Source organism: Dendrobates tinctorius, unplaced genomic scaffold (genome assembly GCF_039654945.1).
Source record: "Dendrobates tinctorius isolate UK_male_01 unplaced genomic scaffold, ASM3965494v1 ptg000017l, whole genome shotgun sequence".
NCBI classification, from domain to species: Eukaryota; Metazoa; Chordata; class Amphibia; order Anura; family Dendrobatidae; genus Dendrobates; species Dendrobates tinctorius.
Window position 1 is genome coordinate 1,770,120 of NW_027361685.1, and position 72,089 is coordinate 1,842,208.

General features: G+C 44.1%; 1 protein-coding gene across 1 annotated transcript; it reads left to right on the forward strand.

Moving 5' to 3' along the window:
* The first annotated feature begins 7,830 nt into the window (after positions 1-7,830).
* On the forward strand, positions 7,831-19,679 carry LOC141082241 (uncharacterized). The gene is made up of 3 exons (XM_073566181.1): positions 7,831-7,851; positions 7,962-8,060; positions 18,415-19,679. The coding sequence occupies exon 3, from the start codon at positions 18,564-18,566 to the stop codon at positions 19,347-19,349; it is 786 nt and encodes a 261-aa protein (XP_073422282.1). The 5' UTR covers positions 7,831-7,851; positions 7,962-8,060; positions 18,415-18,563; the 3' UTR covers positions 19,350-19,679.
* Positions 19,680-72,089: the final 52,410 nt, after the last annotated feature.

Consider the following 72,089-nt stretch of genomic DNA (forward strand, 5'->3'; position numbering starts at 1 on the left):
GCATGCGTTTTTTCCCCTATATTTAACATGGGTGCGCTTACGTGCTCATTGGCATACGCACGTATGCGTTTTTTGTGCGCTGCATTTTTTGGGGTGTGCGATTTTAATTTCAAGATGCAACATGTTGCATTTTTTGGTCCGACCAACTGCTTAAAAAGAAACGCATGCGCACGTTTTGCGCAAAAATTGACCATTATGGCCTATGGATGAGCATACGTGCGCATTGGCAAGCGCATGTATGCTTTTTTTGGCGCATGCGTTTTTTTTGGTGTCCACTAGTTAGACTAGTTATAAAATTCCCAACCTAAAAAAAGGCTATATAAAGGAGGTGTCTGCCAACACTGTATCACAACTATACAGACACACTGGAGAGCAGAAATTCTGCAAGAAACGAACCCATCTTCAATCCCAGCTTCAGCGTCAAGAATGTGAGTATTATTACATATAATAATGTATGCCTGTCCTTTTAAATTGTATATGTACTAATGCGTTTTATTATTTTTACATGCAGTATGTCTTCGGAATCTGAATATTCCCCATCCCGGCAGGAACTGGCGCAAGCAGACCGTGAGGTGATTATTTTCGTGCGTTTGGTAAGTATATCTGCTGCTTCTCCAAATCTCTTACGGTTTTTTTTTTTTTTTCAGACATCGTCATCTTCTGCGGACGTGACTACTGAGGGCGAACAGCAGGAGCAGCCAAGCCAAGTCCCGGTGGTGATACGTAATGTAAGTATCAAATTATTTGTGATGTTCTTTATTTTTTATCTTCTATATTTCCTCTTTTCTGTATCTCTTTTATAACTTTTTATTCACTCAAAATTCGAATATTCTAATGAATGTGTTTTGTCTAGGTTCCACAACGAGATGAAGACGTTTGCCTGGATAATGAGCAGCTTATCCGCCTGGTCCAGGAGCGTGGTCCGTTGTGGGACAGCTGTGACCGGCTGTACAAGGACAATGTGGTGACCCGGCGGCTATGGAATGAGGTGGCCGCAGCATTGATGGATGGCTGGGACAGCGCCACTGCAGCCTCCAAAAGGGCGTTTTACCTGCTCTGTTATGCTGCAGTGACTAAATGTCATGGGAAGCCTAGGTAACTTTAGGCTGAAACCCTGGGGCCCCTGCGGTGTCCCTCAGACTAGGGGAAACCCTGTCTGTCCCTCAACCCAGGGTTTATACTGAAGGTGTGCCTGCCTGGGCCTCCACCCTGTCCTTGTCTCCTGTCCAGCCCTAAGCTGAACCCACCACCCTCCACCCAGTGAGGAGACCAAACACCAGACCCCACAAATAAGTATGGACAGGGATAACGGAAATACACTACACCGCGTACACACAGGGGAATACAGTAATGTGCAAGGGCAACCAAATAATACAACACAGGGAGGCAAAATGGCAACAATGGAATATACTACTCCAGCAACCGTATGCTCCTTAGACCACCACTCCAGACCGGTATCGCTTAGCACATGGCAAGAGCTATAGTCGGCGACGCCCATAGTCACACAGGGCAATTTAAAGACAGAGGGCGTGGCTAAGCCCTCAGCCAGAATGACAACCTGGTTAACCCAATCCAAGCCGGATCGGAAGACCAACCAGCGCCGCTGAGAACCATGTGGTAGGATGGGGTATTACCGCTGTCTGCCGGACACCCTGGTGCGAACAGTATCCGACATGACAGTACCCCGCCTTCTACGAGGGACCCCAGGAACCTCACAATGTCGAGGACCCGGCTTGTCCGGATAGCGGCGATGAAACACTGTAATCAGTCGGTCCGCATGTATGTCCGAGGCCGGCACCCAAGTCCTCTTCTCAGGACCATAGCCACGCCAGTGGACCAAGTACTGTAGAGTGCGACGCACTACCCGAGAGTCAACCACCTTGGACACCTCAAACTCCAATGTGCCATCCACCAAGATGGGAGGTGGTGGCACGGGAGAAACATCAACAGCACCCACGACTTTCTTAAGTAACGCCTTGTGAAACACATTGTATCTTGTATACGGCAGGTAACTCTAAATGAAATGCCACAGGGTTAATAATTGCGGAGAATGATCCTAAAAGGACCAATGAACCTGGGCCCCAACTTAAGCGATGGTATTTTGAGTTTGATGTTCCTTGTAGACAACCACACCCAATCACCCACACACAGGTCCGGACCAGGCACACGTCTACCGTCAGCCACACGTTTATACCTAGAACCTACATTCAGCAAGCGCTGCTTTACTCTCCTCCAAACGGATGACAATTGTGCTCCCAACTGGTCCTCCTCAGGGACACCTGCAGAGCTCCCTTGGCGCAAGGTACAGAATTGGGGATGTTGACCATAAACACAAAAGAAAGGAGATTCCCCAGACGATTCCTGATAATGATTGTTTATCGCGAATTCAGCCAGAGGAAGAAACGCCGACCACTCTTCCTGATTGTCAGACACAAAACAGCGTAAGTATTGTTCTAGGTTTTGGTTCATACGCTCAGTATGCCCATTTGACTGAAAGCTGATGAATGAGACAATTTAATCCCTAGGCGTGAATAAAAAGCTCTCCAAAATTTTGCCACAAATTGTGTACCTCTATCAGATACAATGTCAGACGGGACACCATGAAGTCTGACCACCTCGCGAATAAATACCTGAGCAAGGGTCTTCGCATTGGGCAAAGATGGCAAAGCAACGAAATGCGACATTTTAGAGAACCGATCAACTATTACCAGAATGACCGTGTTCCCAGCCGAGGAGGGCAAATCCGTAATGAAATCCATGGAAATCTCAGTCCATGGCTTACTGGGCACACAGAGAGGATGCAATGTGCCAGCAGGACGGGAGCGTGGTGTCTTGGCCCGTGCGCACGTGGTACAGGCTGACACATATGAGGCCACGTCCTGCCGGATTTTGGGCCACCAAAAACGACGTGATACAAGTTCCAGAGTGCCCTTAACTCCTGGGTGACCTGCCAGGACAGTATCATGATGTTCCCCTAACACTTTTAAGCGTAGGTGTAGTGGCACAAACGATTTATTAGGAGGCAGATCTGGCGGTACCTCCTCCTGAGCATCAGCAATCTCTGCCTCAACCTCTGTCGTGAGAGCCGAGACCACAATTCCCTTTTGGAGGATAGCCACCGGATCCTCACGTGGCTCTCCACCCGGGAAACATCTGGACAAGGTATCCGCCTTAGTATTCTTAGAACCTGGTCGGTGTGTCACAAAAAAATTGAACCGGGTGAAGAATAACGCCCAGCGAGCCTGTCTGGGTGACAGGCGTTTAGCAGACTCTAAATAAAGCAGATTCTTATGGTCTGTTATAACAGTAATATGATGGACAGCCCCCTCCAAGAAGTGTCGCCATTCCTCAAATGCCAACTTGATGGCCAACAATTCCCTGTTACCAAAATCGTAATTACGCTCGGCCAGCGACAGTTTCTTGGAGAAGTAGGCACACGGATGCAATTCGCCCAAGGATGGACCCTGAGACAGTACCGCCCACACACCAACCTCTGATGCATCCACCTCCACGGTAAATGGTAGGGAGACATCAGGCTGAACCAAGATGGGAGCTGAAGCAAAACTGTTTTTGAGGAATTCAAACGCGCGCACAGCAGCCTCAGACCAGTCAAAAAAATTGGTACCTTTTTTCGTCATGTCGGTGAGCGGTTTAGCAATCATAGAAAAATTCTTAATAAATTTCCTATAATAGTTGGAAAAACCCAGGAATCGCTGAAGCGCCTTGAGATTATCAGGCCGATCCCACTGCAGCACCTTAGCGGTGTCCATTTTAAACCCTGAGGTGGAAATTACATAACCCAAAAAAGGTAATTCTTGGACGACAAATACACATTTCTCAAGCTTGGCATAGAGCTTGTTTTCCCTGAGCAACTTCAACACCTGCCTAACATGCTCTATGTGTGCATCACGGTCGCGTGAGTAAATAAGACTGTCATCAAGGTATATAATAACAAATTTCCCCAAGAGATGAGAAAAGACATCATTTATGAAATGTTGAAATACTGCTGGCGCGCTCGTCAACCCAAATGGTATCACCAAATTCTCAAAATGACCCTCAGGGGTATTAAATGCCGTCTTCCATTCATCCCCTTGACGGACTCTTATGAGATTGTACGCCCCCCTGAGGTCAAGCTTGGAAAACCATTTGGCACCAGACACCTGGTTAAACAAATCGGGTATCAGTGGCATCGGGTAGGGGTCATGAACCGTAATCTGGTTGAGTTCCCTGAAATCCAGACGCGGGCGTAATCCGCCATCTTTCTTCTTGACAAAGAAGAACCCCGCCGCCAATGGAGATGATGAAGGCCTGATGTTCCCTTTGCTTAGACTTTCTGCAATGTATTCTTTGAAAGCTTGCCTCTTAGGACCTGAGATATTAAACATCCTGGCTTTTGGTAACTTGGCCCCCGGTTTTAACCTAATAGCACAGTCATAGGGTCGGTGCGGTGGCAGCTCTGAACAACCTCTTTCAGAAAATACATCAGCAAAGTCCAGCAGTGGCTCCGGGATGCTGGGAGTCACAGCGGAGATACACGTGGCCAGACAACTCTCCTAGCAGTATCTGCTCCACTGAATTATGTCCTGGGTTTTCCAATCAATCACCGGATTGTGCATAGACAACCATGGAAACCCCATAACTACCTGAGCAGGTAAATTACTGAGCACCTTACATGTTACCCGCTCAGAGTGTAGGACCCCAATGTGGAGTTTTACATCAGCCACAAACTCTTTAATCTCCCCTTGTGAGAGAGGGGAGGCATTGATGGTAACCACCCGGATAGGATTAGGCAGCGTCTCCACCTTAAATCCCTCAGTACGCGCAAACTTTTCATCAATGAGATTAGCGGCTGAACCACTATCTACAAATACAGTAATCGACAGCTCTTGGCCCCCGATAACTACCTTGGCAGGGAGCATACACTGGGAGACCACCACGGAGGATATGCAAAGGCTCAGACTAGACTCCTCCAAACCCTCTGAGCCTAGCAGTTTTCCGCCGGCATGTCTTTCTTAGGTACCAGGGGGCAAGCAGTAATAAAATGTCCTTTTTTGCCACAAAAAAAACAGACCCCTTGCTTTCTGGGCAAGGGACATTTATGCTTGTTATTATGTGTATGTGATATACCAGCAATCTGCATAGGTTCCACGGATTCACCTGGGGCGACCTCACCAGAGACTGCCCCTCCCCCCACAGGCTATGTCTCCTGCGACCTCTGACGAAAACGGCGATCAATGCGTACAACAAGTACCATAGCAGCCTCCAGAGAGGCGGGAGTCTCATACATTAGCAGAGTTTGTTTAACCCTTCCAGAAACCCCATGCAAAAATTGACTCCTTAGTGCAGGGTCATTCCATTGAGTGTCCACAGCCCAGCGACGAAATTCCGTACAATAATCCTCCGCCAGTCGCTCACCCTGGAGTAGAGAGTGTATTTTAAACTCTGCTAACGCCAGTCTGTCAGGATCGTCATAGATTAAACCCAGAGCAGAAAAAAAAGGTCTGCAGACTCAAATGCTGGTGAATCAGAAGGTAGTGAAAACGCCCATGCTTGTGGGTCACCACCCAGCAAGGAAACTACCAAGCCCACACGCTGAGCCTCATTTCCTGAGGAGAGAGGACGCATGCGAAAATACAATTTGCAGGATTCACGAAATACAACGAACTTACAGCGATCACCAGAGAATCATTCAGGGAGAGTAACTTGGGTTCAGCTGCCCTGACTGCTGTCTCAGTTTGCACAGCAGGAACTGAGAGGCCTTGTTGCTGGACCGCCCCCCTCAGTTCAGTGACCTGAATGGACAGAGCCTCCAGCTGCTTGGTTATGGAGACTATAGGATCCATGGTAAATAATCCTCTTTTTTTTTTCTTTTTTTTTTTGGGCCGACTATAATGTCATGGGAAGCCTAGGTAACTTTAGGCTGAAACCCCGGGGCCCCTGCGGTGTCCCTCAGACTAGGGGAAACCCTGTCTGTCCCTCAACCCAGGGTTTACACTGAAGGTGTGCCTGCCTGTGCCTCCACCCTGTCCTGTCTCCTGTCCAGCCCTAAGCTGAACCCACCACCCTCCACCCAGTGAGCAGACCAAACACCAGACCCCACAAATAAGTATGGACAGGGATAACGAAAATGCACCACACCGCGTACATACAGGGGAATACAGTAATGTGCAAGGGCAACCAAATAATACAACACAGGGAGGCAAAATGGCAACAATGGAATATACTACACCAGCAACCGTATGCTCCTTAGACCACCACTCCAGACCGGTATCGCTTAGCACAAGGCAAGAGCTATAGTCGGCGACGCCCATAGTCACACAGGGCAATTTAAAGACAGAGGGCGTGGCTAAGCCCTCAGCCAGAATGACAACCTGGTTAACCCAATCCAAGCCGGATCGAAAGACCAACCAGCACCGCTGAGAACCATGTGGTAGGATGGGGTTTTTCCGCTATCTGCCGGACACCCTGGTGCGAACAGTGTCCGACATGACACTATTGTCCTTGATGGCACTGTTGGGTTTCGGGCTAGATATATTCTAGCAGGAAACCCAACAGTGTCATCTTGCTCAACAGTGACTGCTTTGGGTATTGTATTGCTGTATTTTGCCGCTGTGACTATTGTCCTTGATGGCACTGTTGGGTTTTGGGCTAGATATATTCTAGCAGGAAACCCAACAGTGTCATCTGGCTCAACAGTGACTGCTTTGGGTATTGTATTGCTGTATTTTGCCGCTGTGACTATTGTCCTTGATGGCACTGTTGGGTTTCGGGCTAGATATATTCTAGCAGGAAACCCAACAGTGTCATCTGGCTCAACAGTGACTGCTTTGGGTATTGTATTGCTGTATTTTGCCGCTGTGACTATTGTCCTTGATGGCACTGTTGGGTTTCGGGCTAGATATATTCTAGCAGGAAACCCAACAGTGTCATCTGGCTCAACAGTGACTGCTTTGGGTATTGTATTGCTGTATTGTGCCGCTGTGACTATTGTCCTTGATGGCACTGGTGGGTTTTGGGCTAGATATATTCTAGCAGGAAACCCAACAGTGTCATCTGGCTCAACAGTGACTGCTTTGGGTATTGTATTGCTGTATTTTGCCGCTGTGACTATTGTCCTTGATGGCACTGTTGGGTTTCGGGCTAGATATATTCTAGCAGGAAACCCAACAGTGTCATCTGGCTCAACAGTGACTGCTTTGGGTATTGTATTGCTGTATTTTGCCGCTGTGACTATTGTCCTTGATGGCACTGTTGGGTTTCGGGCTAGATATATTCTAGCAGGAAACCCAACAGTGTCATCTGGCTCAACAGTGACTGCTTTGGGTATTGTATTGCTGTATTTTGCCGCTGTGACTATTGTCCTTGATGGCACTGTTGGGTTTCGGGCTAGATATATTCTAGCAGGAAACCCAACAGTGTCATCTGGCTCAACAGTGACTGCTTTGGGTATTGTATTGCTGTATTGTGCCGCTATGACTATTGTCCTTGATGGCACTGTTGGGTTTTGGGCTAGATATATTCTAGCAGGAAACCCAACAGTGTCATCTGGCTCAACAGTGACTGCTTTGGGTATTGTATTGCTGTATTGTGCCACTGTGACTATTGTCCTTGATGGCACTGTTGGGTTTAGTGATAGCATATGTCGTGCATGAAACACAATTGTTCATGTTGTTGGTTTGTTTTTCCAACAGTGGACAAAGTCCGAACACGTTGGCGCTCGATCAAGGACCGCTTCAACAGTGATGTTCGTGCTGAGGGCCAGGTTCGCAGTGGATCTGCGTCAAGGACAAGAACAAGATACCGTCACTATCACGCGTTGCAGTTCCTAAGTCCGGTCCTTGCCACCAGATCGTAAGTATTATAATTTTTGGGTTTTTATTTATATTAATCTGTGTTTTTCTAATCCACAGCTGATGCTTCTTGTAAAGGCATGATAGTAATGATTTTCCTTTCTTCCACAGCACCTGGAGCAGCACCCTGCAACCTGGCCCTGGAGCGGTCCTTCATCGGACGTCCTCTGACCTGTCCCAGCCATCCGACAGCCAGGAAGCACCTTGCAGGTCAGCCACACAGACAGCTAGTGACCAGGAAGCTGGTCCATCAGGTGTTCCCCTGTCCCAGGTCTCTGCCACTGGTTATGCAGGCACTACCTGCCAGCGGCAGAGGGCCTTGGACAGGAATGTCTTGCCTGAGTTTATGCACTTGAGCGAGGCCTTTAATGCCAGCCTCAAGTCGCTGTCCGACAGATAGGAAAGCGGTTTTTCACTCATGGAACGTGGTTTTAACCACATGCAACACCGCTTCCTTTCTGTCGAACAGCGCCTTGACCGTCTGGAGGCCGACCTCAACAGACCAGCGCACCATTTTTTTAGTAAGATTGAAAAGGGCATGGCGGAACACCTTAGTCCTGAGCAACAGCTGATTGTGCTGCAGGCCTGCAACAATGCTTTCTTGCAGGCTATGCAGCATAATCGGTATGGGCAGCAGTCAGTGGTGTCATTTCCACCTGTGCCACCATTGACTCGCTTCACCTCACTACCGACTTGTGCTGCATAACACTGCACGGACACCTCTATTCAAAGCCAGGACACCCACCGTTACACCACCACAAGTCTGAGTGCAGCTGGTCACTTCACCAACACCACCATGGCAAGCGCTGCTCCTGTCTGGAGCACCACTGCCACCCCCATGCATGCTTGGAGCACAGCCACCACTACGCAAATGTGGAACAGCCCTGCCACAAACACTACAACATGTAGTAGCCCTGCCACCACCACTCCGCAAACCTGGACCATCACTGCCGCCACCAGTCCTCCTGCAAGGACGAGCACTGCCACTGCCACCACAGAGCATCAGCAGCTGCAGCAGCAGCCACAGCAGCAGCCACAGCAGCAGCAGCCACAGCAGCAGCAGCCACAGCAGCAGATGGGGACCCACATTCGTTATTTGCTCTAAGTTCAATGCGCCAACAATCAAGGCGGGAATTGGGCCCAAATAGGTCCAGGCAGAAAAGTTTGTGTAAACAAGCACTTCGGACCAATGTACCTGAACCTCTTTCATCTCCTCAACCTTTTCTACTTCAAGTCCCATAACTGGACTCCCTTCCCCCACAAGTTTTGTTGCCCCTTCCCCTAGAACACCTTCTTCAACTGTAAGTTCTGCATCTTCCCTGCATACCCCCAACTTGCAACCATCTACCCCCAAACGCAGAAAAAAATAAAGTTTTGTTTAATTTTTCTGTTTCAAAATAAATTAAAATTTCTGGTTCACCATAAGTTTGATTAATGTTTTTGGCGCCGCTCACACACACTGCACCGTACACACAATGCGACTTTAACTTTGCAAGGTGTCATAAAAAATGTTTGGAGGATTGGCTGTTTTTACCATCCTCATTTCACTTACTGTGATTCTAGGCAAGGGGGATTATTGATATACCTTGTAATTAACAACATACTCTTGTGTGTTGAATCCACTCATGGGTAAAATACACATCATATGTTAAATACCAAGGCCTAGTATAGTCATACCAAGGCCTAGTATAATTGTTAAATACCAAGGCCTAGTATTATAACTAGAGTTTTAACGACTAGGATCTGGTTTTCGGGCCAAAAAAAGGCAAGTTTATTGCGAAACATTACCACAATGGGAAATAAAAGTTGGAATTGAGCTGATTACATTCATCCACTCAATGCAGACTTTTATTCCCCATTGACTTGCATTCGGGTTAGGTTTTGAACAAATCCTTTTTTAACACTAGTTTTACAAGTTTCATTTGAAAAAAATTTGGTTTCCTGAAACCCGATCCTACCAAAGTCGCTCAAATGTCATAATCATAACTATTTATCTATCAATCATGGCCTGGTTATATTGATCAATCATGGCCTGGTTATATTGATCAATCATGGCCTGGTTAATACACATATCATATTTAACCTGCAGCTTTGCTTACGTACCAATATATTTCACGCAGACTAGCGATGCTGCATTTTAACTCATATGTGTATTTACCTGCCCAGGTGTGAGAACATCATGAATTCACAGGTATACATGGGAATTTTTTTATTTTATTGGAGTGTAAAAAGCATAGTGCACTCGGTACTGGTAGCAAATCAGGTTTTTTATTAACATTAACAAACAAAAACATTTACACCATTTCATCTTGCCAGTGCACCCGTCCTACATCAGAGACAAAGTAGACCGCAAATTGGTCCCTCATTTGGCCAACTTCAACGGATGACCTGAGAGGGTGCTGAGTGAATTCAGGCAATGGGTTAGGAGCATCATCATGGAGTTCAAAGGTCGGGTGCTCTTTAGCTATCACAAAATTATGTAGAACCACACAGGCCTTCACCACCTCATCGACTGTTTCAAGTTTAAGATTAATGGCTGTGCCGAGAATTCGCCATCTTGAGACAAGAATCCCAAAAGCACACTCGACAGTTCTTCTGGCCCTGGTCAGCCTGTAATTAAATATTTTTTTGGTGTGGTCCAAGTCCCGGCTGGAGTAGGGTTTCAATAGGTTTGCGCACATTTGAAAAGCCTCATCCCCAACCATTACAAAGGGCAGTGGCGGAGCTTCGGTGTGGGGAAGAGGCCGTGGCATAGGGAAATTAAATTGTTTGCCATACAACCTCCGGCCCATGTCTGAGTTTTTAAAAGCCTGTGAGTCATTACCATGGCCAAATGCTCCAATGTCCACTGCTACAAACATACATCCGGCATCCGGATGTCTTCCAGGTGCAAAAATTAAAGATGTGTCTGACAGGATATCAGGACTCTTCAGACCTACAGATGACTACCCATTCCTGCTACTACATGTGGGGACAAATGACACCGCAAGAAACGACCTGGAAATCATCTGCAGAGACTTTGAAGACTTAGGCAAGAAAGTGAAAGAACTGGGAGCGCAGGTGGTCTTCTCTTCCATCCTCCCAGTGGATGGCCATGGAACAAGGAGGTGGAATAAGATTCTGCAGGTGAATAACTGGCTACGTCGATGGTGCCATCAGCAACGATTTGAATTTATGGATCACGGAGTGAATTACCTTTACGATGGACTACTTGCTAGAGATGGGGTGCACCTTACGAAGACTGGAAAACATGTATTTGGAAGTCGCCTTGCTACACTTGTAAGGAGAGCTTTAAACTAGAACAACATGGGAAGGGAAGCAAAAGACCAGAAAAAGCCATACACCTGACAAATGCTATTGAGAACTCTGCTATTAGAAGTGGAAAGGAAGAACAAAGACGAAAGAATCTAATTAATAAAAATATTGGAGAAAGAGAAACCAATCACAAACTATAATGTTTCTATACTAATGCACAAAGCATGGGCAACAAACAAGGAGAATTGGAACTACTAACACAGGAAAAGAAATATGATGTCATTGGAATCACTGAAACTTGGTGGGACAATACACATGATTGGAATACAAGACTAGAAGGATACAACTTATTTGCAAGAAACAGACTTGATAAACGAGGAGGAGGTGTTGCATTGTATGTTAGAAACGCGTATATCTGCACAGAGATTGAAGCTTCAGAGGGAAGAATACAAGGATAGAACAATGGAAAGGACACCATTGTAGGCATTTACTACAGGCCGCCTGTGCAAGCTGAAGATATGGATGAACTCTTTATGCATCAAATGGCCAAGTTCTCCAAAAAATATGACGTAGTTGTCATGGGAGATTTCAACTATCCAGACATTTGTTGGGAATCTCTCTCAGGCAAAACTAACAGGTCAAGGAAATTCTTATCCTCTCTTGCTGACAACTTTATCTTCCAAAAGGTAGGGGAGAAAACAAGGGGAACTGCTACCTTGGATCTAATCCTTATAAACAGGGAGGAAATGGTTGAGGAGGTAAAAGTGGCTGGGACCCTAGGAGGTAGTGACCATGCTATTTTAGAATTTTGGATAACTAGAGGAGGAAGACCTGTGAAGACTCAGACGTCAAGGTTAGATTTCAGAAAGGCAGATTTTAAGGGATTCAGAAAGGGAATTGGAGGGATCCAATGGCTGGATATCCTTAAAGACAAAAATGTCCAGGAAGGATGGGAAATTGTTATGATTGAGTCACCGAGGAGGAAAAAACAAAACACAAGCTCAGCCCAGAAAATCAGAGAGGTTGGAAACTAGCGGATTGCAGACCCCTAATCCTATCACACAGCTAGCAGTAGCCGTGGAGCGTTCCCACGGTGATCCTAGACACCTCGTCACAGCCGGAGATCTAAATAAGCCTAAAGAGAGAAAAGGGAAAAACTGACTGCCCCAGAGCAGACCCCAAAGCAATAGGCAGCCCCCAACATATAATGACGGTGAAATGAGATGAAAACTCTAACACAGATAGAAAGATAGGTTGAGCAAACGATGGGGCCCAAGCTAACTAAAAAGGACAGGACAGAAAAGCTGCTGTCTGCAATCCGAGAAAGCCCTGCTAAAAATATTACCTACACAACTAATAAGCAAAAAGGATCCTGAAGTCACTAGACTTCAAACCCTATATCAGCACTCAGAATATTCTGAAAGCAGAGCAAAAGAGAACACTGATCAAGGAATAAGAATACAGCACATCCCCAGCCGGGGATGGCTGAACTCAAAAAACAAGGTAAACAAAACCAAAACTAATAAGTTCAATAGCAGAGCAAAAACTTATCTTTGAGAAGCAGAAATCAGACTGGTCTCCAAGAATCCAGCAGAGAAATCACCAGCCACTCAGAAGGGCGTCGGCTGCCTTATATCTAATCTGAAGTTCCTGTTACCCAGTCACAATCCACCTGATCAGGTGTTTGATTTCTTTCATCCAAATCAGCCTCACTACATTCCTTCACCAGAAGAGGGTGATCCTCGGACACAAACGGTGAATGTACAGATAAGCTCAATACAGAAAATCTTGAAAAATGAAATTCTCAAAGCACAATTGTTAACAATTCCGAAAAGACGGAAGAATAGGAAGCATTTAAGGAAACCAGGATGGATGAACACAGAACTTAAGCACATGCTAAAAAGGAAGAAAAAAATGTTTATGAAATGGAAAGAGGGAGGCATATCTAAAGAAGAATATAATGCTGCCTGCAGAACCTGCAGGGCACAAATCAGATTATCTAAAGCTGAAAATGAATTGAGGCTTGCAAGAGATGTCAAAAGCAATAATAAAGGATTTTGGGGATATGTCAAAAGGAAAAGAAAAGTCAAAGATGCTATAGGATTTTTACAGGATGAAAATGATGAAATGGTAAGACAGGATGTTGAGAAGGCCGAAATTTTAAATTCCTATTTTGCATCTGTTTTCTCTCAGAAAGGAAATGTAACATCAACTGTTCTTCACTGTCCTATTAAGGGAATAGAAGAATCCAGGATATCTATAAACAGAAAGAAAGTGAGGAAACACTTAGCTAACCTATATGAATTCAAGTCTCCAGGTCCAGATGAATTACACCCCAGAGTACTGAAGGAGATAGCAGAAGAAATTTTTGAACCCCTCTCCATAATCTTTGAAAATTCTTGGAGAACAGGAGAAGCCCCAGAAGACTGGAGAAGAGCAAATGTTGTTCCTATCTTCAAAAAGGGGAAGAAGGTGGACCCAGGCAACTCTAGGCCGGTGAGTCTGACTTCTATACCAGGAAAGATGTTTGAACAAATTATTAAACAACATGTATGTCAGTACCTGGATAAGAATGAAGTGATTAAACAGAGTCAGCATGGGTTTGTAACTAATAATAAGTCATGTCAGACTAACTTAATTTCCTTCTATGACGGAATCACTGATTGGATGGATCAAGGAAATGCTGTAGATATATTATATCTTGACTTCATCAAAGCATTTGACAAAGTATCTCACACAATCCTTATTGAAAAAATGACTAAGTATGGAATGGACAAGGCAACTGTTAGGTGGATTCATAACTGGCTTAGTGATCGGACCAAAAGAGTGGTCGTAAATGGCTGCACATCCAGTTGGACGAAGGTCTCAAGTGGGGTACCACAGGGCTCTGTCCTGGGCCCTGTATTGTTCAACATCTTTATCAATGATTTAGATGAAGGAATTGAGGGTAAACTGATTAGATTTGCTGATGACAAAAAGCTAGGAGGGATAGCTAATACTAGAGAAGAGAGAGAGGATTCAAAAAGATATAAATAAACTGGAGAAGTGGGCAGCAACTAACAGAATGGTTTTTAATAGGTTAAAATGCAAAGTACTACATCTGGGCAATAAAAATGAAAAAAGCATATACAGAATGGGAGGAATAGGGCTAAGCAACAGCACATGTGAAAAAGACTTGGGTATACTAATAGATCACAAACTGAATATGAGTCAACAGTGTGATGCAGCAGCAAAAAAGGCAAATACAATTCTAGGATGTATTAACAGAAGCATACAGTCTAGATCACGTGAAATCATTATTTCCCTCTACTCCTCTTTGGTCAGACCTCATCTGGAATATTGTGTCCAGTTTTGGGCACCACATTTTAAAAAAGACATCAAGAAACTGGAGCAAGTTCAGAAAAGAGCGACCAGAATGGTGACCGGTTTGCAAACCCTGTCTTATGAGGAAAGATTGCAGGATTTGGGAATGTTTAGTTTGCAAAAGAGAAAACTGAGAGGAGACTTAATAGCAGTCTACAAATATCTAAAGGGCTGTCACATTGTAGAAGGATCAACTTTATTCTCATTTGCACAAGGAAAGACTAGAAGCAATGGGATGAAACTGAATGGGAGGAGTCACAGATTAGATATTAGAAAAAACTTTTTGACAGTTAGAGTGATCAATGAGTGGAACAAGCTGCCACGAGAAGTTGTGACTTCTCCTTCAATGGAAGTCTTCAAACAGAGGCTGGACAGACATCTGACTGGGATGATTTAGCGAATCCTGCTTTGAGCAAGGGGTTGGACCAAATGGCCCAGGAGGTCCCTTCCAACTCTACGATTCTATGATTCTATGATTCCGAAATGGCCATGAGTACTATTGAAAAGTACTTTTTGTAATTATAGTACTCAGATCCAGTCCTTTTGGGCTTGATTATCCGGATGTGTTTACCATCAACAGCTCCCAAACAGTTGGGGAAATTGCAGCCTGTCCAGAATTTGTCAGCAATTTCCATCCACTTTTCAGTGGTGGGCAGGGGCATAAATTCTGGACAAAGAACATTCCAGAGAGCCCGGCAGGTGTCCGCAACAATTCCAGACAAGGTAGAGATTCCAATACGGTACTGGAAGTGGAGTGAAGATAGGGTTTCTCCAGTCGCCAGGAATCTGCAAAACAGAGAAAGAATTAAAATTAATATTTCTGTATATGGTTTTGTAAAACTATAAAATAAAATATTAGTACATTCACGAAAAATAATTAGCCAAGATTTTGAATAGTACATGTAAAAAAAAAAACTATCAGACCCAACCACTTGGTTTTTAAAAATATTACGTACCGTAATGTCACCAGTAGCCGTTCCTCAGGAGGAATCGCACGACGGAACTGTGTGTCCTGTCTCCGTATGGATTCTTGGACACGACCAAGCAAATCCCTGAAGCTTTCTTGGGACATCCGGATATAATCTGTTAATTTCTCCGGGTTTGCCTGTAGCTCACTGTAGAGGGTGTGGTATGCGCCATGGCTCTCCCGGAGTTCAACAATCGGATGTATCCACATACGCCACCGTTGCCGTCTTCACTGCCTCTCTCTCTTCCTTTGTTCATGGCAAGCAACTGCATACGCCTGAGCCATCGCGATGTCCAAATCCAAGTTGAAGTGAAAACTCTTCCAGCGCAGATCCATGTTGACACGAGAAAAATCAAGCAAATGTGAAGAATACTGTAGACAGAGTCTATATATTAACATACCACACCGCCACTGACGTCCCATTGGTCGGGTGTGTTGGCAGATTGTTTTTTTTTTTTTTTTTGGGTGTGGACAAACAATCTTGAAAAAACGCATATGCACTAAAAACGCACTAAAAACGCATACAAACGCATAAAAACGCTGCGTTTTTTCCTGCATGCGCTTAAAAATGCTTGAAAAAAATGCAGCGTTTGTATGCGTTTTTTCCATGCGTTTTTATGCGCAAAAAACGCGCAGCAAGAAAACTCAAGTGTGAAAGTAGCCTGACAGAATAGTCAAAATCCCCATAAAGTGATTCCATTTTATAAATGAATTCACTGAGGGTTATAATCTATATACATGTGGTCAAAATTGTTGTTACCCCTCATTTAATGACAGAAAAACCCACAATGGTCACAGAAATGACTTGAATCTGACAAAAGTAATAATAAATAAAAAATCTATGAAAATGAACAAATGAAAGTCAGACATTGCTTTTCCACTATGCTTCTACAGATTTTTTTAAAAAAAAAATAAAATACATGAAATGGGCCTGGACAGAAATGATGGAACCCCTGAAAATAATGTGACAAAAGGGACATGTTACATCATGGTGTGTCCACTAATTAGCATCACAGGTGTCTACAATCCTGGAATCAGTGAATGGCCTGTATAGAGGGCTACAGATACTCACTGTGCTGTTTGGTGACATGGGGTGTATCACACTCAACATGGACCAGAGGAAGCGAAGGAAAGAGATGTCTCAGATTAGAAAAAAAATTATAGACAAACATGTTACAGGTAAAAGTTAAAAGACCATCTCTAAGCAGCTAATGTTCTTGTGAGTACAGTTGCACATATTATTCAGGAATGTAAGCTCCACGGGACTGTAGCCAACATCCCTGGACGTGACCGCAAGAGGAAAATTGATGACAAATCAAAGAGACGGATAATATGAATGGTAACAAAAGAACCCAGAAAAACTCCTAAACATATTAAAGGTGCACTTCAAGCTCAATGAACATCAATTTCACATTGCACCATCCATCAGTATATGAGCCAAAGTGGACTTCATGGGAGACGACCAAGGAGGACACCATTGTTGAAAATAATCATAAAAAAGCCAGACTGGAATTTGTCAAACTACATGTTGACAAGCCACAACGCTTCTGGGAGAATGTCCTATGGACAGATGAGACAAAAATTGAACTTTTTGGCAAAGCACATCAGCTCTATGTCCTCAGACAGAAAAATGAAGCATATCACGAAAAGAAGACTGTCCCTACTGTGAAACATGGAGGAGGCTCTGTTATGCTCTGGGGCTGCTTTGCTGCATCTGGCACAGGGTTTCTAGAATGTGTGCAGGGAACAATGAAATCTCAAGACTGTCAAGGGATTCTAGAGAGAAATGTGCTGCTCAGTGTCAGAAAGCTTGGTCTCAGTCGCAGGTCATGGGTCTTGCTACAGGATAACAACACAAAACAGACAGCTAAAAACATGCAAGAATGGCTAAGAGGAAAACAATGGACTATTCTGAAGTGGTCTTCTATGAGCCCTGACCTAAATCCTATTGAGCATCTTTGGAAAGAGTTGAAACATGCCGTCTGGAAAATGCAACCTTCAAACATGAGACAGTTGCTCTTGAGGAGTGGGCCAAAATACCTGTCGAGAGGTGCAGAAGTCTCCTTGGCAGTTACAGAAATCGTTTGATTGCAGTGATTGCCTCAAAAGGTTGTGCAACAAAATATTTTAGTTAAGGGAACCATCATTTCTGTCCAGGCCTATTTCATGAGTTTTATTTTTTTAAATTCTGAGGAAGCATGGCTGAAAAGCAATGTCTGACTTTCATTTGTTAATTTTGATAGATTTTTTATTTATTATTACTTTTGTCAGATTCAAGTTATTTCTGTGACCATTGTGGGTTTTTCTGTCATCAAGCGAGAAGTACCAACAACTTTGACCACGTGTGTAGGAGGAGTGAATATTTTGACTCCACAGCCACTTTCCAGAAATGAGTACGCAGTGGATGTTGGAGAGTGAAAATCACACATTTGCCATTTTCTTACCCAGCACATAGTGCCCAGATTGTGCTCCAGGAGACACACACCGCAAATTAAGCAGATTCTTCTCACTATAATATTACTAAATACAGGGATCCTAAATGTTGTTTGCGCACACTGCAAGACTCCGAAGTGAGAGCGGATTTTGCTGGATTGGTTTATGGAAACCTTGTTGCTTTTCAACAGCCTTTGAGCCACTAATAGTGTGGGAACCTCTGTTTTTCCATTGACAGATGATGGACCTGAGTGGGGACTTGTTTTTTGTGAGATGAGAATTGGTATTATTTTCGCCCACATAACATTGATTGGTTTCTTTTTATTCAATATTTGGGAGGCAGAATGAACAAACAGTTAAACACCACACACTACTGGTTCATCCAACAAGGTTTTCTATTAGACTGTGAACTGTCATGGTCTTGATAAAAATAAATAAAGTTTTTTACATAACTTGCCATTTTTATGGACAGTGTAAGCAGAAATGTTCAAAAATATAAAACTGGGATATTTTATTAAAAATAATAATTGTATTTTATCTTAGCAGATGACTGTACCAGGAGATCAGAGGGACAGCTGACATCTTCAATTTTTAAATCTGATGATCTTGAGATCCTACAAGATACAACTGAAGTGATTGATATTACTCCAGATATACCATCATCCATTCACAGCAAAGATCTGTCATCTGATCCTATGAAACAGGTCCCATCTTCAGATTCATTACCGACTACTAAAGAAAATCAAAGTCACAAAAGAGGCAATAAAAAACAAACTGCTCCTACAGGAAAGAAGTCATTTTCATATTCAGACTGTGGGAAATATTTTACATGGAAATCACATTTTGTTAACCACATGAGAATTCACACAGGGGAGAAGCCTTTTTCCTGTTCAAAATGTGAGAAATGTTTTGCACGTAAATCACATTTTGTTACTCACCATAGAACACACACAGGGGAGAAGCCTTTTTCCTGTTCAGAATGTGGGAAATGTTTTAACCAGAAATCACATTTTGTTAATCACCAGAGAACTCACACAGGGGAGAAGCCTTTTTCCTGTTCAGAATGTGGGAAATGTTTTAGCAATAAATCAGATTGTGTTAATCACCATAGAACTCACACAGTGGAGAAGCCTTATTCTTGTTCAGAATGTGGGAAATGTTTTGCACGTAAATCACATTTTGTTACTCACCAAAGAACTCACACAGGGGAGAAGCCTTTTTCCTGTTCAGAATGTGGGAAATGTTTTAACAATAAATCAGATTGTGTTAAGCACCAGAGAATCCACACAGGAGAGAAGCCTTTTTCCTGTTCAGAATGTGGGAAATGTTTTAACAATAAATCAAATTGTGTTAAGCACCAGAGAATCCACACAGCAGAGAAGCCATATTCATGTTCAGAATGTGGGAAATGTTTTAAATGGAAAATAAGTCTTGATAGCCATCAAAGAACCCACACAGGGGAGAAGCCTTTTTCCTGTTAATGTGGGAAATGTTTTAACCAGAAAGTGCTTCTTGTTAGACATCAGAGCAGTCACACAGAGAAGCTTTTTTCATTTTCTTAATGTGGAAAATGTTTTACTTGGAAATCAGTTGTTAATAAACATCAGAGACTTCACATGGGGAGAAGCCTTTTTTATGTTCATAGTGTTGGAATAATTTTAACCAAAACTGAATCTTCTTAAATGGGTTGTCTCTTGTCATTCCTCATGTTTGCTGACAAAAGGATAAAACTAAACTTTATTCCAAATGTAAAACTATACCCATAATTCACCCCCTGAAGGTTAGTCAGTAGGTGACTAATAGAAAAAACATGTACCCCACAGTTCAGTATATAGGGTGAGGTGACGTATACATACTCACTCTCCAAGCCTCTCATTTCTACAGGTTTCATCGTCCTCACCAAAGGTGACTCATCAGGAGACTATTTAATATTGACCTACATTCAAGCGAGACTAGACAAAAAAAACTAAAATCATGTATCATGTTATCCGAAACAGTCAGAAAACTAGACACATATTGGCAGATCCCAGACCTCAAACTATATACTGTGTAAGTTTATAAGCTCCTCCAGTGTCAGGAATAGATAGTATGTGAAAATACAGTATAATTCTTGTGTTTTCTCCTATAGGGACTGCCCTAGTTTGGTAATGTAACTGCTGATAATTAGTAGTGCAGACAAATTATCCTAGACTAAACTCAGTCTTCAGACGGCCCAATATGTACCACTCAGGGAAAACTTACCTGCTCCAAAGATCATTAGCAGCTTCTAACTAATGGCCATGCTGCGGTCTGTCAGGGAATGAGTGCAATATCGTTATACAGACTAGGGATATGTGCAGTCATAATGTCTGGGAGATCTGTGCCATTATTTAGTATGAATATGGAAATTATCTCTGAAAGGTAAGTGTTCCCTGAGTGGTATATACTGTATTGTCACATACTATCTATTCCTGACACTGGAGGGGCTTATAAACTTACACAGTATATAGTCTGAGGTCTGGGGTCTGCCAATATGGGGCTAGTTTTCTGACTGTTTTGGTTAACATGATACATGATTTCAGGGTTTTCTTCGTCTAGTTCCGCTTGAATATAGTTCAATATTAAATAGTCTCCTGATGAATGAATGAATCCAATGAATATTCATTTCTCTTAAGTAGCGGCACACGTGACCGCCGGCGGCAGCAGCAGGAAGCCAGTGGCTGACACTGCGCGCTACTGAAGAGCAATGAATAATCACCGCTATCTCCAATGAACAGTCCCGGTAAGTACTCCGGCAGCTGTGCTCTGCTTATGAGCAACGCATGACGTCCCTGCCATGTGCTGCTTACAAGCATGAGGCTGTGTCCCCAAGTTGCATTTTTTAAGCGTTTCTGCCTCGGCGGAAAAACTTAAAAAACGCTATAAAAACGCATTCCCATGCAATCCTATGGGAATCACCAATTGCTGTGCCCATGCCGCATATTTTTTCTCTACGGAATCACATCGCGGTAAAATCCGCAGCATGTCCATTAATTTTGTGGAATCGCGGCAATTGCGCCACCATAGGATTGCACTGAAATGCTCACTTTACGCATGTGGCTATGCCCACCATGCGTAAAGTGAGCGCTTCATGTGCGGATGGTACCCAGGGTCTGGAGGAAAGGAGACTCTCCTCCATGCCCTGGGTACCATATTCCTGTGAAAAATAGAAGTAAAATAAAAAATCGGGATATACTTACCCTCTGTCAGCCCCCGGAGTCCTCCCGGCCCTCAGCGGCGTGCCAGCAAGTTCCGTTCCCAGGGATGCATTGCACAAATGACCTTTGCAACATCACGGTGACATGACCGCTACGTCATCAGACATCATTCGCGCAATGCATCCCTGGGAACGGAAGTTGCTAGCAGCATCACTAAGGACCGAGAGGACTACGGGGGCCGACAGAGGGTAAGTATATCTCTATTTTTTTAAAATTATTTACTGAACGGTAAACCACTGGGTAAATCTGACATGGAGAAGGACTTGGGGATCCTAGTTAATGATAAATTTACCTGGAGCAGCCAGTGCCAGGCAGCGGCTGCCAAGGCAAACAGGATCATGGGGTGCATTAAAAGAGGTCTGGATACACATGATGAGAGCATTATACTGCCTCTGTACAAATCTCTGGTTAGACCGCACATGGAGTACTGTGTACAGTTTTGGGCACCGGTGCTCATGAAGGATATAATGGAACTAGAGCAGGTACAAAGGAGGGCAACAAAATTAATAAAGGGGATGGGGTAACTACAATACCCTGAGAGATTAGCAAAATTAGGATTATTTAGTCTAGAAAAAAGACGACTGAGGGGCGATCTAATAACCATGTATAAGTATATAAGGGGACAATACAAATATCTCTCCGAGGATCTGTTTATACCAAGGAAGGTGACGGTCACAAGGGGGCATTCTCTGCATCTGGAGGAGAGAAAAGGTTTTTCCACCAACATAGAAGAGGATTCTTTACTGTTAGGGCAGTGAGAATCTCGAATTCCCTGCCTGAGGAGGTGGTGATGGCAAACTCAGTCGAAGGGTTCAAGAGAGACCTGGATGTCTTCCTGGAGCATAACAATATTGTATCTTACAGTTATTAGGTTCTGTAGAAGGACGTAGATCTGGGGATTTATTCTGACAGAATTTTATAGGCTGAACTGGATGGACTAATGCCTTTTTCTGGCCTTACTAACTATATTACTATGTTACTATGTTCTCCACCCAGAGTCTCAAGATACATTTCTTAGCTGCCAGCAGAGCAATATGTACGGCATCGGGAGCAGAACAATATGTATGGCATCGGGAGCAGAACAATATGTGCGGCATCGGGAGCAGAACAATATGTACGGCATCGGGAGCAGAACAATGTGTACGGCATCGGGAGCAGAACAATATGTACGGCATCGGGAGCAGAACAATATGTACGGCATCGGGAGCAGAACAATATGTACGGCATCGGGAGCAGAACAATATGTACGGCATCGGGAGCAGAACAATATGTATGGCATCGGGAGCAGAGCAATATGTACGGCATCGGGAGCAGAACAATATGTGCGGCATCGGAAGCAGAACAATATGTACGGCATCGGGAGCAGAACAATATGTACGGCATCGGGAGCAGAACGATATGTACGGCATCGGGAGCAGAACGATATGTGCGGCATCGGGAGCAGAACGATATGTACGGCATCGGGAGAGGAACAATATGTACGGCATCGGGAGCAGAACAATATGTGCGGCATCGGAAGCAGAACAATATGTACGGCATCGGGAGCAGAACAATATGTACGGCATCGGGAGCAGAACGATATGTACGGCATCGGGAGCAGAACGATATGTGCGGCATCGGGAGCAGAACGATATGTACGGCATCGGGAGAGGAACAATATGTACGGCATCGGGAACAGAACAATATGTACGGCATCGGGAGCAGAACAATATGTACGGCATCGGGAGCAGAACAATATGTGCGGCATCGGGAACAGAACAATATGTGCGGCATCGGGAGCAGAACAATATGTACGGCATCGGGAGCAGAACAATATGTACGGCATCGGGAGCAGAACAATATGTACGGCATCGGGAGCAGAACAATATGTACGGCATCGGGAGCAAAACAATATGTACGGCATCGGGAGCAGAACAATATGTACGGCATCGGGAGCAGAACAATATGTACGGCATCGGGAGCAGAACAATATGTACGGCATCGGGAGCAGAACAATATGTACGGCATCGGGAGCAGAACAATATGTACGGCATCGGGAGCAGAACAATATGTACGGCATCGGGAGCAGAACAATATGTACGGCATCGGGAGCAGAACAATATGTACGGCATCGGGAGCAGAACAATATGTACGGCATCGGGAGCAGAACAATATGTACGGCATCGGGAGCAGAACAATATGTACGGCATCGGGAGCAGAACAATATGTACGGCATCGGGAGAGGAACAATATGTACGGCATCGGGAACAGAACAATATGTGCGGCATCGGGAGCAGAACGATATGTACGGCATCGGGAGAGGAACAATATGTACGGCATCGGGAACAGAACAATATGTGCGGCATCGGGAGCAGAACAATATGTACGGCATCGGGAGCAGAACGATATGTACGGCATCGGGAGAGGAACAATATGTACGGCATCGGGAACAGAACAATATGTGCGGCATCGGGAGCAGAACAATATGTACGGCATCGGGAGCAGAACAATATGTACGGCATCGGGAGCAGAACAATATGTACGGCATCGGGAGCAGAACAATATGTACGGCATCGGGAGCAAAACAATATGTACGGCATCGGGAGCAGAACATTATGTACGGCATCGGGAGCAGAACAATATGTACGGCATCGGGAGCAGAACAATATGTACGGCATCGGGAGCAGAACAATATGTACGGCATCGGGAGCAGAACAATATGTACGGCATCGGGAGCAAAACAATATGTACGGCATCGGGAGCAGAACAATATGTACGGCATCGGGAGCAGAACAATATGTACGGCATCGGGAGCAGAACAATATGTACGGCATCGGGAGCAGAACAATATGTACGGCATCGGGAGCAGAACAATATGTGCGGCATCGGGAGCAGAACAATATGTACGGCATCGGGAGCAGAACAATATGTACGGCATCGGGAGCAGAACAATATGTACGGCATCGGGAGCAGAACAATATGTACGGCATCGGGAGCAGAACAATATGTACGGCATCGGGAGCAGAACAATATGTACGGCATCGGGAGCAGAACAATATGTACGGCATCGGGAGCAGAACAATATGTTCGGCATCGGGAGCAGAACAATATGTGCGGCATCGGGAGCAGAACAATATGTGCGGCATCGGGAGCAGAACAATATGTACGGCATCGGGAGCAGAACAATATGTACGGCATCGGGAGCAGAACAATATGTACGGCATCGGGAGCAGAACAATATGTACGGCATCGGGAGCAGAACAATATGTGCGGCATCGGGAGCAGAACAATATGTACGGCATCGGAAGCAGAACAATATGTACGGCATCGGGAGCAGAACAATATGTACGGCATCGGGAGCAGAACAATATGTACGGCATCGGGAGCAGAACAATATGTACGGCATCGGGAGCAGAACAATATGTACAGCATCGGGAGCAGAACAATATGTACGGCATCGGGAGCAGAACAATATGTACGGCATCGGGAGCAGAACAATATGTATGGCATCGGGAGCAGAACAATATGTACGGCATCGGGAGCAGAACAATATGTACGGCATCGGGAGCAGAACAATATGTACGGCATCGGGAGCACTGTATATGTTATTATTTGATTCACCTATCAGGCTAATGAAATGAATATCACATGCCTGTACATTTTTGGGTATCCCACCCTTCCAGATTCTCTGCGTGTATTTAATTACCTCGGCCCAGAATCTTTGAATAATTGGACATTTCCTCAAACCATGTAATAAATTGGCCCTGTGTAGACTACATTTTGGCAACTAGTAAGATAGTGAGCAGGTGCACAATTGTAGGTAAGATTAACCCTAGAACGCATAACCATAGAAATCTACACTTTCACATATCTGGGGCCTTTTAGGCCTGTGTGCAAATAACATGGAATAACTCAAATAAAAATATTTTTCAAAGTTTATTTGAAAATTGCAAAGTAAGGATGCATTCCCACTAGCGCTGGGGTCCGCCAGGAGGGGATCTGTAATGGATCTGACCTCCTGGTGACCCCAGCTAAAGCTGGCGGAATCCTGGCATTCCAGAAGCCTTAACTGGAGTTACCAGAAGGTCAGATCCATTACGGATCCCCTCCTGGCAGACCCCAGCGCCAGTGGGAATGCAGCCTAAATTGTGAATATTTCAAAACATTATAATTATGTGCAAAAAATAACAAAAAAGTAAGTACACGGGCTTAAAACACCCAATATATGCATTCTATATAATTCTTTATAATAACAATTTTTTGGTCTAAATGTTTTTTATATAAAAGTTGTAGTACAAATGGTGCAGGAATATTTCTGTTCAAACTTTCCTTTTCAACTTTACTGATGACCCCAACAATTTTCACATGTTATCTGTTCGGAAGAATGTTCCTTGCAGACATTTTGTCCACAAGTAGTACAGACACGCTCTTATTTCCTTTCCTTCTTTGCTGGACAAATATAACAACGCTTTCTTTTTTTTTCTCTTGACTCTAGATGTTCCTGAAAATGTATACCACATCGGATCATAGCTTCCGTAGATTGCCTTGGCAAGCATTTCGTGTTGCTTCGCTCCATCATGGTAGGCATTAAAAGTTCATAGCAAAGTTCCGTCAAGAATAGACGTCTCTTATCCTTCCTGTTGGCATGGAATTCTAGATGAGTTTCACTATAAACAATATAGGTGTTGAGGGCTGACACACCAAGCATAATGTAAAAAATGACTACAGGCCAACATTTTGTCTGCCTCTTGCACGAAAACTCTCCAATCATTTCGTCCTTCTTGTCGTTGTAGTCCAACTTTGGTGCATTCTGACCTGTGTCTTAAGTCTCTGTCTCAGTTTGTAATACTGTGTGAAGATGTCTTTTTAACACTGTTTTATACCAGTAAAGCAAGATTTATACCTAGTTCTTGTTATATTTATGGATTTTTTGCTCCATTTTTTCTTGTGTGTTTTAGCTATTTGGGAGCTCCATAGGGAATTATTCCCCATTTATATACTGGGGTCACACCAGTATTTATTGCCATAGAGAATATATATTCTGTACTTGGGATCAAGTTATTTATTTTCCCCTAAAGGCAAGAAGTTGCACTGTCACTAGAATGGTAAGGCTTTGTACAGTTCTTGATAAAAAGATTCCAGATGTAGCTAATAGGGGCTAATTTATCTGTTTCCAACCTCACAGGACGAGTTCTCTTATCAACAAAACGAAGGCTTCTCCGAATATTCTCAAATCTATGGACTGACATTGTAGCTTTATAGTGGGGATCTGAAAAAGGGTCCAGGAATAATTCTCTGATTGGAAGGAACATTGTACGGTTTTGTACACCCTGCCAGAAGAGTAAGGGCAACATAAGCATACAGTTCCTCTTTTGTTATATTTTTCCATGTTTTTTTTCTTCCTGAAGCGATACGTTTTCCTTCAAAGTTAGTACACAAAACTACCTCATCTACAATATCCAGGTTCGCCCCGAGTTATGCTAATTTATATGTAGGCAAATGGGAACAAGAAGCTATCTATCCGGGGGGTTCCCTTCGGAAGAACCTGGTCCTATGGCATAGATTCATAGACGATATTGTCTTTGTTTGGTCTGGTGGGCCTATTTTATTAGGGGATTTTTTAAATGAACTAAATAAAAATCAATATTTTTTAAAATTTACAGCCAACACCAGTCATAAAGAGATCAATTTTTTAGATTTAAAATTTTTTATTGAAAATGATACTATAGAGACTCAGGTTTTTCATAAACCAACAGACTCCAATAATTTTATTTCCTTGGATAGCTGTCACCTTCCAAGCTGGCTTTTGAATGTACCCAAAAGCCAGCTTATTAGGGCTCATAGGAATTGTTCTAGAATACAAGATTTTGACAAGGAGGCGTCATATCTGACTAACAAATTTGTCCGAAAGGGGTATGACAATAAGGCCCTGGCTGAAATAAAGGAGACTGTTAGGAAAATGCCGAGAGAGGATTTACTGACACAACAAAAGGAACACATCGAGTGTTCTACTATGGAAGATATTCCTATTATCACGCAATACAACGCTAACAGTAAAATCCTTAGAAAGATTGTCAACCGACACTGGAATATATTAAAAGAGGATAAAGTGATCGGTGAAAAGCTATCAGATTATCCTAGGTTTGTTTTTAGGAAAGCAAATAATCTTGGTAACAAAATAGCCCCTTCTATTCCTAAACCCATGTTGATGAGTCATGCACATGCTCACACACCTCCAAAAGGGTTCTTTCCATGCAATAAGTGTGGACCTTGTAGAAAATTAGGTTTTAGAAAGCAATTTTGCATTTTAAATAATTCTATGGAGGTCAAAATTAAAGACTTCATAACTTGTGAAACTAAGGGGGTTATATATGGAATTACTTGCCCTTGTGGCAAACTATATATTGGCCGGACTATACGTCCACTACATATAAGGATAGCAGAACATCTGAGGAATATTAAGAATAAATTTAGTGATCACCCCCTCTCCAATCATTTTTTAAATAATCATGGGGGTCTTATAAAAGGTACATTAGTGACAGGCATCAAAGTGGTGAACAGATGTTGGAGGGGAGGCAATTTTATCCATCAGATGTCAAAAGAAGAGAGTAGATGGATCTTTATGATGGACACTCTGATGCCTAATGGGCTCAACAGTGAAATTGAACTTTTTGCTTTTAATGCTTGAATTAGAACCTTGTAAGGTTGAGGGTATATAAGTGCTGCTTATCCGCTATGGAGTATCCCTGAGGAAGGAATCCGCTGATTCAGAAACGCGTCGGATGTTTTTGAGCTTCACCGCTCTCCATAGCTAGTCACGTGAGTGATCACGTGACCGTGACGTCACACAAGGTCCTGCGGACCTTGTTAGCTTTTCTCGGCGTGCGCCGCTACCGCTTCAAGCCCAGGAGGGCGCACTGCAGAGAGGACGTACGTCTCCGGCCGGGACGAGCGTCCGCAACCTACAGCACTAAATCACCCTCATCCTAACCTGGTGGCAATACTTTGGATTTTATTATTATCGCTGCCGCTTCATTTGGATCTTCCATGCACAGGACCTGGACTGCTAAGTACCATTAGTTTAAAGAAGTCTACCTCAAGGTAACTTTTTTCCTCTATTTATGGACAATTTCCTCTTCCTAGCCACATGGTTAATGCTGTATGGGGCAAAATCTGAAGTATAAATTTCTTTATTATTTTATTTTCCATTATTGAAAAAGTTTTTCTAAAGAGTCAAGTAGGCGGTGCCTGACCCTCACCGCTGTTAGGAGGTTGCAATTCAGGTTGGCTACTTGGTTTTCTATAATCATTTACAAAGTGAGTTTAGTTTATATAAAAGTCTATCTCTGAGCGCATATATTAAAACGTTTAATTATTTATTTATTTGGAGGAATTTGGTGGTATTATCCTAATATTTTGCAGCTGAGTAGACTAAAGCGCTAGCGCTGTGGCTGAGACATCCATTGTTTATTCTTCTATTACCACTATTGCCTTTCAGCAGCTGTGCTTTTTTAGGAGTTTAATCATTTTATTTATTCTCAAATATGAGTGGTCTCTGGTCAGATAGGAAAGAAAGAATATACAACATTCAAAAGTTCTTTCATTTACCACATCCACAAACCTCTCAAGCCGCTAGTACTGAAAATCTCAGTGTGGTGATTCAATCTCTAAAGAAATTGGAACAGTATTTGATTAAAGAACTGAGAGACCTATGGGAAATAGCCACACTGGAAAGATATTTATCTTTTGACTGTATACCTAGGGGTCTTGTTGTGTATAAACCCCTTACAGGGGATATTGGCGATAGTGAAACTATGGCCCAGTGGGATGCTATGTTCAAGGAATTCTCTAGACGAACAGTGGGTTTTATTATTGAAAAACGAAGGACTGAATTAATGAAAATCAGGAAAGTGATCTCAGATATTTTTGAGGAAATTAAGCCCTATGAACTGCACCCGGAGATCTTACACTTGTCAGCGAATATTCGGAAGAGGATACAGTCAAAGGAAAGAGAGATTATGGATAAGAAACGTAGGAAATTTGGGAGAGACTTTGTCCCCCTGAAGGGTGACCCTTCTATAGGATCTGTAGCACCAGAGCCCAGAAATATAATGGAGGATGACTTCCTTCACACTGAGAATCAAAATTCATCCAGGACACAAAGTCCACTGATTACTATAGATGAGGTGCAGGGGGTGGAAAGCTCTTCAATAACTTCTAGTGAGCGGTTTTCAATCCATCTCACTTCGGATGTTGAGTACTCTCAGACCAAGGGTGCTACCGTTGATAGCAACAGTCTGATGGTTAACACTGCGCAATCTAATATTGATGAAATCTCACCATCTATCTCTACCCCACTTCCTTCAACTGTAACTCAGAATAGATTTATTGTATTAGACAACTTAGGGACCACTCCCCTTAACTCTAGGGTGGACCACACTCACTCACAACCAGGCACCAGCTTGGGTTTTAAACCTCTGAATAAACAGAAAAAAGTGCCATTGAGAATGAAAACTAAACAGAGTCATCTTCCTTTTTTACAGGTAGGCCAAAGAAAACACGAAAAAGGGGATGTAGGGGCGGGAAATCTACCAAAAAAAAGAGCAACCAAACATACCAAGCAGGGGAACCAGTGATCCTAGATCAAAAGATTTTTAATTTAAGTGACCATGCTCTGAATCAAAATGAATTGAGTTTATTAAATAAAGGATTGAAATATGCCCCTAGTACTAAGTTCGACAAATTTCAGGCCTTTATAGGCATTAAACTATTTATGAGAAAATTGGCTATAAAAAAGTATTATTTGAAGAAAAAATGTACTAGGGAAAATGTGGAAGGTGTGTCTGAGCTGATAGATCCTTATCAACACACTATGTTGAAAAAGAAGTCCAACTTTAACCCTATTCAGGAGTATTCGGAATCCTTTGAGGCCTTTCAGAACAATGTGATAAGGGATATTAAAAACATATCTGAGAGTAGATGCAACAATTTCAGATACAACCTGTCAAACAAGGAACGTCAAGCTATTAGACAGCTCCAACAGAATCAGGAAATCACTATCAGACCAGCTGATAAGGGGGGGGGGATTGTTATTTTGAACAATAGTGACTATGAAAAGGAGTCACAGCGTATACTGGGTGATACAAGAACCTATCTTCTACTTGAGAAAGATCCATCTGAGGTCTATCTTGCTGAGATGCAAATTCTTTTAAAGTATGGTTTTGAAAAAGGTTTTTTAAATAAACAAGAATTGGAATTTATTAATAATCTGCACCCTAGGATCCCCTACTTTTACTATCTACCAAAAGTACATAAGGACCCATTAAACCCACCTGGTAGACCAATTATATCAGCAATAGGGGGTCTTACGGCAAATTTGTCAAAATTTATTGACTGCCACTTACAGAAGTTAGTCCCTAAACTTCCGGCCTATCTGAAAGACAGTACACATATTCTAAGAATTTTGAAAAATATTAAATGGCAAAACCACTATATTTTGGGGACATTAGATATTGCCTCTCTATATACTGTCATTCAACATGATAAAGGGTGTGAATCAGTAAAATACTTCATGACTAAGGATGGCGACTTACCGGATGATCAGGTTCAGTTCATTTTAGATTGTATATATTTTATCTTAACTCACAATTTCTTTCGATTTCGGGCGCACTACTACTCCCAGCAGTGGGGTACTGCCATGGGGACCAGGTTCGCCCCGAGTTATGCTAATTTATATGTAGGCAAATGGGAACAAGAAGCTATCTATCCGGGGGGTTCCCTTCGGAAGAACCTGGTCCTATGGCATAGATTCATAGACGATATTGTCTTTGTTTGGTCTGGTGGGCCTATTTTATTAGGGGATTTTTTAAATGAACTAAATAAAAATCAATATTTTTTAAAATTTACAGCCAACACCAGTCATAAAGAGATCAATTTTTTAGATTTAAAAATTTTTATTGAAAATGATACTATAGAGACTCAGGTTTTTCATAAACCAACAGACTCCAATAATTTTATTTCCTTGGATAGCTGTCACCTTCCAAGCTGGCTTTTGAATGTACCCAAAAGCCAGCTTATTAGGGCTCATAGGAATTGTTCTAGAATACAAGATTTTGACAAGGAGGCGTCATATCTGACTAACAAATTTGTCCGAAAGGGGTATGACAATAAGGCCCTGGCTGAAATAAAGGAGACTGTTAGGAAAATGCCGAGAGAGGATTTACTGACACAACAAAAGGAACACATCGAGTGTTCTACTATGGAAGATATTCCTATTATCACGCAATACAACGCTAACAGTAAAATCCTTAGAAAGATTGTCAACCGACACTGGAATATATTAAAAGAGGATAAAGTGATCGGTGAAAAGCTATCAGATTATCCTAGGTTTGTTTTTAGGAAAGCAAATAATCTTGGTAACAAAATAGCCCCTTCTATTCCTAAACCCATGTTGATGAGTCATGCACATGCTCACACACCTCCAAAAGGGTTCTTTCCATGCAATAAGTGTGGACCTTGTAGAAAATTAGGTTTTAGAAAGCAATTTTGCATTTTAAATAATTCTATGGAGGTCAAAATTAAAGACTTCATAACTTGTGAAACTAAGGGGGTTATATATGGAATTACTTGCCCTTGTGGCAAACTATATATTGGCCGGACTATACGTCCACTACATATAAGGATAGCAGAACATCTGAGGAATATTAAGAATAAATTTAGTGATCACCCCCTCTCCAATCATTTTTTAAATAATCATGGGGGTCTTATAAAAGGTACATTAGTGACAGGCATCAAAGTGGTGAACAGATGTTGGAGGGGAGGCAATTTTATCCATCAGATGTCAAAAGAAGAGAGTAGATGGATCTTTATGATGGACACTCTGATGCCTAATGGGCTCAACAGTGAAATTGAACTTTTTGCTTTTAATGCTTGAATTAGAACCTTGTAAGGTTGAGGGTATATAAGTGCTGCTTATCCGCTATGGAGTATCCCTGAGGAAGGAATCCGCTGATTCAGAAACGCGTCGGACGATTTTTGAGCTTCACCGCTCTCCATAGCTAGTCACGTGAGTGATCACGTGACCGTGACGTCACACAAGGTCCTGCGGACCTTGTTAGCTTTTCTCGGCGTGCGCCGCTACCGCTTCAAGCCCAGGAGGGCGCACTGCAGAGAGGACGTACGTCTCCGGCCGGGACGAGCGTCCGCAACCTACAGCACTAAATCACCCTCATCCTAACCTGGTGGCAATACTTTGGATTTTATTATTATCGCTGCCGCTTCATTTGGATCTTCCATGCACAGGACCTGGACTGCTAAGTACCATTAGTTTAAAGAAGTCTACCTCAAGGTAACTTTTTTCCTCTATTTATGGACAATTTCCTCTTCCTAGCCACATGGTTAATGCTGTATGGGGCAAAATCTGAAGTATAAATTTCTTTATTATTTTATTTTCCATTATTGAAAAAGTTTTTCTAAAGAGTCAAGTAGGCGGTGCCTGACCCTCACCGCTGTTAGGAGGTTGCAATTCAGGTTGGCTACTTGGTTTTCTATAATCATTTACAAAGTGAGTTTAGTTTATATAAAAGTCTATCTCTGAGCGCATATATTAAAACGTTTAATCATCTACAATATCATCTGAAAAAAATGTACAGAAAACATCTCTTTTGGGCAAGAATTGTGGAATTCCTACAGCTCCTTGAGCAACTCTTACAATATTATGTGATGGGGTGCCTCCAAGAACCCCAGCAGTACTGTTCCAAAAAACATTAGTTTGGGATGTTCTATTTATACGTTCTGCTGGATCCACTACTTCTTCATCATCTGTAGAATCACTGGACGATGAAGTAGAGACATTATCTGGTGGCATGTACTCTTCATCAGACAAAGAAAGTTCACTGTTTTCATCACTTTCAAAAATGATTGCTTCAATTTCTTGGTCAGTCAAACCCCTGGATGTAGACTGCGCCATTGTAACATTAGATGTCAGTAAACTAAAATGAAAAAAAATAATGATTACAATTTACAATTAGGGTTGTACACTCTTTGTTAGCGTGTGTGCTAAGGGTAAAGTGCAGACCCCTCCTCTCACCTTCAGCAGGTTACCACTTTCTTTTAGGTGCAGTAGAAGCCTCTGGATTTTTGTATCTCAGAAAGTTTCTTTTTCCTGAAACAATAAAGCTGACGCCTTCCTCCAAAGTCTCTTCAGCAAGTAGCACACAATGAACAGGATGTTGTCTGTCCTCCTGCTCCTGTGTGTTCAGGACCTGTGATGACATTGGAGACGCATGACTTTGTGAGGGAGCCTCCTTCCCAAGATCACATGACCATGTAGTCAGGCAGAATCCACACTCTTCACAGCAACAGCAGAGTCATAAAGACTGAGCTATAAAAAAATACAAAGTTGTCAGGAACACCGCACTGAACTTGCTCACGAGCCAGTGCGTATGTCCTGAGTAAAGCAAACAGTGCTCAAAGATACCTGTGGAGCAGGCAGCAGTCAAGTAGATGTGTACTTCATAGCCGCAGGACCTGAAGCACGTGACTGCTAGGGGCGTGGCCTAAACTCCACAGAGCTAGGAGCTGCAAGATAACCCCTAGCAGGGTAACTGCGAGACAAAGTTACCAGGGGGCATAGACAGGGAGAATAGTCAAGACTAGAGTTGAGCGAAATGGGTCGAAAAATGTAAAAAGTCGCCGACTTTTGGCAAAGTTGGGTTACATGAAACGAAACCCGACCCTAGGATGAGGTCGGCCACGAGGTCGGCGACTTAAGCGCCAAAGTCGCGTTTCAAAAGTTTGTTTTGCGCTCTTTTTCAGCCAATCAGGATCCACGGACACTGTGGGCAACGTGATGACATAGGCAGGGGTCACCACCATCTTTCAGAAGGGCATGCAAGTGATTGGCTTGCTTTGGTGGGTGTTACAGGGGGTATAAAAGGGCATGCACGCCGACCGCCATGTTACTCATGCTGATCTCAGAATAGGGAGAGCTGCTGCTGATGATGATTTTGTAGGCAGAGCGTTAGGCAGGGAAGAAGACACCAAAAACTGCTTCTGCTGCTAGCGATTTTGCCTGTACAACACACCAGTCACTGTGTGTGCAGTGCAAGTGGAGGCTATATTTTGCTGGATCAGCGGTGTTGGTTGTTAGGCTGCCTTCTAAGGCTTCCTGACAGCTGCATTGCTGTTTACCCACTGCTCTGCTATCTGCTTTTTTAAAAGCAATCCCAATTTTTTTTTTGTCCTGGTGAGGTACTGAGCGTGCATTTTTTCACACCATACAGCGGTGTACACTCCTCACACAGTACCATGTAACAGCTGTTATCACAGCCACAGTGAAGCTATCTGTGTGTCACTCTGTAAGGATAAGTCGAGGACATGTTCCGTTCTTACAGACCTGCACCTTCTAGTTTTGTCGAGCTTTCAAACAGTTAAATATATTTGCTGTTTGATCACATTCAAAACTATAGAGAGACAGCGTGTGTCAGTCCGTATACTTAAAAAACACGGAGCTTGACAATTTTACGTACACCGGACAGCCGTGTACATGCACGCTCCTCTCTCAGTACCATGTAACGGCTGTTATCACGGCCACAGTGAAGCTTTCTGTGTGTCGCTCTGTAAGGATAAGTCGAGGACATGTTCCATTCTTACAGACCTGCACCTTCTAGTTTTGTCTAGTTTTCAAACAGTTAAATATATTTGCTGTTTGATCACATTCAAAACTATAGAGAGACAGCATGTGTCAGTCCGTATACTTAAAAAACACGGAGCTTGACAATTTTACATACACCGGACAGCCGTGTACGTGCACGCTCCTCTCTCAGTACCGTGTAACGGCTGTTATCACGGCCACAGTGAAGCTATCTGTGTGTCGCTCTGTAAGGATAAGTCGAGGACATGTTCCATTCTTACAGACCTGCACCTTCTAGTTTTGTCTAGTTTTCAAGCAGAAAATTTATTTGCTGTTTGATCACATTCAAAACTATAGAGAGACAGCGTGTGTCAGTCCGTATGCTTAAAAAACACGGAGCTTGACAATTTTACGTACACCGGACAGCCGTGTACGTGCACGCTCCTCTCTCAGTACCGTGTAATGGCTGTTATCACGGCCACAGTGAAGCTATCTGTGTGTCGCTCTGTAAGGATAAGTCGAGGACTTGTTCCGTTCTTACAGACCTACACTCTAGGGAGATTCCTATTCTGCCCAATTCTATATACACCTTGCAGTTTGTCATACACTAGCCAATTTCTGCCTGTGACATAGCGCTGTGATATTCACTGGGCCTCACACAATCCAAAAGTGTCCAGTGTCCACAAGTGTGTGCTGAAATTCAAAATCTCCGTTATCCTCTAGTCACATTTTTCACACCTGCGACATCAAGCCTGTGACATAGCGCTGTGATATTCAGTGGGACTCACACAATCCAAAAGTGTCCAGTGTCCACAAGTGTGTGCAGAAATTCAAAATCTCCGTTATCCTCTAGTCACATTTTTCACACCTGCGACATCGAGCCTGTGACATAGCGCTGTGATATTCAGTGGGCCTCACACAATCCAAAAGTGTCCAGTGTCCACAAGTGTGTGCAGAAATTCAAAATCTCCGCTATCCTCTAGTGACATTTTTCACACCTGCGACATCGAGCCTGTGACATAGCGCTGTGATATTCAGTGGGCCTCACACAATCCAAAAGTGTCCAGTGTCCACAAGTGTGTGCAGAAATTCAAAATCTCCGTTATCCTCTAGTGACATTTTTCACACCTGCGACATCGAGCCTGTGACATAGCGCTGTGATATTCAGTGGGCCTCACACAATCCAAAAGTGTCCAGTGTCCACAAGTGTGTGCAGAAATTCAAAATCTCCGTTATCCTCTAGTGACATTTTTCACACCTGCAACATCGAGCCTGTGACATAGCGCTGTGATATTCAGTGGGCCTCACACAATCCATAATCCAAAAGTGTCCAGTGTCCACAAGTGTGTGCAGAAATTCAAAATCTCCATTATCCTCTAGTGACATTTTTCACACCTGCGACATCGAGCCTGTGACATAGCGCTGTGATATTCAGTGGGCCTCACACAATCCAAAAGTGTCCAGTGTCCACAAGTAACATAGTAACATAGTAACATAGTTATTAAGGTTGAAGGGAGACTTTAAGTCCATCTAGTTCAACCCATATCCTATCCTAACTTGCCCTAACATGTTGTGTGAAGAAATTCAAAATCTCCCCTGTCCTATAGACACCTTGTACCTTGTTTTACATTACTATATAGTTTGTTGGATTTTATCTACATTTCTACCAAAAATGGGGAAGGCTGGTGGAAGAGGTCGTGGAATTGGGCGGGGGTTGGCAGCTGGTAATGATGGTGTTGGTGGTGGATCTGATGGTAGTGGCAAAAGCAAAATAGGACCGAATGCAGGAGGTGTTGAGCCTGCGTCATCGTCTGGCTCCACAAGGCCTCGAAGGCTTAGTTTTCTAGGAGTTGGCAAACCGCTTTTAAAGCCAGAGCTTTAGGAAAAAGTTTTGTCTTACATTGCTGACTCAGCCTCCAGCTCTATCGCCTCCTCTTCTGAAGTTGTAAAAAATAAAAGCACTGAGTCGTCATTGGAGGCTCATGTTCATGAACCACACCTTTCCTTGTATCCTTCACCCCAACCAAGATTGAAGGATGACGCAGGCCATACTAATGATTACTCCATGGAGCTGTTTTCACATACCATGCCTGGATTATCAAGTGAAATGGTGAATTACCCAGGCCAAGATGAATCTGACATGGAGTGCACTGGTGCACAGCCACTGATAGATGATTCTGCTGGTACATTCACTCAGAGCACTACATTGTCCTCGCAGTGTACAGAGCCAGATTCTGACCCTGATGAGACTCAGGTGCCCCTTCCCGCACACTATACCACCATACACGGTGACACAGAGGAAGGTGCACATGACATTGAAGAGGAGGTGATGGATGACCCAGTTGTTGACCCAGATTGGCATCCATTGGGGGAAGAGGGTGCTGCTTCCAATAGCTCAGATGAGGAGGAGGAGCATCCACAGAAGACATCGACATCGCAACAGCTGTTATCTGGCAGGCCCAGATCACTCCAAAGACAGGTTCCAAAAATCAAAAGAGTTGCTGGACAGCTTGTCCATAGGGTCAAAATATCACAGCGTGCTAGGGCGCAAAATGTCTGCCAAAGTAGGAAGAGTGCAGTGTGGCACTTTTTTGAACAATATCCTCATGATCAGGCCAAGGTTATCTGTAAGAAGGGCGCAAAGACCCTTAGCCGAGGGAAAAATCTGAAAAATTTGAATACCAGTTGCATGCTTAGACATTTAACCAGCATGCACTTGCAAGCGTGGACACAACACCAAACCTCAAGTACCACATGTGCAACTGATCACAAAGAAGGTAGTCAGCAACGCTACATTGTTTCCCCCACTGTAAGCCCACCGGTTAGCACAGCAGCAAATGTTGAGGTGTCGTTGCAAGGCCACAGCAGTCAGGGAATCCCACTGTTATATCAACAAAAGACTGAATCTAGGCCATCAGAAAGAACACCAACTCCATAACCATCATCAACCCTCTCTCAGTCCACCCTGTCCACCGCTACTTCCACCATATGCAGCTCTCAAGTCCAGCTCACCCTCCCAGACACTATGAGTAGGTCAAGAAAGTACTCAGTCTCTCATCCACGTACACTGGGTTTGAACGCCCACATTGCCAAACTAATCTCGTTAGAGATGATGCCCTATCGGTTGGTGGAAAGCGCAGCTTTCCGCAAACTCATGGCCTATGCAGTACCACGCTATGACCTACCCAGTCGCCACTTCTTCTCTCGCAAAGCCATCCCAGCCCTCCACCATCATGTGAAAGACCGCATTGTCCATGCACTCAAGCAGTCAGTGAGTGGAAAGGTGCACCTCACAACTGATGCATGGTCCAGTCGGCATGGCCAGGGCCGTTACGTGTCCATCACTGCGCACTGGGTTAATGTGGTGGATGCAGTGCCCACAGGGGACAGCGGTGGTGGGACAGTGCTGCCTAGCCCACGGTATAGGAAACAGTTGGCTGTAGGCGTTCGACCCTCCTCCTCCTCCTCCAGAAGCGAAAGCTCGTCCACAGAGCGCAGTCGTACGAGCACTCCATCTGCAGCTGCTACTGTTACACATGAGGTGTCCCCCCTATCGAGCAGCTAGTGGAAAGAGTCAGCAGGCTGTGTTGCAGATGATGTGTTTGGGCGACAGACACACCGCCGAGGTGCTGGCCTAGTACTTCCAGCGACAAACTGAGTCATGGCTGGGCAGTGTACATCTTGAGGCAGGCAAGGTAGTTAGTGATAACGGCCGTAATTTTGTGGCAGCCATAGCCCTTTCAAAACTCAGCCACATACCTTGCTTGGCTCACACCTTGAACCTGGTGGTGCAGTGCTTCCTCAATAATTATCCGGAGTTAACAGCCCTGCTCCAGAAGGTGCGAAGACTGTGAGCGCACATCCGCCGGTCGCCTGTACACTCCATTCGTATGCAGAAGCTGCAGCGATTGCTCCACCTTCCCAACCACCGCCTCATTATCGACATTGCAACAAGGTGGAACTCCACCCTGCACATGGTTGAGCGGCTGTGCGAGCAGAGGCAGGCCATAATGCATTTGTGGGAGGATACACGGCCAGGCACTTTGAGAGCAGACATGGAGTTGACAGGTGTGCAGTGGTCGAAGCTGAAAGACCTCTGTAAAGCCCTTCAGTGTTTTGAGGAACGCACATGGCTGGTAAGCGCAGACGATGCCATCCTAAGCATGAGCATTCCACTTATGCGTCTGCTCATCCAAACTTTGACGCATCTTAAGGAGCAGGCGTCTGCAGCCAATGTTGATGAGGAGGAAGAGGTGGAGGGAATCCTTGATGACATTCAGCCATTGTCTGCTCAGGGACCTCTCCTGGATGAGATGGAGGAAGAAGAGGAGGAGGAGGATGATGATGGGGATGATTACTTAGGGGAGGAGAATGCATCTCGTGGGGCAAGTGAAAATGTTGGCGTGGCAAGGTCTGGTACAGGGTTTGTGCGTGACTGGAGGGATATGGATTTGCCAGAAAGTGCTCCTCCACCCAGCACTCGCAGTGCATCATTGACACTGGGAACATTGGCCCACATGTCAGATTATGCCTTGCAGATCCTAAAAAGGACCCACGCATTGCCAAAATGATGAACGATGACAACTACTGGTTGGCCAGCATCCTGGATCCACGCTATAAAGGCAAATTACAAAACATCATGCCACAGGAGAACCTTGACCTAATATTGGCTACTAAACAAGCAACTCTGGTTAACCGGTTGGTTGAGGCATTCCCAGCACACAGCAGCGGTGATGGTTCTCACACGAGCCGTACGGGCCAGGGGCAGCTTGGCAGAGGTGTTCGTGGTGCAAACAGCAGTTTCATGACAATGTTGTGGACTGATTTTTCACGGACCGCTCACACAACTGTTAATACAGCATCGATGGAATGTGAGAGGAGACAGCAGTTGTCAACTATGGTTAACAACTACTTTTCCTCCCATATCGATGTTCTCCCGCACAGGTCATTCCCCTTTGACTATTGGGCCGCTAAACTGGACACCTGGCCTGAATTGGCACAATATGCCTTACAGGAGCTCGCTTGTCCAGCTGCAAGTGTGCTATCGGAAAGAGTCTTCAGTGCAGCTGGATCAATCCTGACAGAAAAAAGGACCCGTCTGTCAGCCCAAAATGTGGATGATCTAACCTTCATTAAAATGAACCATGCATGGGTTTCCAAGGATTTTGTCCCACCTTCCCTTGATGACACATAGGTTGCCAGAAAAATGGCTTGCTTTGGTCCTCCTCCTATTCCGCGAACTTGACCTATTTTGCCTTTTGCAGAAGCTGAATGACCCACATCTACATATGCCACTTTGTAAACCTCCCTAAGTGGGTGCCCCCCCATGGCTGGGGTCACCACCTAGCGCACAAAACCGTGCGAGTGCCGTTGCCCTGGACAGGTGGGTAGGCCGACTCTTGGGCGCGGGCACTGGCATAGGGTCCCTCATAGGGCAATCAAGTGTCTCTGACAGTGGTGGTGCACACCCGCCGTCAGACACACCGCCGTACTATGAGGGGCCCAGTGCCAGTACCGACGCCCACGAGTGTGCCCCCCTTGCTTGGGCAGGGCCCCAGCATTTGCAATGTTTACCTCTCCCTGCTCCTCCGCTGTGTAGTCTGGGCTGTCAAATCCTTCACTGGGACTGCCACTACAAATTGATTGAACTGAACGATGATGGTTAAGATGTAGCTATGCCCTGTCCTGCTGGCCGGGCTCTAGCTCCAGATGATCAGTGGCTTCCATTTCTTATGGACGTCGACTCACAATTACATGCAGTGGTGGTTTATCATCAGCTTTCACAGTTTTCCTACTCACAAACGTGTGACATTCCGGCGCACATTTCAAAATGTGCCCTCTCATGCCAATCAAATAGAATCGCCTACGGCCTGTGGCTTCTGTCTTTTGCACTCCAAAGATACGTGACAGATCATGATAGCCAGTCAGCACCATGTTTACATCGCTCCCTGTGATAAAAATTGGATTGAGATGAGTAACAGTGATGGAATCAACGGAAGTGCGATACAGCAAGACTTTATTCACAAAAAAATGTTTTCACTGTCTCAACACACAAATTTATTGAGGGTCAGCATCGCCAATGAGAATTGTGACAGAAGTTTTTCCCGTGAATAATAATTCCTAGATTTCTGCAATCAATAGCCTTTATGTCACTAATTGTATGCATCTCATTTCCTATTGCGGAGAGGCTGGACTGTATTACTGAGACAGAAATATATATGAAGATTTAAAAATAACACCAAAAGTATATAGTTGTGTACGCCTCAAATGCATTTCCTTTTTTCCACTTTTTAGATTGCTGTGTAATCGATACTGAGAACACGGATATTTTACATGTTTAAACTATGCTATATATACCTGCTATCCAGTGATAAAGTACCCTTTCTCAACTTTGTACAATCTGGTCAAATCCATACTGGGCCTGAGAACATCTGAGTCTGCCTCCTGATCTATAGACATATATTTTTAATGTGTAAACTAGGCTACATATATACGTGTTATCCGGTGAAACTGTACCCTTTATCAACTTTCTACAATGTTGTTGAATCCATACTGGGCCTGAGAACGGCTGCCGAGCTGTTAAGCACGCTACAGCACCTGTGGTTTGGACACGTAATTTTTTCAGGAATGACGGTTAGGCCTAACTCCGGAATTGCGGTTGACCTGAACTTACTGGGAAATCATTGTTCGCGGGGAATAATCTGAATCCCAGATCCCCATCACTAACGGAGTTCAGCAGGTTATCTGCACCTGTAAGCGACAAAAGCTGGTCCTTTCAGTGTAGCGTGCATGCAGCCCCAGACATGTACTGGAATGCTAGACCTGTTATTGCTCGATCTCACGTGCCACAGCCTCGCGTATCCCTCTAGTAAGCTTGACCCGTACCGCGGGGCCATGCCGGAGTCTCGGTCGTTAACGGAATAAAGCTGAGACAATCACTAGCACAACTACAAACGGACATACCACACCACACACAGAATCAACAAAGCTTGCAATCTGTCCATCTTTTCTGTAGCTTGTATGGTAGTGGTTTCCCGGGTACAGTCCAATTAAGCCACAGGCTCCACTCCTGGTGGTGCCCTTTTGGACATTCCTTTAAGCTTCAGCTTTGCAATCATACTGCCCCCGGAAACCAAAAACTTTGCCTTCAGGGACGCTGTTTGGAGGTTCGTGGGAATAACGCCACCCGATCAGCAGTCGGCATATGGATCGCCCTCCCATGGCTGTGGGGTACTCGGTACCGGGCCGGTGTCAGTGGGATGTGTCACAGCAGCGGTGACCCGGACGGTGGCCCTGGGCGCCCATGTAAATGGCGTGGTATAATGGTAAAGAGTTTATATAGATAGTTTGACGCCACCTGTGGTGTTTGGTAACATAGTTGTTAGGCCGACGCTGCATGCAGATCCTCTGGGACTGATGGTGTTGTGCAGCAAAGATGGTGAAGCTCCCCACAGGTGGAGCTGGAGTCCCAGGGAAGTGTAGATGTAGTGATGGGGGAAAGGCACAGGTGGTGTAGGTGCTGGTACCCAGATGTAGCGGTACTGGAATAACTGTAGGACACCAGAGCGTGCAGTTCCATAGCTTTACTCACAGTCTGCAGGTTACACAGATGCCTGCCTCCGTGCTGTGTCCTCCGGGTCAGGACCACTGCCAACCTCCGGGAATGAATGAAAAGCTCCCTTCCAACACTCCGCCAACATGTACCTTCCTGAACGTCTCCTTTCTAGCGCTTGTGGGGGAAGCACTCACAGGACCGTGGTTCACTGAAACGCCTCCTGTCTAACAGATGTTCCTCAGACTTTACTTGTATGGCAGACAGTTTTAGCCTTTAACTTCTGCCTCGCACACGTCGATGCTGGGGCCTCCGAGCCTTAGTTGGGTACAGAGCATTTATAGCTGCTACTTCCCCCGGTTTCTGCTGCAGGAACGTCAGTGTCTCTACAAACTCGGAGACCGGAATCCGGACCATGCGCTCCAGCTAGGAGTGAGCCTTAACTCTGCTCATCCTCCAGCTCCCCTTCTCACGTCCACACACTTCCCCTTCCCTGCACAGAGTGCCATAACTTACCTCCTCCCGACCACAGAGAGCAGCTCCTCAGCAGTCAGGTTCAGAGGTCTCCCTGCTGGCCTGGAGTGGGAAATGTGTTGTGTGTTGGTTTCACTGCTAGAGAGATCCTTCCTTGCTCCCAAGCTTGACAACACACTCCCTAGGAGGAAAGCAATGCCACAGTGGCGACCGTACTCTTGGGGACGCCACAAGTGCACTGAGGCCCAGCCACTGCTGGATGATGCTGCTGGTACACTGACCCAGACCACTACATTCCCCTAGACCACTACATTCCCCTCGCACTCTACACAGCCAGAATCTGACCCAGAGGAAACTCAGGTTCCCCTTCCCGCATACTATATCACCTTACACGGTGACAAAGAGGAAGGTGCAGATGAAAGTGCAGGTTCCTTGAGCAGGTGGGGGGGCATACTCATGGGCGATGGCACTGGCACAGGGCACCGCATAGTACGCAAAAGTGTCTCTGCCGGTGGGAGGGCCTAAACAGCCAAGCGCAGTGAGATGGAAGATGGGGACGACAAGGAGTTCAGAGTAGTGCAGGGATTCCCTAGCAAGGAGACTTATGTAATTGTTTTCAATGTTGGGACAGCAATTTTTGGGGAGCACTATACTCTGGTGAATGATATATGGGGCCCACCATACACTGGAGCATTCCAAAGGTGGACATCAGACACTGGAGCAGCATTTACAGGGCCCATTATACACTAGAGCAGTAGAAATGGGGCCCATTATATATAGAGCCTTATTTGGGCAAATAAGACAGTGGAGCTTCATCCATGGGGACCAACATATACTGTAGCATTATGTGGAGCTCATCATATACGGTTTGAAACATTATATGGGAATAATGATTCCGTATAGAGAAATATATGGGCCTCATTACTCTGTATAGCGCACTAAGCGCTGGCCATAATACTGTATGGAGTTATATACTGTCCGTTTTTGGAGGTATTGGAGAATTTAAAATGGATATCAGTCTTGAGATGTAAGAAGTGAAGTATTTTTCATTGTACTATACTGCTATTTCTCTGCCGTATTGGAGCATCATGAGTTGTGGTATGTGTTAAAGGGGCGCTCTTTGGCCCTGGGGCCCATGAAAACCTGGAGCCAGCCCTCCCCCCCACAACTGTATCCAAATAACCCCCATTTTTCAGTGCGTAACTAGCATTATGAGGTTAATTAAGGTTGACAAGCTTCAGTAACAAGAATTTATGCTTTTGGCATTCAAATGGGCACTGTTGGTGTGTTTCCTGTCCTCCTCTCACTGCCGACTTTAATTCTCCATTGACTTACATTGGGTTTCGTGTTTCGGCACGACCCCGACTTTTCCCTATAGTCGGCCGATTTTGCTCGACCCGACTTTTGGAAAAGTCGGGTTTCATGAAACGAAACTCGACCCTAAAAAAACAAAAATCGCTCAACACTAGTCAAGACGTAGCCAATGAGTCACACACAGAGATAGCTGCAAAGGTACAAGAGGGGCGAGCAGAGAGTAGTCAGGTCACAGGCAATGAGTCATACACAGAGATAATAACGCAGTACAAAATCAACAGGCAAACTCACAACGGGAAACAGAACCGGGTCAGAACCATATAAACAAGCTATAGCAACAAACAGGCACACAGGGGTCAGCACACTAGGCCAAAGGCAAAAGTATAACTGGCAGGGATTGAAGCTTCCCAGGGGTTTAAGAAGCTCTCCCAGAACCAGAAAGAGGCCACAATCATTAACCCCAGGTGTGCAGGTCAAAACCTGCACCGAGCTCCAGACATTAACCCCAGGAGTGCAGCTCAAAAACCTGCACTGGGATCATGACAGTACCCCCCTCTCAACGGGGGGCCTCTGGACCCCCAGGCTTCCCCGGGTACTTGGCATGGAAAGCCCGAACCAGGTGATCTGCATGTACCGAGCGAGCAGGGACCCATGAGCGCTCCTCTGGTCCATATCAATTCCAGTGGACCAGGTACTGCAATGACCAGCGCCCCCGCCAAGAGTCCACAATATGTCCGACCTCATACTCCAATTGACCCTCCACCAGCACTGGAGGAACAACAGACTCAGAGTTCTCTTTGACCGATCCTGCAGGTTTCAACAGAGATTTATGGAACACATTAGATATTTTTAAGGAGGCGGGGAGACGCAACCTATATGCCACTGGGTTGACTATCTCCATAATCTCGTACAGACCAATGAACTTTGGTCCCAACTTTGCTGATGGTACCTTTAAGTTGATGTTACGTGTGGAGAGCCAGACCTTCTCTCCCACCTGAAACATGTCTGCTGAGGCTCTCTTTTTGTCAGCAAAATATTTGTATGTCCCCTGGGCCCGAGAGATATTACGCCGGACTTCAGCCCAGAGGTTTTTTAACCGTTGAATGGACCCCTCTGCCCCTGGACAACCGAAATCCACCTGAGAAAACTCCCCAAAATGCGGATTAAACCCATAGTTAATCAGGAATGGGGACATGTTGATGGACTGACTCACCCGGTTGTTAAAAGCGAATTCAGCCAACGATAACGCATCACACCAATCCTCCTGTCTGGCGGAGGTCAGACACCTGAGAATTTGTTCCAGGGATTGATTGGTGCGTTCTGTCTGACCATTACTCTCCGGGTGATATGCCGACGAGAAGGAGAGTGAGATGCCCAATTTCATACAGAACGACCTCCAAAATTTGGCCACAAACTGCACACCTCTGTCAGACACAACATTCAGGGGTACCCCATGCAATCGGACCACATGCTGCACAAACAACCTTGACAATGTTTCTGCTGAAGGTAATGCTGCCAAGGGAATGAAATGGGCCTTTATAGAAAACCTATCCACCACCACCCAGATCACGGTATTGCCCGTGGAAGGTGGAAGGCCCGTAATAAAATCCATGGAAAGATGAGTCCATGGCCTATCAGGAACCGGTAAAGGTATGAGTTCCCCAGCCGGTCGGTTATGCAAGCTTTTGGAATGGGCACACATGCCACAAGCAGAAACAAATTCCTTGACATCGGACCTTAATGAAGGCCACCAAAAACCCCTGGCTACTGCCTCTCTAGTGGCCGTGATACCTGGATGAGCACTCAGCCTAGACTCATGAAACTCCTGCAGAAGTCTAGGCTGCAATGAATCTGGAACAAACAGTTTATCCCCTGGCCTGGTTGCCGGAGCTAGGACCTGAGCCCTTAGAATTTCTTGTTCCAACTCAGTTGAGACCCCCGCCACTACCACCCCTGGGGGAAGAATGGAGGACGGCGGCTCAGGGGGAGACACTGGATCAAAACTTCTGGACAGGGCATCCACTTTATCATTTTTGGACCCCGGTTGAAAAGTAATGGAGAACTGAAATCACGAAAAAAAAGTGACCAACGGGCTTGTCTAGGAGTAAGCCTCTTAGCAGATTCAAGGTATGCCAAATTTTTGTGATCCGTGACAACTGTGATAGGGTGAGCCGCCCCTTCCAAAAAGTGCCTCCATTCCTCAAACGCCAGCTTGACTGCAAGAAGTTCCCTATTGCCTACATCATAGTTTTTCTCAGCTGAAGAGAACTTCTTGGAGAAGGCACAGGGTTTGCGATTGGTAAGGGTGGCTGGACCAGCACAGCCCCCACCCCCACTTCAGAAGCATCCACCTCCACAATGAATAGTTTGGACGGGTCAGGTTGTACCAACAACGGGGCAGACATGAAACATTTCTTAATCGCTGAGAAGTATTCCTTAGCGAGTACAGACCAATTCTTTACATCAGCACCCTTCTGGGTAAGATCCGTGAGTGGTTTATCCACTTGTGAGAAACCTTTAATGAATCTCCGGTAATAGTTCGCAAATCCTAAGAAGCGCTGGAGCGCCTTGAGATCTCGAGGCTGAACCCAGTCAGCGATCTCCAGCACCTTCTTAGGATCCATACGAAACCCCTCACAGGACACAATCAACCACAAAAAAGACAGCTCCTGTACAAAAAACGAACATTTTTCCAATTTAGCGAACAATTGGTTCTCCCTGAGTCTCTGGAGAACTGTCTTTAGATGTTGCAAGTGAGATTGCCTGTCCGGGGAATACACCAAAATGTCATCCAAACAAATAATAACAAAACGGCCTATCAGATCAGAAAACACAACATTGATGAAATTTTGGAAAATAGCGGGTGCATTAGTTAACCCAAACGGCATTACCAGGTTCTCAAAGAGTCCTTCTGATGTGAGGAATGCCGTTTTCCCCTTCCCGAACCCTTATCAGATTGTAGGCCCCCCGCAGATCTAACTTGGAGAACCATTGGGCCCCAGCTAACTGGTTACATAAGTCTGGGATGAGGGGAAGAGGGGAAGAGTTCCTAACCGTTATCTTGTTCAGTTCCCGAAAGTCGAGGCACGGCCGCAAACCACCATCTTTTTTCTTCACAAAGAAGAACCCTGCTGCCACAGGTGACACAGAAGGCCTGATATGCCCTTTGCGGAGGCTCTCAGCTATGTACTCCTTCATGGCTTGGTGCTCAGGCCCAGACAAATTGAACAATCGAGCCTTAGGTAACTTGGCTCCCGGGTACTAAATCAATGGCACAATCGTAGGGTCTATGTGGTGGCAGCGCCTCAGCCTCACTTTTGGAAAAAACGTCTTTGAAATCCTTCATGTACTCCAGAATACCTTCCAGACCGACAGACTACACAGACACGGATTTAAAAGCGTTAACAAGAAGTCCCAGGTTACCACATGTATTATTGCATCCCCATTGAGTGATTTCCCCTGTAACCTAATCAATGGTAGGATTATGGCATTGAAGCCAAGGCATCCCCAGTACCAGTCCTGCAGGCAAGTTATCTAGCACAAGACAACTTAGTTTTTTCACATGAGTGGAACCCATTTTTAGAGAAAAAAGTTCAGACCTGCAACAGATACCGCCCTGGGTAAGAGGAGATGAGTCAATTGCCACAAGTTTAACAGGATCGTGAAGCCTGACTGTGCCTATCTTATTAAGAGTCATAACCTTGGTATCAATCAGGTTCACAGCAGAACCGCAGTCAATAAAAGCAGTAGTCTGAACAGGACCATAACCAAGTTTCAGTTCCACCTGCAGCACCATTTTTGCACATGAGGAAAATTGTACCTGAAGGTCTGGGTAGCCTCCTCGACTACTACCCAGACCTAGTCGTTTCCCGCCATCTTGGAGGATGACGGACAGGAGGGGCAGTCCTTCTTCCAATGTCCAGATTTCCCACAATAGAAGCACAACTGCTTTACCCGGTGGCATCTTCTTTCCTTTCCCTCACAGGTGACAGCGCTCACCTCGATAGCCATAGGAAGAGTCCGGGTCTCATCTCCACTGAAGAAAAATGGTGTTTCTCGTTGCATAATGCCTTTAGCCCGCAGCCTGCGATCCATGCGAACCGCTTGGATCATGGCATCCTCCAGGGAGTCAGGCGGAGGATGAAGTGCCAAAGCATCCTTCAGACGTTCACATAGGCCTCTGTTGAACAGCCCCCGAAGGGCGGCATCACTCCAGGAAATCTCGGCTGCCCAACGTCTGAATTCAGTACAGAACCATTCGGCCGAGTGCTCCCCCTGACAGACACTCATCACCTTGTCCTCAGCCAACCGCACTCTATCAGGCTCATCATAAATAAGCCCTAAGGCTTCAAAAAAACGCATCCACAGACATTCTCTCAGGGGCAGAAGAGGAAAGCGAAAATGCCCAGGCTTGTGGGGACCCCCTAAGCAGGGACATCACCACCCACACCCTCTGTTTCTCATCCCCAGAGGAGGGGGTCTCAAAGAGAAAAAGAGCTTACAGCCCTCCTTAAATGCCCTGAAATCATCCTTGTTACTAGAAAATGTATCTGGCAATTTAACCGGGGATTCGGGTGGGACCAAAATGACATCTCTATTCCCCACCTGCTGGAAGCCTGCGGAAAGCACCCCCTGAACTGAGTCCTCCACCCGCCGTTGGGACTGGGCCAGAGCTTGGTGTTCCAAACTTAGCATCTGCAGCGACTGAGTCAAGCATTTCACCTGCTCAGATAAAGCACACATTGGGTCCATGCTGCAGAAGTGAGGAGAGAGAAAAAAAAATTGTAGGCCAGTTATAATGTCAAGAACACCGCAATGAACTTGCTCACTGAGCCAGCGCGCGTGTCCTGACTCCTGAGTAAAGCGAACAGTGCTCAAAGATACCTGTGGAGCGGGCAGCAGCCCAGTAGATGCGCACTTCAGAGCCGCAGGACCTGAATCACGTGACTGCTGGGGGCATGGCCTAAACTAAAGAGAGCTAGGAGCTGCAAGAGAACTCCTAGCAGGGTAACTGCGAGACAAAGTTACCCATGAGGCATAGACAGGGAGGATAGTCAGGACATAGCCAATGAGTCACACACAGAGATAGCTGCAAAGGTACAAGAGGGGCGAGCAGAGAGTAGTCAGGTCACAGGCAATGAGTCATACACAGAGATAATAACGCAGTACAAAATCAACAGGCAAACTCACAACGGGAAACAGAACCGGGTCAGAACCATATAAACAAGCTATAGCAATATACAGGCACACGGGGGTCAGCACACTAGGCCAAAGGCAGAAGTATAACTGGCAGGGATTGAAGCTTCCCAGGGGTTTAAGAAGCTCTCACAGAACCAGAAAGAGGCCACAATCATTAACCCCAGGTGTGCAGGTCAAAACCTGCACCAAGCTCCAGACATTAACCCCAGGTGTGCAGCTCAAAAACCTGCACTGAGATCATGACAAAAGTCTTCCCTAGCAACAGTAAAGACAAAAAGACTGAGGATCACATGTAAACCTGGTACAGGCCTAAAAGGCCCCAGGTATGTGAATGTGGGGTATTCCCAAAAAAGAGTTGTTATACCGAAATGCCTGTAACAAAAATATATGAATAACTGGAAATTACTAACAACTATATACCTGAAGAATACCTAAAGTTTCAGAATTCTAACTAAAGTAATCTTGCAGAAAATAGAAAACAATTAACCTAGCAGGTCTGCGAGGCCCCCGGTATGCTTTCTAGGGTTAAAAGCGTCTATCGCTTGGTGTATCAGTTTGTAATGCATCTCTCTCCACTGCTCATTAATCATTACCTTTCTTATTTTTTCCACCCGATCAGTATTTTGTTACCTAAGTCTTCATCTGGAATAGATTTATACCAGGTTGTAAATCTTTTTGAGCACCATGGTGACTGAATCTGGACACGAATACAGTCATAGATGCTGGAAAGCGATTCCAGGTCTGCACTCTGCCCCATCATGGAATCAAAATTGTTTATTCTTTCTACCTTCCCCAGGCCTTTCACCAAATTTGTGTAATGTTTGGTGATTTGTATAAATTGTAAATATTGATTATTTTGTATTCCAAATTTGCCCGAAAATTCCGACCAACTCAATAATCTTCCCTCTGCCGGTTGTAAGATATCCCCCAGAACCCAGATTCCTTTTTCCTTCCATTATCTAAAAAGTTTCTGTGTTCCTTGTGAAAAGTTTGGGTCTTTCCAAATCATCAAATATTTGGAGACACAGAAAGGGAGAGTGACCAGTTTCCTAATAGCTTTCCATGCCCCCAATGTGTCTCTGAGCAAACTGCTCGCTTTTACAGAGTTCGGTAGATGGGCACATTCTGTATGTGAGATTGTGCTGAGGTACGAAGGACCGGCTCGTCCCTTCTCCAGCACTAGATTGGAATAATCTGATGTGTCCTGTAGCCAGTCTCTAATGTGTCTCATCAAAGCTGCCAAATCATAGATTCTAATCAAGGGCACCTGCAATCCCCCATCATCTTATCTCAAAGCCAGTTTACTGTAAGCTATCCTTGGCCTTTATAAACCTAGTGAAGGCCAATTGTAAGGTTTTCGTGTCAGAGAGCTTTAATAGTAATGGAATGGTCTGCATTGGGTATAAAAGTCATACAAAGTTAACCATTTTTAGCAAGTGCATTCTCCCAAACAACGAGAGGTTTAGATTTCTCCATCTTTCCAATTCTAACAATATTTTTCAACTAAACTAGAATCATGTAATCTATATAGAGATCTCACATCTCTCCCTATTTTCACCCCTAAGTAGGTTATATGTTTCTGTGCTACTGAGACTCCAGCAGTTATCCCAGGATCAGCTATTTTTTGTGTCAGATATAAGGGCTGGCATTTACTTACATTTACTTTGTATCCTGAAAATGAGCCAAAATATGTCAGTTTTATCGAGTAATCCCTGCAAGTGTCTCCCCGGGCCTGCCATAAACAACAGCATATCGTCTGCAAAACATGTATAACTTCTCCATCCCCCATCTTTATGCCTTCAAAACACTCTGAATTAATCAAAAATCGGGCAAGAGGTTCTATGGCTAAGGTGAACAATACCGGTGATAGTGGCGCCCCTGCCTTGTTCCCTTTATGCAGATGAATTGTCTCAGATAGAAAACCTGGGGGGTAAATCTTGGCCTGCGGTGCAGTATACAAAGCAGTAAGATAATTTCTACAAGTCCCTGTTATTCCAAACTTATCCAATACATTACATAACCATCCCCATTGTATGTTATCAAAAGCTTTCTCAGCATCTAGTGCCAAGAGAGCGGAATTTTCCATCCCTTTCCCTTCCCGATACAGACGATCTTGGACCGCTAATACTGTTCTAATATTAAATACCGCTGCCCGTTTTTTATGAAACCTACTTGATGTGAGCCGATCAAGTCTGGGAATAATTCAGCAAGTCTATCTGCCAATATTTTTGACAGAATTTTTATATCCTGGTTTATCAGCAAAATCGGTCTATATGACCCTGGCTCTTTGTTAGGCTGGTGGAATGCACCAAATCACAAAATGATATTGAGGTGCGTCCGCAGCCTGGGGTCCACTGTGCAGAGATGGAATACTGCAGCTAAGTAATGGCAGATACTATATGGCGGTATAATAAGCGAACACACGCGGGTTAACGTCACCCAGTGTGTACAAGGCAGACTCTGTTGCCTCACAGAGCCGCACTACCGCCGAATATAAGTGCCGAAGCACGTTAAGCTCACAGAGCTCGGCGAAGTGAGCACTGGTGTAAAGTCACAGGACTCTGCCCCAAGACACAGGGTCGGAGTCCCTTTAGACTCACCAGCACTCGGCGCCACAGTAGATGCGGTACTTTTGTGTCTTGCGCTGGATGGCACAATATGGCGCTATGTGATATGCTGACCAGGAGCACTGTGGCCTAAAGCCTAGCCACTGACAGGCGCTGACTCTAACCACTAGACCCTAACAACAGGCACAACCAAGGGTAGGGGTTTCCAATGAGTCAGTCACCAGATACATGCATCCATCATCATACACACCTTAAGCATAAGAGTCTATACTAGTGCATGGTCGAGCGGCCATGTGACTCTTTTATAGCGGGGTCCTTCCGGGACTTGCCCAGTAGTGGAGCAATCAGAGCAGGAACGGACCTGCGCTTGTTACCTCCGACCTCCAATGAGATGTCGTCCCACGGGCATGCTCAGTAGGCAAAATACAGGACATAGTCCCTGGAGCGTCTGCTTGCTGCTGACTCAAGCATGGTGTTGCAGCAGAGCCTAAAGGAGCAACCAGATGCCTAGCATTAGCCTGGGCAAGACGTCTGGACCAACGCCTCTGCTGAGCAGGAATCTCTGCAGCCACAGAGGAATGGGAGACCGCAGAGGACATGGCTTGAGATTCCCCCTGTGCAATGGGAGAAACTCGACGCCTAACACTCTTTCTCATCTTTTCCTTGTTTGTGGAGAACTTTAATATAAGCCACGTTTCCTGAGTCTAGCAAAATTTTGTTTTGTAACGTGAAATTAAAAACTTTGACAAGAGTATTAGTTATATCATCCTTAAGCAATTTATAGAACTCCCCTGGAAGTCCATCCGGGCCGGGGCCTTATTACTCTTCACATGTGTCATCGTTTTGACTAGTTCTTCTTTCTTTATTAATCCGTTTATCTTCTCTCTGTCTGTTTCATTAAGCTGAGGCAATTGTAAGGAGTCAAGAAAGCGAGTCCCCCTCCGCCATATTCACGTCTCCTTCTTTGTATAAGGGTGAATAGAAATTGCTAAGAATTTTAGTTATTTTTTGGGGTCACCCTGTATAATACCCTCAGAGTCTCTTAGATTATATAAGGGATGAGCCTTTTACCTCTAGCCATTTTTGCCATAAGAGATCCGGCCTTATTCCCAAATTTAAAGAATTCTGCCAATTTTCTTTGCCCCTTTAATTTTTCTGACCTTTCCAACCAAAGGTCAAATTCTGATTTGGATTGTAACCTTCTATCTCTATTGGAAACTGGCGGATTATTGATATATTCTGTGTAACTTACTCTAGTTTTCTGACTTGCTTCATTATCGGCTATCCTTGTTTTCTTTTATAAAGAATTTACATCTCCAATTATTCTCCCCCTCACAACAGCCTTTGCTGTATCCCGGTATAAATGCACTGAACCCCTATGTTCTCTATTATCTAAGTCAAACTCTAACCACCAATTTTTTATGATTTTTTGAACATTTTCATCTTGTGCCAAGAACGTCGAAAATCTCCATAAGATATCAGAGCCTTTTGGGAAAGTGTCCTGCAAGGATAACGAGACCGGGGTATGATCCGAAATTAGAGTTGAACGACTTTGGTCGGATCGGGTTTCGTGAAACCCGAATGAAACAAAATTTGAGTCAGAAGAAACTGGTCCGACTAGGGCAAAAAAGTCGGAGTTTCGTCCAAAACCCGACCTCAATGCAAGTCAATGGGGAATAAAAGTCGGCATTGAGTGAATGAATGTTTCGGACGAAACTCCGACTTTTTCCGACAAATTTTGTTTCATTCTGGTTTCACGAAACCCGATCTGACCAAAGTCGCTCAACTCTATCCAAAATAATTAGATCTAGAATGTTAATATCATTCAGCCTATTCACCAAGTCTTGAGAGATCAGAAAATAATCTATTCTAGACCAAAAGTTGTGAACCTGTGAAAAATGAGTAAATTCTCGATCTATTGGATGAGATGTACGCCAGATATTTATCAACCCCGTGCTAGGAATGGTGCCACCACTCTGTCACTTGATCTACTACTGTCTGTCTGTTTCACTCTAGATCTATCTTCAATGTTACTCACAACTGTGTTATAATCACCACCAATGATTATCTTTTCCTCCTCGTCATCCAATATTTGAGTTTCCAGCTCTCTAAAAAAAGCTTTATTGTTCCCATTTGGAGCATATATGTTATATAATCTAACCCTGCCCACCGGGGTGCCTAATAATACTCTTATCTTCCTTCCATATTTATCTGAATCCCAAGATATTACTTTACACTTCGCCTGTTTGCTTATTAAAATAAGTACACCTGCTATCCTATTCACCGACGAAGATCCCAAAACAGAACCCACCCACATTATATCCATCCTGCAGAAATCTTGCTCTTTTATGTGCGTTTCTTGTAGCATCGCAATGTCTACTTTAAGTTTCTTAAGGTGTCTGAAAACCATCGTTCTTTTATGTGGGGATTGAAGCCCTTTGACATTCCATGTTACTACTTTCATATTAAATGTATAAAAAGAAATTAAATATTTTTTAACGAAACAGTCTGTTGAATTAAACAGTTTAAAACCTAAAGAGTATTAAGTCTTTTTTTGACCTCACTTTATTCGCACATGTATCTGTGGGCACTCTGTAAACCCAGCCTTTCACCAAAGCTAGACTTTCCCCCCTCCTTTAGAACTCAGCCTCCATCTCCTCCATTTTAACCCCCAAAATCAAACATATCATACAATTTATTATTTTGCAATGCGTGCCTTAGGAGAAAAAAAAGAAAAAATGTGCCATCTTCTAACAGATTTTGCCATCACCTCTTAATACGACAGATTGTTATAGTCTCTCTCCATCTGGGTCTCATCCAGGGACTCATCCGCCATTATTCTGAAGCAACTTCTTTATATATTCTCTGGCCATGTCCGGTGCATTAAAGCATCCTCTACCTCCTTCTGGGGGAAATATCTTCAGAGTAGCAGGAAATTGCAGCGCGAATCTGACCTTTTTTCCCACCAGTTCAGTACACAGATCACTAAATGCTCTCCTTTTCTTTGTGACTTCTACGGAATAATCGTTGAATAATAAACCTTTGTAGCCCTCTAATATTGATTTGAGTCGACTTTTTTCTGTCATGTTTTAGAAGGGCAGATTTATCCACAAAGTCCAGATATTTCACAATTACCGGTCTCGGTCTACTAGAAGGAGAGGGAGAATTGTGCTGCTGTGGCAGAGGTGGACCCACTCTGGGGGCTCTTTCTACTTTCATACTGTTTTCTATCCCCAATGATCTGGGAAGTTCCTCCATACAAATCTTCATTAAATGAGTAGGGGGGATAGATTCTGGGAGACGTATTATCCTTAGATTGTTTCTCCTCGATCTGTTTTCTAGATCATTTACTTTTTCAGACAATTGCAGGCTCAATTTTGTGGCTTTTCTCAGCTTTAGTTGTATATTCTGAAGTTCATCCTCTGCTGCACTCAATCTGTGCTCAGCTATATCAAGCCTTTCAGACCGCTGGGTGATGGAAGCCTGCGGCTGCTGCAATGATGCAGAAACTGTTTGTTCGAGACTTTTTTATGTCTGGTGCCAATATTTTAGCCACCTCTGCAGCCAGAGCTTTATATGGTATATTAAGTCCTGCTGGTAGTTCCCCCTCTTCCTCCCCCGTCTGTATCGTATGCGGTGCTGTGCCCGGGGACTTACTAGATTTCTTTGCTTTTGGTGCATCCGGCGCCATCTTGTTGCACGCCTCTAGTGGTGTGTGGGGATTAAAACTTTTCCGGGACCCGCTTCTGTTAAGAAATCTCTCCATACGCCGATGGAGATGTCTGGAGAGTCTCACTGACAGACAATTAGCCAGTCGCAAGGTTGAATAGGTCCCAGGAATCACACTGGCAGAGGCTGGTTTACGGAGCTCTTGTCACACCGGAAGTTCCTGATATGTGTTTTAGCGCATTTATAAATATTTATATCCCTGTTCATTTTAGTTAACATTTAACAAAATTCAGTAAAAATACCTATTTGAATAAAAAGCATAGTGAGCTCCTACTTCACTGCCAGAAGAGCAAGCACCGAGAACGGAGAAAAAGAAGGAGCCGATCGCCACATCAGATGGAAGCTCTGGGAAGGAATTCCCCTTAGTGCCGAGCTCAAAGAGTAAGATCAACTCAATTCAATAATGTCTCACATTTCACTCTGCTCACAACAGCATGAACAGGAAACCAGAGAGGTAATATACCAGGGTCGTGGACAGGAAACCAGAGAGGTAATATACCAGGGTCATGGACAGGAAACCAGAGAGGTACTATACCAGGGTCATGAACAGGAAAGCAGAGAGGTAATATACCAGGATCATGGACAGGAAACCAGAGAGGTAATATGCCAGGGTCATGGACAGGAAACTAGAGAGGTAATATACCAAGATCATGGACAGGAATCCAGAGAGGTAAGATATCAGGATCATGGACAGGAAACTGGAAAGGTAAGATATCAGGATCATGGATAGGAAACCGGAGAGGTAAGATATCAGGATCATGGACAGGAAACAAGAAAGGTAATATACCAGGGTCATGAACAAGAAACCAGAGAGGTAATATACCAGGGTCATGAACAGGAAGCCAGATAGGTAATATACCAGGGCCGTGGACAGGAAACTAGAGAGGTAAGATACCAGGGTCATGAACAAGAAACCAGAGAGGTAATATACCAGGGTCATGAACAGGACGCCAGATAGGTAATATACCAGGGCCGTGGACAGGAAACTAGAGAGGTAATATAACAGGGTCATGGACAGGAAACCAGAGAGGTAACATACCAGGGACATGAACAGGAGACCAGAGAGGTAATATAACAGGATCATGGACAGCACACCAGAAAAGTAATATACCAGGGTCATGGACAGGAAACCAGAGAGGTAATATACAAGGGTCAAGGATAGGAAACCAGAAAGGTAATATTCTAGGGTCATGGACAGGAAACCAGAGAAGTAATGTACCTGGGTCATGAACAGGATACTAGAAAGGTAATATATCAGGGTCATGGACAGGAAACCAGAAAGGTAAGATACCAGGATCATGGACAGGAGACCAGAAAGGTAATATTCCAGAGTTATGGACAGGAAACTAGAGAGGTAAGATACCATGGTCATGGACAGGAAAACAGAGAGGAAATATACCAGGGTTATGGACAGGAAACCAGAGAGGTAAGATACCAGGGTCATGGACAGGAAACCAGAAAGGAAATATACCAGGGTCATGGACAGGAAACCAGAGAGGTAAGATACCAGGATCATGGACAGGATACCAGAAAGGTAATATACCACGGTTATGGACAGGAAACCAGAGAGGTAAGATACCATGGTCATGGACAGGAAACCAGAGAGGTAATATACTAGGGTCATGGACAGGAAACCAGAGGTAAGATACCAGGATCATGGACAAGAAACCAGAGAGGTAAGATACCAGGATCATGGACAGGAAACCAGGGTCATGGACAAGAAGCCAGAGAGGTAAGATACCAGGATCATGGACAGAAAACCAGAGAGATAATATACTAGGGTCATGGACAGGAAACCAGAAAGGTAATATACCAGGGTCATGGACAAGAAACCAGAGAGGTAATATACCAGAGTCATGGACAGAAAACCAGAGAGATAATGTACCAGGGTCATGGACAGAAAACCAGAGAGGTAATATACCAGGGTCATGGACAGGAATCCAGAGAGGTAATATACCAGGGTCATGGACAGGAAACCAGAAAGGTAATATACCAGGGTCATGGACAGGAAAACAGAAAGGTAATATACCAGAGTCATGGACAGGAAATCAGAGAGGTAATATACCAGGGTCATGGACAGGAAACCAGAAACGTAATAAACAAGGGTCATGGACAGAAAACCAGAGAGGTAATATACCAGGGTCATGGACAGGAAACCAGAGAGGTAATATACCAGGGTCATGGACAGGAAACCAGAAAGGTAATATACCAGGGTCATGGACAGGAAAACAGAAAGGTAATATACCAGAGTGATGGACAAGAAAAAAGAGAGGTAATATACCAGATTCATGGACAGAAAACCAGAGAGGTAATGTACCAGGGTCATGGACAGAAAACCAGAGAGGTAATATACCAGGGTCATGGACAGGAATCCAGAGAGGTAATATACCAGGGTCATGGACAGGAAACCAGAAAGGTAATATACCAGGGTCATGGACAGGAAAACAGAAAGGTAATATACCAGAGTCATGGACAGGAAATCAGAGAGGTAATATACAAGGGTCATGGACAGGAAACCAGAAACGTAATAAACAAGGGTCATGGACAGAAAACCAGAGAGGTAATATACGAGGGTCATGGACAGGAAACCAGAGAGGTAATATACCAGAGTCATGGACAGGAAACCAGAAAGGTAATATACCAGGGTCATGGACAGGAAAACAGAAAGGTAATATACCAGAGTCATGGACAGGAAATCAGAGAGGTAATATACCAGGGTCATGGACACGAAATCAGAGAGTTAATATACCAGGGTTAGGGACACGAAATCAGAGAGGTAATATACCAGGGTCATGGACAGTAAGCCAGAGAGGTAATATACCAAGGTCATGGACAGTAAGCCAGAGAGGTAATATACCAAGGTCATGGACAAGAAACCAGAGAGGTAATATGCCAGGGTCATGGACAGGAAATCAGAGAGGTAATATACCAGGGTCATGGACAGGCTACCAGAGAGGTAAGATATCAGGCTCAAAATTATGAGGTCCAGAATAAATGTTTGAATCATTTCTTATGTACTGATGTGTATTTTTGTGGCAATTTAAATGTATAAATATTTTAACCATGTTAATGTTATGTAGATTTTATTTTAGTTGTTTATAATGAAAATAATTATAAACTCAAACTTCACAGTGTGAGGAGCAGGTGCAGAGGGCAGTAAATCACCAGAATGAGCCGAACGCTGCATCACTTTCGAAATTGAGGTGAACGGAGTTCAATATTTTGGGAATTCGTTCTGCTCAGTAATAGCAGTATGAATGGGAGACCAGAAGCACAGTGTACTAGGGCACAGAGAGAAACATGGGTTCCAGGACATATGGGCCCCCAATGTCCTGTTAAAAAACTAGAAATCAGGAATATCAAGGAATTTATGGAAAAAAGAAGACAAGAGAAAATGCTGATGGGTAAGTTTTTCATATTAGGCTCAATATATACTTGGCTTGGTTTTAATAAGGTGGAAATATAATTTTCCCACCAGGTTCAAGAATTGTCAAGGAAGTTATCGATTGTAACCAGAACCTTTGAAATTTCGGGATATTACAGACCCGCTTTTTAGTTTGACATATGTTAAATCTACCGATCTGAAAGAACAGCTGCCCATAATAATATATGCTATTCACAATACTGGACGTGAGGCACCATGTATCTTATCAATGGTATCTAGTGGAGCAGAAGCTATCCTCCAGGAACACAGACCGATATAGTATATCATTAATCTGCAGATAGCTTATCACTATAGTCGGATGGTAGATATATATCTAGATGGGAAAAGATGGCTGGGGGGGAAAGGGTGAGGATGGAAGTAAGATGGGGAATTGTGGCCAGGGAGAGAGCACAGTAGGAGCTCATCCGCGCTGATTCTACCGGCAAGAATCTTCTTATGGGAGACAAATAGGGGGAAATACAATATATTTGATCATATATATTATATTTATACCTAATTTATAACCCACTTGCTGATTGTCTCTCTTAGGCCAGACACATCCACAATCACAGGGAGTGAGTGTGAAGACAAAATAGTATTGTGACCCGGTCACTGCTTCACATAGAGTCTTCATTGCTAGTGCACAAATCCAGAAGCAGGAGAACGTGGCGAACCCCACAATGTCCACATACCAAAGAGGCAGACACAGACAAGACCGATCTATAGAGATGGAACATTACCCAGAGGCGCTCTTTTAAGCATGTTTCGCTTGTAATGCTTCCTCAAAAAGGGGTTTCTACAAGAGAAACGCATGTAATGTGCAGTTTGCCCCGTTCTGCTGCTTCTGGATTTATGCACCAGCAATGAAGACTCCATGTGAAGCCGTGACCATGTCATGCCCATAATGCCACACATGCCCTATGGAATCGGCTTTATATCATTCATTGTTTGTACTATTTTTTGATTGTTTCCATGAGCACTGTCACTTTATGAGTCTACAATTTAATATTTATTCATGTGTGGATTGTAAACACGTTCTATATATTCTTTGTATCTGGGTTTATTGTGAATTGCTATTGACCATTCGGCGGAGACCTTACACCTGAGATATGTAACGATATAGGATGATATGCTATATACAGTGCCTTGCGAAAGTATTCGGCCCCCTGGAACTTTTCAACCTTTTCCCACATATCGTGCTTCAAACATAAAGATACCAAATGTAAATTTTTGGTGAAGAATCAACAACAAGTGGGACACAATTGTGACGTTGAACGAAATTTATTGGTTATTTTAAATTTTTGCGGAAATGCAAAAACTGAAAAGTGGGGCGTGCAATATTATTCGGCCCCTGTAACTTAATACTTTTTTGTGCTCCCTTTTGCTGCGATTACAGCTGCAAGTCGCTTGCGGTATGTCTATCAGTTTTGTACATCGAGAGACTGAAATTCTTACCCATTCTTCCTTGGCAAACAGCTCGAGCTCAGTGAGGTTGGATGGAGATCGTTTGTGAACAGCAGTTTTCAGCTCTTTCCACAGATTCTCGATTGGATTCAGGTCTGGACTGTGACTTGGCCATTCTAACTCCTGGATACATTTATTTGTGAACCATTCCATTGTAGATTTTGCTTTATGTTTGGGATCATTCTCTTGTTGGAAGACAAATCTCTGTCCCAGTCTCAGGTCTTTTGCAGACCCCAACAGGTTTTCTTCAAGAATGGTCTTGTATTTGACTCCATCCATCATCCCATCAATTTTCACCATCTTCCCTGTCCCTGCTGAAGAAAAGCAGGCCCAAATCATGATGCTGCCACCACCATGTTTGACAGTGGGGATGGGGTGTTCAGGGTGATGAGCTGTGTTGCCTTTATGCCAAGCATATCGTTTGTTAGTGTTGCCAAAAAGTTTGATCTTGGTTTCATCTGACCAGAGCACCTTCTTCCACATGTTTGGTGTGTCTCCCAGGTGGCTTGCTGCAAACTTTAAACAACACTTTTTATGGATATCTTTGAGAAATGACTTTCTTCTTGCCACTCTTCCATAGAGGCCAGATTTGCGCAGTGTACGACTGACTGTTGTCCTATGGACAGACTGTCCCACCTCAGCTGCAGATCTCTGCAGTTCATCCAGAGTGATCATGGGCCTCTTGGCTGCATCTCTGATCAGTCTTCTCCTCGTTTAAGATGAAAGTTTAGAGGGATGGCCCAGTCTTGGTAGATTTGCAGTGGTATGATACTCCTTCCATTTCAATATGGTCGCTTGCACAGTGCTCCTTGGGATGTTTAAAGTTTTGGAAATAATTTTGTATCCAAATCCGGCTTTAAACTTCTCCACAACAGTATCACGGACCTGCCTGTTGTGTTCCTTGGTCTTCATGATGCTCTCTGTGCTTCAAACAGAACCCTGAGACTATCACAGAGCAGGTGCATTTATACAGAGACTTGATAACACACAGGTGGATTATATTTATCATCATTAGTCATTTAAGACAACACTGGATCACTCTGAGATCCACAATGAACTTCTGGAGTGAGTTTGCTGCACTGAAAGTAAAGGGGCCAAATAATAATAATATTGCACGCCCCACTTTCCAGTTTTTGTATTTCCACAAATATTTAAAATAACCAATAAATTTCGTTCAACTTCACAATTGTGTCCCACTTGTTGTTGATTCTTCACCAAAAATTAACATTTGGTATCTTTATGTTTGAAGCATGATATGTGGGAAAAGGTTGAAAAGTTCCAGGGGGCCGAATACTTTCGCGAAGCACTTTAATTGTTATACTTCTTCCATATGGACTTTCCACTTACAATTATATATATATATGTAAAGGATTTTTCTAAACTATACTTTGGGGCAGATTTAGATACGTTTTATATACATACCTGATGATTTTTCTCTGCATAATCTCTTCTTTTTACATTTTTTATGTGTTTTGTTGAAATACAGATATATTTCATACTGAAATGTTGTTTATGGGAGTAACGTTTGTAGGCTGTGTTGTTGTTTTCTACTACTGAATATATGGAGGACCTCATTTGGGCTTTTTATATATATGGTTAGACAAACGAACTACATATAGCAGCAAAAGGTGTATACATGATAACCTCATACTGCAGGGAAGACATGTATTCTAGAATACTAAAGAAAGTGATAATACAAAATGACAATATTTAGGAGTATTTCACTAAACTCCATTACAATCCATAAATCTCCATGTCCCTTTTATCTAATGTCATTACTCACATAACTCTTCACATATTGACTACTGTATTGTCCTCATCACAGACACTACTTACTACCATGTGACACCATTATTTACTCTCACAATGCCCTGCAGCTACTCCTATTAACCCTTGTGTATGCCAACCATACCTGCTAATGGCTCTGATGTCATTTATGTCGCCATTCTGGCTAGAGCTCCCATAAGGTCATCTCATTAGCTGCAAAGTTAGTTAGCGAAAGTTTTTCTAAGATGGCAGCTCAGTCTGACATGGCTGTTCAATATATTTACTACTGATCATTCTCGTACAATGAGTGCTTTTTAATATGGCCAAACATGAGGAATGACAAGGGGTGTTAGGAATCTGGGTCATTCTGTTATGGAAATATATATGTATTTCATATAGATCTCACTTGCCTGCTATAGGCTATATACTCCATATACTGCTATATACTCATGTATTCTTATATACTCATATATACACAGATGCATATTCACAGTTTGAACCTTGTAACTAGTTGGTGGAAATGACCTACTGCCCCCCCCATGAGAGAGTCTGGGGAGCAGATGGTATCTTATGATAGCATTGTCTTGTGATATTTGTCCCAGACATAGAAAGAGGAAGTTTAGGCCAGATGTGCCAGCCGATATCAGAACATTGCTGACATTGTAAGACAAAGAGCAGTATATCATCTGATGCTTAAGTCACCTTAGGTCGACACCCATATATGTTTATGCATTAAAACTGACCAATTAGCTAAGAAGTAAAGCCTTTCTGTACAACTGATAAAACCAAGTATATTGAATAAACTTCCAGAGTTTTGCTGGGAGGTATTGCTGCCAACCACGTCTGGCATCTTTCCTTCTTTGAGCGCTCAATAAGACTCTGTCTAATTAGGACAGGCCACAGTATGCACAGGGGTAAATCTACCCAAATCAAAAGTAAATCCACAACAATTCTATGCTTATGCAGCAACCCAGATTCTCACATTTGTCTCCAGAGGCTAAGTCCTTTTTCCCTGCTACTGAGCATGCTCATGGGACGAGCTCTCACTGGAGTTCAGGAGTCAGGTGCTCAGGTCCTGCTCCTGATTTGATTGGTTATGCTCGGGGCTCTGGAGATTTCCGGCAGGTCCCGTACGCTATAAAAAGTGCGCATGGCCGCTATGCCATGCGCTAGTATTTTCTATACTTGCTGCTGTATGTTTGTTGATGGATGCTTGGTCTGGTGTATGACTTATTATGAAACCCCTTCCCTCGGTTATTACGAGTATGTGAGTGATTGGGTCAGCCAGTAGCAGCGCTAGCGCCAGCGCGCTCAAGCTTCAGCCATCTCAGCAGCAAAGCATCCTGCATCGCGCTTGTGTTATTACGGTTGCAGATTTCTGTGGCGTTCGCAGTTGCGACGCCGTGCACACGCTCATTCACGGTAAGTCCATTTGGTTGTAGTGCAACTTTAACTACTCCTGTGTTCAGCTACCGTACGTGTGCCGCTGTGTCCCTGTGTGTTTAACAAGCTCAGCGCTACCTTTTCCTTATTTTTCTGTTGTCCTAGTAGTGGTCAACACCTTTAAGAAGATACAATTTTGAGGTAAAATATTTCCAACATTTTGAACATGAAAAAAGCTTCTCCCCGTATGACTTCGCTGATGTTTATTAACCCCTTCCTGACATCAGACGTACTATCCCGTCCATGGGACCCGGGACCCTATGCCCATGGACGGGATAGTACGTCTAGCGCGATCAGCGGCGCCCACATGGTGAGCGCCGCTGATCGCGGCCGGGTGTCAGCTGATTATCACAGCTGACACCCGGCACTATGTGTCAGGGGCAGTCACGGACCGCCCCCGACACGTTAACCCCTTGCACACCGCGATCAAACATGATCGCGGTGTACCGGGAGTTAAAGGGAAGCATCGGCAGGGAGGGGGCTCCCTCCATGCTTCCCTGAGCCCCCCATGGCAGCGCAATGTGCAGCGCTGCTGCGGGGGACTCCTTTCCTCCAGGCCCCCGGATCCAAGATGGCGACGGGGGCCTTTGGGGGCCTGGAGGAAGCTGGCTTCCTCAGTGCCTGCAAAGCGCAGGCATGAGGAAGCCTTGTGCACTGCCTGTGACAGATTGCTGATCTGTCACAGTGATCTGTGATGTGACAGATCAGCGATCTGTCACAGGACAGTGATGTCCCACCTGGGACTATGTAATAAAGTAAAAAAAAAATTAAAAAAAAGTGTAAAAATAATTTTAAAAAAAATCGCCAAATAAATTAGTAAAAAAAAAAAAAATATTCCCCAATAAATTCATTTTTTGAAAATAAAAAAACCCCAAAACAATAAAAGTACACATATTAGGTATCACCACGTCCGTAACGACCCACCCTATAAAACTGTCCCATTAGTTAACCCCTTTAGTGAACCCCTTAAAAAATAAAAATAAAAACGAAGCAAAAAATAATGATTTATTATCATACCGCCAAACAAAAAGTGCAATAACGCGCGATCAAAAAGACGCAAATAAATATCCATGGTACCGCTGAAAACGTCATCTTGTCCCGCAAAAAACGAGCCAAACACAGCATCATCAGTAAAAAAATAAAGTTATAGCTCGCAGAATAAAGTGATACAAAAATAATTATATTTTATATAAAATAGTTTTCATTGCATAAAACCGACAAAACATAAAAAAACAACCTAAATGAGGTATCGCTGTAACCGTACTGACCCGAAGAATAAAACCGCTTTATCAATTTTACCGCACGCGGAACGGTGTAAACGCACTCCCCCAAAAGAAATTCATGAAACGCTGGTTTTTGTTCATTCTGCGTCCCAATAATCGGATTAAAAAGCGATCAAAAAATGTCACGTGCCCGAAAATGGTACCAATAAAAACATCAACTCGTCCCGCAAAAAATAAGATCTCACATGACTCGGTGGGTCAAAATACGGAAAAATTATAGCTCTCAATATGTGGTGATGCAAAAACTATTTTTACAATAAAAAGCGTCTTTTAGCGTGCGACAGCTGCCAAAAATAAAAACCGCCATAAATAGTAAATCAAACCACCCGTTATCACCCCCTTAGTTAGGGAAAAATAATAAAATTTAAAAAATGTATTTATTTCCATTTTTCCATTAGGGCTAGGGTTAGGGTTAGGGTTAGGGATAGGGATAGGGTTAGGGCTAGGGTTAGGGCTAGGGCTAGGGTTAGGGTTAGGGCTGAGATTAGGGTTAGGGGTGTGTTGGGGTTCGGGTTGGAGTTATAATTGGGGGTTTCCACTGTTTGGGCACATCAGGGGCTCTCCAAATGCAACATTGCGTCTGATCTCAATTCCAGCCAATTCTGAGTTGAAAAAGTCATATGGTGCTCCTTCCCTCCCAAGCTCTGCCATGCGCCAAAACAGTGTTTGACCCCCACATGTAGGGTATCAGCCTACTCAGGACAAATTGCAAAACAATTTTTGGGGTCCAATTTCTCCTGTTACCCTTAGGAAAATAAAAAATTGGGGGCAAAAATATGATTTTTTTTATTTTCACGTCCGAGCGTTATAAACTTCTGTGAAGCACTTGGGGGTTCAAAGTGCTCACCACACATCTAGATAAGTTCCATGGGGGGTCTAGTGTCCAAAATGGGGTCACCTGTTGGGAGTTTCAATAGTTTAGGTACATCAGGGGCTCTCCAAACGCACATGACTCCCGCAGACCATTCCATCAAAGTCTGCATTCCAAAATGGCACTGCTTCCCTTCCGAGCCCCGACGTGTGTCCATACAGTAGTTTTCTCCCACATATGGGGTGTCAGCGTACTCAGGACAAATTGGACAACAACTTTTGCGGTCCAATTTCTACTGTTACCCTTGGGAAAATGAAAAAATTGGGGACTAATTGATCATGTTTGTGGAAAAAATACGATTTTTTTATTTTCATGCCCGGGCATTATAAACTTCTGTGAAGCCCTTGGGGGTTCAAAGTGCTCTCCACACATCTAGATAAGTTCCTTAGGGGTTCTCGTTTCCAAAATGGGGTCATTTGTGGGTGTTTCCACTGTTTAGGTACATCAGGGGCTCTCCAAAGGCAACATGACACCCGCAGACCATTCCATCAAAGTCTGCATTCCAAAATGTCACTTCACTTCCGATCCCCGACGTGTTCCCATACAGTAGTTTTCTCCCACATATGGGGTATCAGCATACTCAGGACAAATTGGACAACAACTTTTGGGGTCCAATTTCTCCTGTTACCCTTGGGAAAATAAAAAAATGGTGACTAAAAGATCATGTTTGTGGAAAAAATACGAATTTTTTATTTTCATGCCCTGGCATTATAAACTTCTGTGAAGCCCTTGGGGGTTCAAAGTCCTCACCTCACATCTAGATAAGTTCCTTAGGGGGTCTAGTTTTCAAAATGGGGTCATTTGTGGGGGGTTTCCACTGTTTAGGTACATTAGGGGCTCTCCAAAGGCAACATGACACCCGCAGACCATTCCATCAATGTCTGCATTCCAAAACGTCACTACTTCCCTTCAGAGCCCTGACGTGTGTCCATACAGTAGTTTTCTCCCACATATGGGGTGTCAGCTTACTCAGGATAAATTGGACAACAACTTTTGGGGTTCAATTTCTCCTGTTACCCTTGGGAAAATAAAAAAATTGGGGAATAATTGATCATGTTTGTGGAAAAAATACGATTTTTTTATTTTCATGCACTGGCATTATAAACTTCTGTGAAGCCCTTGGGGGTTCAAAGTGCTCACCACACATCTAGATAAGTTCCTTAGGGGGTCTAGTTTTCAAAATGGGGTCATTTGTGGGGGGTTTCCACTGTTTAGGTACATTAGGGGCTCTCCAAAGGCAACATGACACCCGCAGACCATTCCATCAATGTCTGCATTCCAAAACGTCACTACTTCACTTCCGATCCCCGACGTGTTCCCATACAGTAGTTTTCTCCCACATATGGGGTATCAGCATACTCAGGACAAATTGGACAACAACTTTTGGGGTCCAATTTCTCCTGTTACCCTTGGGAAAATAAAAAAATGGTGACTAAAAGATCATGTTTGTGGAAAAAATACGAATTTTTTATTTTCACGCCCGGGCGTTATAAACTTCTGTGAAGCACTGGGGGGTTCAAAGTGCTCACCTCACATCTAGATAAGTTCCTTAGGGGGTCTAGTTTTCAAAATGGGGTCATTTGTGGGGGGTTTCCACTGTTTAGGTACATTAGGGGCTCTCCAAAGGCAACATGACACCCGCAGACCATTCCATCAATGTCTGCATTCCAAAACGTCACTACTTCACTTCCGATCCCCGACGTGTTCCCATACAGTAGTTTTCTCCCACATATGGGGTATCAGCATACTCAGGACAAATTGGACAACAACTTTTGGGGTCCAATTTCTCCTGTTACCCTTGGGAAAATAAAAAAATGGTGACTAAAAGATCATGTTTGTGGAAAAAATACGAATTTTTTATTTTCACGCCCGGCCGTTATAAACTTCTGTGAAGCACTGGGGGGTTCAAAGTGCTCACCACACATCTAGATAAGTTCCTTGGGGGGTCTAGTTTCCAAAATGGTGTCATTTGTGGGGGGTTTCCACTGTTTAGGTACATCAGGGGTTTTCCAATCGCAACATGGTCTCCGATCTCAATTCCAGCCAAAAACGTCAAATGGCGCTGCTTCCCTTCCGAGCTCTGCCATGCGCCCAAATAGTGGTTTACCCCCACATGTGGGGTATCAGCATACTCAGGACAAATTGCACAATAACTTTTAGGGTGCTGTTACCCTTGGAAAAATAAGAATTGAGGGTGAAAAGATCATTTTTGTGGAAAAAATATGATTTTTTAATTGTACGGCTTTATGTTATAAACTTCTGTGAAGCCCTTAGGGGTTCAAAGTTCTCACCACACATCTAGATAAGTTCCTTAGGGGGTCTAGTTTCCAAAATGGTGTCATTTGTGGGGGGTTTCCACTGTTTAGGTACATCAGGGGTTTTCCAATCGCAACATGGTCTCCGATCTCAATTCCAGCCAAAAACGTCAAATGGCGCTGCTTCCCTTCCGAGCTCTGCCATGCGCCCAAATAGTGGTTTACCCCCACATGTGGGGTATCAGCATACTCAAGACAAATTGCACAATAACTTTTAGGGTGATGTTACCCTTGGAAAAATAAGAATTGAGGGTGAAAAGATCATTTTTGTGGAAAAAATATGATTTTTTAATTGTACGGCTTTATGTTATAAACCTCTGTGAAGCCCTTGGGGATTCAAAGTTCTCACCACACATCTAGATAAGTTCCTTAGGGGGTCTAGTTTCCAAAATGGTGTCATTTGTGGGGGGTTTCCACTGTTTAGGTACATCAGGGGTTTTCCAATCGCGACATGATGTCCGATCTCAATTCCAGCCAAAAACGTCAAATGGCGCTGCTTCCCTTCCGAGCTCTGCCATGCGCCCAAATAGTGGTTTACCCCCACATGTGGGGTATCAGCATACTCAGGACAAATTGCACAATAACTTTTAGGGTCCTGTTACCCTTGGGAAAATAAAAATTGGGGTGAAAAGATCATTTTTGTGGAAAAAATATGATTTTTTAATTGTACCGCTGTACGTTATAAACTTCTGTAAAGCCCTTGTGGGTTCAAAGTTCTCACCACATATCTAGATAAGTTCCTTGGGGGGGTCTAGTTTCCAAAATGGGGTCACTTGTAGGGGGTTTCCACTGTTTAGGTACATCAGGGACTCTCCAAACGTGACATACTATGAAAAGTATAATATTACAGGGTATATACACTAGTCTCCTTAATATTGCGTTGATCCAGGGAGCTAGTCTGATTGCCGTATGTGGAGTCGGGAAGGAATTTTTTTCCCCAATGTGAAGCTTACTGTTGCCACATGGGTTTTTTTTGCCTTCCTCTGGATCAACATGTTAGGGCAAGTTAGGATAGGATATGGGTTGAACTAGATGGACTTAAAGTCTCCCTTCAACCTTAATAACTATGTTACTATGTTACTATGTTACATGGCGTCCGATCTGAATTCCAGCCAATTTTGCATTGAAAAAGTCAAACGGCGCTCCTTCCATTCTGAGCTCTGTCATGTGCCGAAACAGTCGTTCCCCCCCACAAATCAGGTATCAGCGTACTCAGGACAAATTGCACAATAACTTTTGCAGTCCAATTTCTCCTGTTACCCTTGGTAAAATAAAAAAAATTGAACCTGAAGTATTTTTTTTGTGAAAAAAAGTTAGATGTTCATTTTTTTTTAAATATTCAAAAAAATTCCTGTGACGCACCTAAAGGGTTAATAAACTTCTTGAATGTGGTTTTGAGCACCTTAAGGGGTGCAGTTTTTAGAATGGTGTCACTTTTGGGTATTTTCTATCCTATAGACCCCTCAAAGTGGCTTCAAATGTGATGTGGTCCTAAAAATAAAATGGTGTTGTAAAAATGAGAAATCGCTGGTCAACTTTTAACCCTTATAACTTCCTAACAAAAAAAAATTTTGGTTCCAAAATTGTGCTGATGTAAAGTAAACATGTGGGAAATGTTAGTTATCAAGTTTTTTGTGTGCCGTATCTCTGTGATTGAAGGGCATAAAAATTCAAAGTTGGAAAATTGCGAAATTTTCAAAATTTTTGCCAAATTTCCGTTTTTTTCACAAATAAACGCAAGTTATTTGAATGAAATTTTACCACTAACATGAAGTACAATATGTCACGAGAAAACAGTGTCAGAATCACCAGGATCCATAGAAGCGTTCCAGAGTTATGACCTCATAAAGGGACAGTGGTCAGAATTGTAAAAATTGGCCCGGTCATAAACGTGCAAACCACCCTTGGGGGTGAAGGGGTTAAGAGTTGATTTCAGTAGAAAACATTTCCCACATTAAGAACAGGAAAAAGGTTTCTCCCCTGAGTTTTTTTGCCCTGATGACATTCACCCTCGGGTATTATGGGAGTTAAGCAATGTGATAGACAGGCCTCTATTCCTTATATTTAAAGACTCTATAGAAACAGGGTCTGTTCCTTTTGATTGGCGGCAAGCAAATGTGGTACCAATATTCAAAAAGGGGTGTAAAAGGGAACCTGGAAACTATAGGCCGGTAAGCTTAACATCTGTTGTGGGTAAAATTTTTGAAGGGTTTCTAAGGGATACCGTTATGGAATATCTCAATGTTAATAAATGTTTAACTCCATATCAACATGGATTTATGAAGGATCGCTCCTGTCAGACTAACCTGATCAGCTTCTATGAGGATGTAAGCTCTCAAATGGACCCAGGAGAATCATTGGATGTCATTTCTCTCGACTTCACTAAAGCATTTGACACTGTCCCACATAAAAGATTGGTAAGTAAGATGAGAAAGCTTGGGCTAGGGGAAAATGTGTGTAGATGGGTAGGTAGCTGGCTTAGTGATAGAAAACAAAGAGTGGTTATTAATTGTGCATACTCAGATTGGGCCAGGTGTTATGAATGAGTCACCGGAGGAGGAAAAAACAAAAATGCAAGCTAAGTCCAGAAAACAGGAGAGGTTGGTAGCTAGCGGATTGCAGACCCCTTGTTAGGAATCTGTGTCCTGCCATACGTATGCAGAGATCCAGATCCTCACATTTGTCTCCAGAGGCTAAGTCCTTTCAGCCAGCTTCTGTGCATGCTCCCATTGGAGTTCAGGAGTCAGTTGCTCAGGTCCTGCTTCTGATTCCATTGGTTCAGCTCAGGGCTCTGGAGATTTCCGGAAGGTCCCGGTCACTATAAAAAGTGCACATGGCTGTTCCGCCATGCGCTAGTATTTTTCATACTGCTGCTGTGTGTATGGTGACGGATGCTTGGACTGGTGACTGACATTATGAAACCCCTTCCCTCTGATAATACGTTTGTGTGAGTGATTGGGCATCAGCCACTATTAGCGCCAGCGCGCTCAAGCTTCATCTTTGCCAGCAGCTAGCGTCGTGCATTGCGCTTGCAGCATAGCCATGCTTTTCCTGCGGCTCAGCTATCGCCGCGCTGCGGTTGCAGTTTGTTGGACGTTCGCAGTTGCGACGTTCCGCTTTTCAGTTTACAGTAGGTCTAGATGGAAAGTCCTGACGTCTAAGGCTACTCCTGTGACTTTTAAATACCGTGTCTGCTCCGCTGGAGTCTGTGACCTAGAACAGACTCAGTGGTTTTGCATGCTTTAAAGCTTGCAGCTCTGTGTCTCTAACAGAGCTTGCTTTAGTGCACTGGGTGCAGTTAAAACCCTGTGCACATTACCGCCCTTGTGATCTGCCCCTCTAGCATCGGTTTTTACACCTGCCACACGGTGGACCCCGGGCGGCGAACACGCTTTATTTATATTTTTATTTAGCGTGTTCCGCCGTCCCTAACACAATACTAGCGCCAGGGTCTGGCTAGAGATGGCAGATCAGCAGCAGCTGTTACAGCTTGTGCGTCAGCTCGAGGCTCGTCTTGCTACCCTGGAGAGGTCTCTCGCAGCTGCGCAGGCTACAGATGCTGCCGTACAGGCACTCACAGATGCGGTAGGACGTATGTCCATGTCCGCCCTTGCACCGACAGTTACGCGCCTCCCGTTGCCCGATAAATATGCTGGGGATGGCGCCTACTGTAGGGGTTTTATCAGCCAGTGCTCGATACACCTGGAGCTGCTGACTGCGCAATTCCCTACGGAGCGGGCTAAGGTGGCTTTTGTTATCTCCCTACTGTCTTGCAAGGCGCTGGAATGGGTTACGCCTCTGTGGGAGCTTGGTGACCCCGAGATTCGGTCCCCGGCTAACTTGCTTACTGCCATCAGGCAAGTTTTTCTCGGTCCTCGGGTCACGCATGATACGTCCCTGCAGTTACTCGCCCTTACTCAGGGGTCACTCTCGGTTAGCCAGTATGCCGTCCATTTTCGGACACTGGCGTC

What these genes read in the sequence shown, in the direction of transcription:
- LOC141082241 (XM_073566181.1), top strand. Translation starts at nt 18,564, where the DNA reads ATGAAACAGGTCCCATCTTCAGATTCATTACCGACTACTAAAGAAAAT.